This window comes from Scleropages formosus, chromosome 1 (assembly GCF_900964775.1).
Source record: "Scleropages formosus chromosome 1, fSclFor1.1, whole genome shotgun sequence".
NCBI classification, from domain to species: Eukaryota; Metazoa; Chordata; class Actinopteri; order Osteoglossiformes; family Osteoglossidae; genus Scleropages; species Scleropages formosus.
Window position 1 is genome coordinate 32,032,995 of NC_041806.1, and position 71,276 is coordinate 32,104,270.

A 71,276-nucleotide genomic window follows, 5' to 3' on the forward strand; every position below is an offset into this window, starting at 1 on the left:
TACCTGGTCTGTCACCTTATAGAAGCCTGTAGGCAGAGGTAATTAAAGCTGAAAAGTGATGGAAGAAGCATGTGATTTTAAAAGGAGTGTTTTTAAAAATAAATACTCTTCTCATTCCGTTCTGGATACATCCACCGTTTTAATCCAAGGTCTAGCTGTCCATTGGCATTAAGATCAGATTTAATTTGGAACATTATAAGAATATATGGGAATATAAAAACTGCCAGGTACTTTTCGTATTATTTCTATATACTTTTGGCAGCTAATTTGATTTTTAAATGAAGCCTAAACTATCATGGTCCATCTTTACATTGTTATAAGTGATTATAGATCTACAGTGCTACATGGAAGCAGATCTAAGAATTCATATAAGCTTATGATGCCATTTTAGTTAAATCACACTTTTTCAATTGCCTAAAAGGCAACTTTGAACCTGACCACCCATTACTGCCTGAGGTGCAAGTACGTTGTATGCTTTCCACACTTACCAGGACACACGGGGCAACAGCGCCCCGACTGGGTGGGCTCCCGACACAGCGGGGTGGGGCAGCTCACAGTGGAGCACAGTGTCTGGCCCTGCAGGCAGTAGCAGTGCGTGCAGCCGTCAACATTCCAGCGTTCCTCGTCCGCATATATCTTCCCATTGAAGTGGCACACGGCTGGTGAAACAGTGTCCCCTGCAAGAGATTGGAAAAGGTACTCAAAAAATGGTCAATAAATGTAAAGAAGTTAAATATTGGAGGCAGAGGTAATTAACTGTCCCACCCAGTATTGTATCCAATAATACTGAGAGGGATAGTGGTGCAGTGAGTAGCACTGCTGTCTCACAGCGCCTCGGGACGTGGGTTTGATCCCCGCTCAGTCTGTGTGGAATTTGTATGTTTTCCCCCTGTTTGTGTGGCTTTCCTCCCACAGTCCAAAAACATACTGTTCAGGTTCACCTGTAGTGTGTGAGTGACACAGAGAGTGTGTTCCACTGATGTATGGATGAGTGACACATTGTAAGTAGTGTATCTAGCAGTGTAAGTCACCTTGGAGAATAAGGTGTGTGGGCTGAAAACACTACATAGAGTTCACTGGCAACTGCTTTGGAGAAAAGTGTCTGCTAAATACACACACACACACACACATTTTCAGAACCGCTCGTCCCATACGGGGTCGCGGGGAACCGGAGCCTACCCGGCAACACAGGGCGTAAGGCCGGAGGGGGAGGGGACACACCCAGGACGGGACGCCAGTCCGTCGCAAGGCACCCCAAGCGGGACTCGAACCCCAGACCCACCGGAGAGCAGGACCGTGGTCCAACCCACTGCGCCACCGCACCCCTCCGTCTGCTAAATAAATAAATGTAAATATTACTGTATAAGAGTCAATGTAAACTTTGTTTCTTTTAACCATTATATTGATTGATGTTTCACGAATATTACTCTTCTTATTATTCTAAAGATTAGCTGTTAGTCTTAAATGACTTTTTCCATCTAAGGTGGCATGGTGGTGCAGCTGGCAGTACTGGTGCCTCACAGCGCCTGGGCTGTACATTTTCTCCCTGTGTTTGCATGAGTTTCCTCTAGCTGCTGTCATTTCTTTTCTCATTCACATCCTAAAGACATGCGTCTTTCACATTCTTTGTTTCTGGGATAGGCTCTGGACCATCACGTCCCTGCACTGGACAAGTGGTGAGTAAATGAATGCCATCTGGCATGATGTAGACTTTTCTCAGCCTTATTCTGCACAAGAAGCAAAGATAGTAAGTATAATTTCAATAGACAGCTGGTAACCATCTGAATGTGAGAAAAACCTTACATATTTCCGCTGGTAATATTACAAAACAGGCTTAAAGTACAGAGTACATTTTACTAAGATTCAAGTTTCTCCTCTCTTACCATCCTAAATAATTTCCATATCTTTTTTAAAATTTCTTCAGTTAATTTTCTTTAAAGGCTCTTAATTATGTAGACTTTAATTACAAGACAGGCAGTTTTTTTTTTCCACACATCACTTTAAACTACAGTGCTGCTTCAAAGTATGTGAACCCTATGGTCATGATTCTTGTATAAAATATTAAAAGCTTAAGATAAACTTATGAAATGAATAAATGATTATGATTTACATACCTGATTCTACTTACCTATTTGGTTTAATGAATGCAACTTGGGGTTCACTTGTTTTTACACCTGCACTACTTCTGTGTTTCTACTACACACGATTTCCTCTAAAGCAACATATGGAATTGGTCATTTTACATCTGCTTCTCATTAAATAATTTCATGGTGAAACTAAGGGACATAAGGGCTTCACATTTCAAGCAGCACTTTATATGCTGAGAACTGTTAAGAAGTACTTTCAAGAAGTATCTTTTGCATCTTTCATCCCTCTCTTGACAGTGGGAGCTACACAAAACGTGGTGAATGGCAGTAAAGATATACTGGTGAAATCAAAGGTTTCATTGTGCACATATATCTACCTGTCCTCTGACCGCCTCGCCTTTGCTTCTTCTTGTTTCTAAAGACACCTAAAGCTCCACAGCTCACCTAGACAGTAGGGACAGCACTGGCCCTTGTGCAGCACGGCTTTGGTGCAGCCGACTAGGGGGCAGGACTCCGGGAAGCATTTGATGGCTCCATCCAGGCAGACACAGCTGGAGCATGGGTCCAGTCTCCAGGACTGTGCTTCGAGGAATACACTCCCCCACTGGTCTCTGCAATAACCAGGTGAGCTTCTGTTGATGGGGATTGGCGGACCAGGCTCAGCTGGAACAGAGTCCAGAGAGAGAGATACCAGTACATGCAAGGCATTCTCAATCAACACAAACATATGTAAAACTTCACCAAAACTGGTCCTCACAGATAGATTGACCATTTATTAAGTTAGTTGACACGTTTCTTGAAAACAACTCACAATGTCAAGGTACCTGCGATTATTTACACATTTATATAGCTGGGTAAGTTTTTTCTGGAGCAATTCAGGGTAAGAACTGATCAAGGGTGCTACAGCAGTAGGTGAAATTTAAGCCTTTGAATCTAAAGCCAACAACTCTATGCAGTGCTAATACTGCATACAAATTAAATTTGTACTAGATATTGCCATCCTATGATGGACTGGTGTTCCGTCCAGGGTGTACGCTGCTCAGAACAAAGTGGTTATTGAAATTGGATGGATGTACTACACATTGCTTTGCCAGGTTATATGGTATTAATATAACAGGTTGAACAAGAACAGAATGTGTACCTGGGCACTGCGGGCAACAGGAATCCTGTGTCCTGATTGGATTTTGACAAAGTAGGGCGGGGCATGTCTTGGTCTCACACAACACCTTCCCGACTAGACAGATACACTGGGTACAAGAATCCAAGCTCCAGGTCTTGCCCTCTGCAAAGTGGTCCCCTTCTGACATCAGGCAAACAGCTAGGTTCTTTGCATCTCCTCTGTGAGATGTCTGAGAGGTCTGAAGATCATCTTAAATGTCACACAGCACACAAAGTTCATGGTGAAAACACTGCCAGCTCACATTTTGACACAGCTTTGTCCTTCGGTATAAGACTGAGTTATAGACTAGCTCCTGCAGTCCACATCATCAACAAGACATCACAGTGACCAAGACAGATATTAAAGAAGATTTCACTTAAAATTCACAAAATGAGCCTTTACACAAACTGTAATAAAATTGCTATGGTTCAAAATGGACTGAAGGAGCAATACAATTGTCAGGTACTGTCAATAGACCGGAGTCCTGTTGCAGTAGGGTGACTCACGAGGACAGGAAGGGCAGCAGTGGCCAGGTTGGATGATGGGGGTGGCACAGGCTGTGGCGGGACAGGAGATCAAGGAGCACATCTCCTGCCCATTGTGACAGTAACACTGGCGGCAGCCGTCATTCCACATCTCTCCTTCAGCATGCCGATGGCCATCAACTGACAGACAGGAGCTTACTTCAGTTGGAGATACGAATGAAGCAGAACTGGAGTCTAGGTAAAAACATGAAACAAAGGTATAAATGAGGCAGAACCAAGAGGAGCACAGAGGACACAGGAGCAGGATGAGAGGAGGAGCAGGCAGGGGAGAGGACCATGAAGGACTGTAAAGAAAACCTATTCTTCTTCTTTGACCATAAAGAAAAATATATTAGTAGAGAAGAAGGACCAGGAAGAGAAATATAAAAAGAATAGTGATAGAAGAAAACTAGGAAGACAGATAGGGGAAGAGGTCTAAAGGTCTCTGCTGTGTTTAGCTGTACATCCGTTTGGAGAAAAGCATCTGTAAAATGAAGAAATGTAAATGTAAGAGCATTAGAGAGGATGGAGGACATGAAAAGAACAACAGGGGCACATTCACATCTGTGTTCCTGAACTGCTGGTTATCTGCGTGATCATATCCGATCAGTCATCCTCAGTAATTAACTGCTGTCTGAAATCAACCTGCTCTTCTTCTGTGACAAACTCCAAATTGGAAAGCAAAACCAAAATCAATACATCCTTGGAAAGAAGGACAAAAAAAAAAAAAAAAAATCACTGATTATATCTTGTCTTACATAAGGCTACTGAACTTTTTCTATGCATGGGCTCCTTGAAAAAACCAACAGTATTTGGATGTAAGAGACGAGGCAGGAGACAAGAGATGCAGTTGCTGTGGGCTTTTATTTGCCCTTTGACAGGGGAGAAGGAAGGAGACGGGAAAGGGGGACCACGGAATAGGTAGGGAGAGGTTTCGTGCTGGTCGGGGGGCTGGGAGAGTCGGGTCGGTCGGGACGCGGGCGTCATCTCAGGGATCAGGTTCGGGTTCGCCTCATTCTCCTCCTCGGTCTCTTCTCCCTACTGCTGGGCACCGGGGAAGAAATAGGGAGTGAAATCAGCCCCAGCTGTGGCTGCTTTGCCCCCCGTCTCCGCTCCCTCCCCGGGCGGCCTCGGTGTGCTACACTGGAGTTCAATGATCTGCGAAGAAATGTGAAATATAAGAGAATAATTTCATAGGTAAATCTACTCACACACACACACACACACACACACACACACACACACACACACACACACACACACACAGTCTACCACCGCTTGTCCTGGGCGGGGTCACGGCAAGCCGGAGCCTAACCCAGCAGCACAGGGCGCAGGGCTGGAGGGGGAGGGGACACACCCAGGACAGGATGCCAGTTCGCCGCAAGAGACCCCAAGCAGAACCCCAGACCAACTACAGAGCAGGCCCCGGCCAAACCTGCTGCACCACCATGCCCCCCTAGGTAGATCTAGTTTGGACCAAAATTCTTTTATTTCTTGTGAACAAAGTCAGCGCAGACAGTGCTCCATTATTTGTGTTTGTCATTCATTCTGTACCACACAGTGCTGTGTTAACCTCAGCTTTGCACTGGTCTCTTATTTGCTATAATCCCCCCTAATGACCTAGGGCAAGATCATGGAAAATGGAATTTCTGTGACAAAAAAATAAAAAGTCATATTCAAAACTTACCATACTGTATCATAACAGTCATATTAAAGTAAAGTCAGTCAGTGTCATGACCACACCTCAACCAGGAGCACCTGGTTTCAATCAGAGCACTCAGCTATAAAAACACTTCTCATCCTCTTCCCAGTTGCAGACTCTAACTTGAGGCAAGTGTCCCTCTGCATTCTCAAATCCACCTCATTTTGCAGTCTCCAAGTCCTGTTTGTTATCATTCCCCAGTCCTGCTCCATGTCTCTTTGGTAAACAACCTCCCGCCTTGTTCCCCAACCACAACTTTAAATCCTTGCCTCTGTTGAGTTTGCCGATCGACCGACCATTCGCCCGTCCCCAACCACGAGAACATGTCTACTCCTTTGGCTCTGAATAAACAATCCTGCACTTGGGTCCAGCCTCCTCCACTTCCTCTGTTTGCCATGGCAGTCAGGAGGTACACACACACACACACTTTCAGAACCGCTTGTCCCATACGGGGTCACGGGGAACCGGAGCCCAACCCGGCAACTCAGGGCGTAAGGCCAGAGGGGGAGGGGACACACCCAGGACGGGACACCAGTCCGTCGCAAGGCACCCCAAGCGGGACTTGAACCCCAGACCCACCGAAGAGCAGGACTGTGGTCCAACCCACCGCGCCACCGCGCCACCGCACCCCCTCAGGAGGTACATATAACAAATAACACTGGACTATGTTGTCTTGCATATTGCTGTAGGTAAGGGGATCTGCCAAAATAAGTAATTATCAATCATCAATCAATAAAATAAGCAATAACATAATAAGTCAGAATAATTTTGTTCTGATCAATAAGAAATAAAATAAGTAACTATATAATAATAAAGTAATGCACAAAAGGAGCCAGGCTCCTTTTCTGGGATGTCATATCTAAGAAATGCAAGGTGGTAGTGTTGCCCAATTAGGAAGTTGAAAGGGGGCAAGAAAATAGCTTTCAAAAGCACAGGAAGTAGCTGTTGTAATAAAACGAGAACAGGACCTGATCTAAAGAATGGGTAAATTTCCACACTACAACAAAGACAAGAGGAATAGAATAAATTTAATAGCTGAGTTGGAGGAAAATAGCTGAGACCTCTTTGGGGGAAGTAATTAAATAGATAGGTTAAGGGAATGAAGGAAAAGAAATCAAAGGTCAAGATGAAGAAGGGGTAGAGTGGTAAAACAGACAGCTGGCATAAATCACATAATGATAGCCAGTGACCTCTCCACTGACAAAGAAAACACACAAATATGAGAGACAACCATTCCCCATCAAAGAGACAGCAAACGAACCACACTTACACCGCAGCAGCACTCACCTCACCAATGAAACCAATGCACTTGTGTCTGTACTGACAGTTGACAGACAACCAAAAACAGACAGATGAGTGCAAACAAACGACAATGGAGCACAGACAACAGGCCACCCCAAACAGCTCAAGAGCACTCTGTCACGGTGTTTCCCCGGGGCGGGTGCGTCGAACCCAAGCACGGAGCAGAGGAAGCTGGTTCAAGGGGCGATCCGTAAGACATGGTCGAGGAGGCAGGCATTGGTAACCAATGTGCGCACGTAGTCCGAAGGGAGAATCCGAGAGGCATAATTCAAAGACAGGCAAGGAGTTGAGGCAGACCAGGGAGTCAATCACGAGGAGCAGGACAAGGAGCGATTACTAGGAGCGTGAGTGAGTAACGAGGCTGAAACAAGGTTCCACAGCTTCCTAAGGTCCGGGCTGCCCTTTTATGTGCCTGGAGCCTGATCAGCCGCAGGTGTTGCTTGTCGCCGAGTTCATGGGCGTTACAGTGGGGATGGTAACTCGATGTGAGACTTACAGAGACGCCTAGTTTCTTCCAGAATGCCTTCCACAAACCGGGACGTGAACTGGGGACCCCTGTTGGACACAATGTCTTCAGGCAGACCAAAGAGACGAAACACGTGGAGGAAGAGAAGTTCGGCAGTCTCCATGACCGTTGGAAGCTTGGGAAGGGACACCAGATGGAAAGCCTTAGAAAAACGATCGACAACAGTCAGGATTGTGGTCTTACCATCTGAGGCGAGTAAATCCACGAGGAAGTCCAAGGCTATGTGGGACCAGGGACGGTTTGGTACAGGCAGGAGCTCAGGAATCCCACAGGCTTCTGGTTTGACGACTTGGCTTGCGCGCATACCTGGCATGCCCGAATGTAATCCTGGGTGTCCTCTTGCAAGGACGGCCACCAGAAATGCCTCTGGAGGAGAGCTTAGGTCTTGCTGTACCCAGGGTGGCCGGAGGGCGGATGGTCATGCGCCCATTGTAGGATGGTGGCTCTCATCATGGGGGGTACGTATTGTTTGCCTGCGGGTTTACCTGGAGGCTCGGGATCCATGGCTTGGGCTCTGGCTAGGTCTTGGTTAAAATCCCATTGTACCGGTGCCACAATACAAGACCGAGTCAAGATGTATTCAGGTCCCCGTTCTTGTGGCTCCCGGACGTACATGCGGGAGAGGACGTCTGCCTTGGTGTTTTTGCTACCTGGCCGATAGGAAACAGTAAAGTTAAACTGGTGAAGAAGAGAGCCCACCTGGCTTGTCGGGGGTTGAGGCGCTTTGCCTTTTGCAGATATTCCAGGTTCTTGTGGTCTGTAAGGACAACAAATGGGTGGTGAGCCTCTTCCAGCCAGTGCCTCCACTCTTCGAGAGCCATCTTGACTGCCAGGAGCTCTCGGTTTCCGATGTCGTAATTCCTCTTGGCCCGGGACATCTTCCTTGAGAAGAAGGCGCAGGAGTACAGTTTAGGGGGATCTCCCTGGCATTGAGAAAGCACGGCTCCTATCCCAGTTTCCAAAGCATCCACCTCCACCACAAACGGGACCTCAGGATCGGGATGGCGGAGAATGGGTGCTGTCGTGAACCTTCCCTTCAGGGTATCGAAGGCGTGTTGCGTGTCATTTGTCCAGGTGAGTCTGGTCATTTTCAAAGAGGTGAGGCTTGTCAGAGGAGCGGCCAGAGTACTAAAGCCCCAGATGAAACGGCGATAGAAATTAGCAAAACCTAGGAACCGTTGTAAGGCTTTTACCATAGTGGGTCTTGGCCACTGGAGTACTGCCCTGAACTTTTCGGGGTCTATGGCCACCCCTTCTCGGCTGAGAATGAAACCTAAGAAGGCGATCTGTTTTCGGTGGAAACTGCATTTCTCACCTTTGACGAAAAGTCTATTTTGCAGCAGTTGCTGGAGGACTTGACGAACTAAGGCCACATGTTCTTCCATGGAAGGGGAATAAATCAGAATATCATCTAGATACACCAGGATTCCTTGGTTAATGAGCTCCCAGAGAATGTGATTTACAAAAGCCTAGAAAACACTGGGAGCATTGGCTAAACTGAAAGGCATTCCCAAATATTCATATTGTCCAAGGGCGGTGCTGAAAGCTGTCTTCCATTCATCCCCCTCACGTATCCTGACCAGGTTGTAAGCACTGCGCAGGTCCAATTTTGTGAACCACTGGGCACGGTGGACCTGCTCCAGTGCTGCGGTAATCAGTGGCAGGGGATGGGGGTACTTGACGGTGATACTGTTGAGTCCACGATAATCGATACATGGGCGGAGGCCCCCGTCCTTCTTCTCGATGAAGAAGAACCCCGCCGCAGCAGGGGAAGTGGAAGGCTGGATGATCCCCGCTGCGAGGGCCTCGTAGATGTATTGTTGCATAGCCTGTTGCTTCGGAATGGAGAGCAGGTAGACCCGGCCCCGAGGTGGTGTTGTTCCCGGGAGGAGATCTATGGCGCAGTCCCAGGGATGATGTGGAGGGAGGACAACAGCCTGTTCTTTTCTGAATACCTCCGCCAGGTCTCGATACACGGGAGGAATGTGTACCTGTTGGAGAGGGTCAGCACATTCGACAGACGTAGCTCTACACGGGACACATAAACAGGCCTTCCCACATTGTGGGTCCCAGGACACCAGGTCCCCTGTGCTCCACTTGAAAACTGGGTCATGCAGGGCGAGCCAAGGGAAACCTAGAATAACTGGGGTTTTAGGAGCAGGAATCAGATAGAAGCGTAGTTGTTCTTTGTGAGCAACCCCCACAGCCAAATGGAGCGGTTGTGTCTGGGAGTCGACGTAACCTTTCCCCAAAGGCTGTCCATCAAGAGCAACTACTTTCATCCGGACTTTACATGGGGGACAGGGAGAACCGTGAGATTTAGCAAAGCCGACATCCATAAAGCAGCCGGCTGCCCCCGAGTCAACCAAAGCTGAGGTCTCAGCTGAATGTTGTCCCCAGGAAATGACTACAGGTACGGACAGGCAGTTGCAACGAAGAGTACCACTCAACCGGCGGGTCAGGTCGGATCAGGCATTTGGCCCAGAGATGTCCTGGTTCTGCACAGTAGAGGCAGAGCCGACCCTGTAAGCGGCGCTGTCTTTTGCTGGTGGTGAGGCGGCCTTTGCAGAGGTGAAGGGAGTTAATCCCCTTGCTCGGAGGGCAGTGGTTATCTGGAACCTGCATGCGGACCTCTCTCTCCCTGCCTTGATTGTCAAGTGCTACAGCTGCCGCGATGTACTGGTCAAGGGTCCATGTCTCGCCTCTGAATACAAGTTCTTTGCGCAGCCTGGGGTTCAGCCCCCGTCCAAAACAGGCGCGCAAGGCGTTTCGATCCCACTCACTCTTCTCCGCGAGGATCCGGAAGTCCACCACATAGTCTGACACGGGACGATCACCCTGGGTTAGGTCTATGAGGCGTTCGCTGGCCATCAGGTCTGGGCAGGGAAGCCTGAACACTGCCTGAAAAAGGTCTTTGAACTCCTCATATTTAAGTAGGGAACACGCCCCCATGCGGCACTGGCAGTGGCCCAGTCAAGTGCTCGGCCAGACAGGAGGGAAATTATGTAAACAATGCGACTTCGATCAGAATAGTAGACGTGGAGCATACTAGAAAACATGAGTTCACACTGCAACAAAAAGCCTGTACAACGAGCGGGTGTACCGGGGGGTCATGGGACTGTAGTGCGGTATTGACGGAGATGTGTTTGGGAGGTTAGGCGCTGCAGGAGAGGTTGCGAACAGTGCGCAGACGTCAACCGCGGTTTTCAGGGCGCTTACCACTCCATTGTAGGCGGTTATTAGTTTGGTGAGCGTTCATTCCATCCCCTCCAGACGTGCCTCACAAGCGTCTAATACCGCCAGTGCTTGGTCCAGCTCCGCTGGGTCCGCAGTTTGGGCGGAACCTTCTGTCACGGTGTTTCCCCGGGGTGGGTGCGTCGAACCCAAGCACGGAGCAGAGGAAGCTGGCTCAAGGGGCGATCCATAAGACATGGTCGAGAAGGCAGGCAAGGGTAACCGATGTGCGCACGTAGTCCGAAGGGAGAATCTGAGAGGCATAATTCAAAGACAGGCAAGGAGTCGAGGCAGACCAGGGAGTCAATCACGAGGAGCAGGACGAGGTTCCGCAGCTTCCTAAGGTCCGGGCTGCCCTTTTATGCGCCCGGAGCCTGATTAGCCACCGGTGTTGCTTGTCGCCGAGTTTGTGGGCGTGACACACTCAAACGAATGATGCAAACAGATGACAAACAAGTACAAATACAGTCATTCATCTCTACACCAACATGGAACAGATGAGTAAAGGTAACAGATGTGTACAGATACCAGTTACTCACCTCTATACAGACAAACGTGACAGAAAAGCATTCTAATCTACAGTAACAAATATATGTTGAACAAGCAAACAACAGAGGACAGATGACATATGATGGACCTGCGCAACCCGACAACCACTCACCTGTACAGTGACAAGTGAAGCAGCATCGGTTGCTGAGACGGAGACCTCCAGGACAGGCCTTGTCGCACTTTTCTTCCATGCATGTCTTACAATGACAGACCTCGCACCAACGTCTGCTTGTTCTGTGCACAATCCATATTAGCCAATGGCAGACAACGTACCAGAAAGAAGATCAGAACAATGTTTAACATGACCATTTTATCAGCAATTCAAATAATAACCAGCTAGCTCTTCAGCTGTTGGTTAATAAAGATGCTTAATGTAAATCAGTACATTTCTAGTTGTTTAAAGTAGGAAGTAAAATTGTAAGAGATTGAATTATTTCAATAAGCATCTGCAAAATAGCTAAATAAATTGTAAAAGTAAATATAATACATTCATAAAATAACACTAGCACAGGAAAACACATGGCAGATGTCTGGGCTTAAACGGGACAGGACCCATGTGCCCAGTGTGAATGCCCAGAGCATTAAAAGCTAACTAAAGTCTGACTCCTCATAAAATCATGGCTAATCAAGGATTTCAGCAATTTCGGTTAGCACCAAAGACACAGAAGAAGGAGAGGTCAAGCCTGGAAGTCTCTGTTTGATGTCTAAGGAGTTTGGCTCCTTAATGTGACTGAAGCGACCTATTAACGTGCTTGAGAAATCCAACAGCTTAAGGTCTCCTGTGTGGCCCATTGTTTCCATTGTTTGCAATGAACATGAGCTCAGCTGAATCTAATGATGCAAAAGTTTGTGAATGAAGATGGAATAAGCAATAGGTTGGTGGCTATACCCACCAGCTCCACCCTCTTTGGTTCTTATCTCATAAATAATGACACCTTTAAAGCAACCAGGTGATCTTTGCTCCTACAAGTCTATTAATGAGGTATCGGGAGGTATTTCTGTTGTGTTGAATATCAATGGACTAGGCAGATAGGAGATGATGCTGAGCTAATGAATGATTCAGGTGGATGCTACTGCACCTGACCCTAAACTGAAAGTATTAACAGAAAATAATCAATTTGTTCAGGGGGATTAAAGAGAGAATCATAACAACTGCCTAGGTATTTTCTTTCATATTGGCTGAGGAAAGTAATGGGTGGCAGTGGTACAATGAATTTCAAGTGTTACTTGCACTTGTATGCCCCAACCAGACTGCTGTACTTCTCCATCTCTGGCTGCTTGGTGATCCCAAGCACAAGAGGTCCAAAATCAAAAGAGATTCAGTTCTGGATTCAATGTAACAGAATTACACCCCTCTCTGCTCTCTCTACACTCAAGAAGGATTTCAAAAAACACCTCTTTTGGACTCACTGTCTACTATAAAAATGTATACTGTTTCACATGATGGTATGGTGTCTCCTTCTGCTGAAGTTATGTACTTTTTTGTGTTGTTCTCTAAGATGTACGCAACTTTGGTGAAAAATGTCTGCTAAATTAATAAATGTAAATGTATATAACATCGGGGAACCGGAGCCTAATGTGTGTGTGTGTGTGTATATAACATTGTCATAAATAATCATGACAACTGTTGATAAAGAGTGACATATGCGGTACCAGTCAAAAGTTTTATCCTATACAAGAATTACCCAGGCAGCGCAGGTGTCCTCGCACTTTTGACTGGTCCTGTAAGTTGAAATTTATAGCTGAGATGACCCAGTAAAGTGGGTTTCTATAGTCATTGTACTAAGTGTAAGCGATAGAGATAAAAAGATTCTCACTGAAAGCCACAAGAGCAGTCCTTTCTGCAGGCTGGCAAACTGCAGCGGCCTGGGTGTGTCCTGCAGCGGCACACCACACAGCTTTTGGATTCATCCTGTGTATCCAGGTGGCAGCCAGTGGTGCACCTTTGGATCAATACCTCGCACAGGGTTTCATCTGGGCAAACACAGGACAGCATTATACTGCAAAGGAGGAAACAGGTAGCACATGCATTGTATTTATGGGTCATGGTATTTTAGTGGCCTCAGGTATACCATTTTATATGCATAAATGTTTAAATACATAGTGTTCTAAAAGCATCTTTTTTATGCAATACACACTAACAAAGAATAACCCTCCTCTGAAGTAAGGCTTTATAACTGGCCCAAGCTAAGAGAAGGACGGTAGCTGAGAAGAAAGTGGTCTTGAGTTGGTGGAAATACAGTAAGGAAGGGTCACTTCAAACACGGTCAAGTATTGTAGGGGTCAGAGCTGATGTCTTGTATTCAGATTCAGTTACCGGCTGTCCCGTTCCACTTCAGTTGGGGGACAGCCGGTAGCGTAATGCTACTGCCTTTGCATCCAAAGACTGCAGGTTTGATTCCCCACCTCTGGCTGTAGCACCCTTGAGCAATGTACTTACCCTAAATTGCTCCAGTAAAATTACCCAGCTGTATAAATGGGAAAGTAATTAACTGTAACATTAGCACTGTAAATCATACACATTGTCTGAACTGCTTGTCCCATATGGGATTGCAGGGAGCCAGAGCCTAACCTGGCAATACAGGGTGTAAAGGTGGAGGGGGAGGGGACACACCCAGTATGGGACACCAGCCTGTTACCAGGCACCCCAAGCGGGACTCAAACCTCAGACCCACCGGAGAGCAAGACCCGGTCCAACCCATTGTGCCACCACGCCCCTGCACTGTAAGCCACTTTGGCGAAATGTTTCAGTTAAATAAATAAATGGAAATGTTACCACTTCTCGGTGTAGACCCCAACAGTAAGGTACTTACCCTAAGTTGCTCTAGTAAGTATTACCCAGGTAAACTAATAAAACACTAAGGTGCTTTGAAGAAGTGTGTGAGTTCCATATACAGTATAAATGCAATGTAGATAACAGGCATCTCTCTATTTATGAACGTTCTTTTTCTTGTATTTCAGTGTAAAAGCTCTTGGCTTTTGATAGCTAATTTTTGATTTATGGAACAAATATATGTATTTGGTGAGTCCGGAAACATTTGAAGTTCACTCTAATCACTCTGTCAGTTAGTGAGGTAGGAATGTGAGTGTGTTGCTTTGAGAAAGGGGCATTATGAAAAGTGTATGAAATTCCACAAGAGTATCCGTTGGGCATATTGGGTGTTTTGTTTAACTGAATGACTGCAGAGACAGCAGAGCAATTAGCAGAAGAAGTTGATGGCTTTTTGGGTTATGCTCATTTTAGCAGCATGTGCAGTTTTATTATTGTTCTATAAAAAATAAACACAAGAAACAGGATATGCTCAGTGGATCCCTACTTGGTTTATTGCTTATCCTGCAGAGAACTGATCAATAAAAACGAAAACTGCGAAATACCCTGGAGCTGTGAACCTAAGTGTTTTTTATTGTGCTGAAATCATAGATTCATAGTTATGATGGTGTTTTACAATGTTTTAGTGTTTTTGGATGGCCTGGGAGCGCATTATTACTTTCCCATTTAAAATAATAGGAAATAGGTTTTCGGTATCCAAAGTTTTAATATCTGCAGTGTTTTCGGGAATACATTCGTTTCGTATATTGAGAAATGTCTCTACTACATTTTTGAAAAGGATGAAGAATGGTAAGTATACAGCGTGTAAAAGCATTACTTTTTCAATGAGTTCTGTGTTTGACTTATTTCACAAAAATTTTATGTGATTTATCTTTGCTCTTGCCATTATTGCCAAACATTTAATATTATTCCGATATTTTAATTCTCCTTTTCTGCCTTTTACTTTAAGGTTGCATGCAAGTTGAGGTTCTATACAGAGCAGCAGTATTTGGTACAATATGAATTGCACAGTAGCTGAGACAACTCCACAAATTTCTCTGTCGAGCTATGATACATTTTGAAATTTAATATAACTCAGTTGTTAAATTTAGCAGTAAAAATAGTTCTACCTCCTGCTGGTATCCTGAGGCTCTCTGGCCTGAACTTAAAACACAGAGATGTGGTCCAGTGTGAACGTCCACCCCCATGGGTCAACAGAGGCAATCATTTGCATGTAAAACACAATAATTTAAAGGCTTAAAAAGCAGCCTGGCTTCTGATTACAGCCCAAGACAGCACACTCCCTGAAGGGTCCAGGGAATAGAAAATTCACAAGTGGCTAAATGTAGATGAGTTCTCACTGGTCTGGCAAAAGCAGGTGGGACATCCATTTTGGTCCAGGTGGAAGCCGCGGATGCAGTTGGCCTCGGACAGCGTACAGTTGTTCGTGGCATCACTGGCAGGGGGCGCCGGAGTGACACTGTTGGGCTCTAGAGAGTGGAGAAAAAGCACAAAACATACAGGCTACAGAGTTTCTGAAGGGGACTCACTTAATTTTGGTGCACTTTCCCATGAGCGTGATAATTCTTGTTGATCCCAGTGAAAGCGAGCACTGATTTATTTCCGTGGTGCGTGCCGCCAAACCGCCCGTACGCCTTCTCGCCAAAATGGCACAGTAGCTTGTTTTGACTAGCATGCTCCAGGAGAGCGCTGCCTGACAAACAATCGACGGGAAAATAGCATAATGTGCTTTACGAGATAGCACGTGCATTGAAAAAAAAAAGAAAAACAGCATCAAAGAGGTGCTTCAATGCATTTTCCATGTTATTTATGCATTATCAAGCAATTTGCAGGCCCCTATTGTACAACAGACACTTCCCATTATCTGTGAGTCCATAACAATGAAACACTGAGAGACGAGAATGGAATGTGGAATAAATGATGGATATGCAGTAACACTGATTAAAAGCTGTCAAATTTTAGTGTAAACAGAATTAGTTATAACCATACAGCACGCATTTTGATTTCACCCTTCCTATCCGGTTGTTGAAAGACCTCCTTTTGCGTTGCACATAAACAACCTCTGAGGTTCCCCTTTCCACGTCTGTTCACAAAGCTTCTTCAGCAGCAGGCCAGCAGGAAGCAGAATCCCTGAGCAGCGTGGAGGGATTGCAGCCATGTTTCACAGCCACATGTTTCATGATGGGGGACCCTGGAGAGTATTGCAGAGCTGAGCCAAAGGCATGAATAAAATTGCCAGAACGCACGTGTTCGGGTCACAGACTTGGGATCGCAGTGTCAAAGTGGGACAACAGGGGAACTTCCATGCCACCATCATCGTGACAAATTCCCGGCCAAATTCTCCTGCAATGGCTGTCACTGGCTGTCACCCTGCCTTGAGAGATTGTTAAATGTAAAACTAAAGACAGAGGATGCAATGACAGGAGGTGCAAGGAGGGCTGTAACCAGGTGTAAAAAATCCTGCCCTCTCTCAGAGTCAAAGGGGGCCACGACAGGACCTGGCTACCATCCAGGCTTGACCTCTGTGCCACTGCCAGAAGCTGAACCTGTACCTTTCCTGCCCTGTTTGCAGAGGTCACCACTGGATCAGCTCAAAGGAACCTGAACTGCTGCCAAGCCATGTACACAGTGACAGTGACTTTCTTCGATTAATCTCTAGTACAAAAACCATTGCGTTGGTGTCACGAAAGGCCCCATCTAGACAGTCAGGCCTGCTATTCCCAACAGATGCTCATGGGCAATGGACATGATTGCTTTCCCCTGCTTCTAAATCATGTGGTGTTGTTTAACTGTACAGTTACATGACTCACAAAGGGGAAAAGGATCATACATTCATCGCACACTGACAAAGAGCCAGTGTAATTCTCTTCTGAAGTATGGCTTTATAACCAGCCCACGCTAAGAGAAGGATGATAGCGGAGAAAAAAAAGATGCCGAAACACAATAAAGAAAGGTCAGTCCAAGTATGATCAGCAGTTCCAAGTAGAATAGTGGAGGCCATTTCCGAAACATCACAGGTAGTTGGTGGACAGTGTTGTGGATTCACAAGTGGTCTGTTGGGAAACATGACAACAGTATGAGTCATTAAAATGCATCAAACCAGCTAAGATACAATCCATTAAAGTAACAATACTAGATAAACAAATAGCTCATAGAATAGTAAATGCACAATTTAGTAATAAATTTGGCCATTAAATAAATGTAAAATTTTGTGTACTGTGTTTGTGTATAGTCTTTCTCCACCCTACAGATGTAATGTGTGTGTGTGTGTGTGTGTGTGTGTGTGACACAAATTCTCATAATTTGAAGACCTAATTGTCATTAGTTTCAATGGGAAAACTTTTTATGTGTTCCCAAACCCCAAAACTGACTCTCATTTACGCTAAAATAACAACAAATCAAATGTCATAAAAATGAACTCAAATACTTCAACAGTTAACATTAGTTAACATAAGAAGGCAGTTTCCATCCATTACTTACTCTATGATGCTGTATGGCTGTTTTACATGCTTTCGCTCAGCTCTTTCCTACCAAAGCATTGGTTTCCTTTAGCCAAAAACTGTGTCTAACCCTGTCACTGTATAAACAAGGCATATGCTGTAATAAACTTGCACTTACACAAAATTAAGTAAAAAAAGACTAAACACGTTTATAGAAATATTGTGGTGCGGCGCACTCTGGGTTCAGATGGGGTGAAGAAGGACGCACAGGCAGCGTTCATAATGAACGTTTTATTAAAACACCGGCACACAGGGAAATAATGCTCTCGATCCGAGGACCCCGTTTCCTCAAGGACGTACGCCTCAAACCAGCCTATTTGCCCCCCCGAGGGCTTTTCCTTCTTTCTCCTCCCTGGCAGACGCAATCGTTCCCTTATATTACCTTTACGTCACCCAAATTCAACCACACACACATTTTCGGAACCGCTTGTCCCATACGGGGTCGCGGGGAACCGGAGCTTACCCGGCAACACAGAGCGTAGGGCCGGAGGGGGAGGGGACACACCCAGGACGGGACGCTAGTCCGTTGCAAGGCACCCCAAGCAGGACTCGAACCCCAGACTCACCGGAGAGCAGGACCGTGGTCCAACCCACTGCGCCACCACACCCCCCCCAAATTCAACCAATTACAAAAAACACATTTTCCGTTCAAACTCTTGGTAACGTGGGTCGTTACACTGCCCCCCTCAAAAAAAAACAAAACTGCAGCATCCCCACCACTGCCTCACCCAGAAATGTCCCCACTGTCTGGCGCTGACTCAAATGTGCCTCCGGTCGGGAGTGCAGGTCCTGGACACTCAGCGCTGGTTGTTGGGGCGGGGACAGTTGAAATAGCCTGCCATGGTGGCATTCCTGCGGGCCGAGGCGGCCATCCTCATCCCTTGTCCACCTAGCCTCGGTCCCAGCACAGCTCTTTCACTCGCATGTGGCACGTACCAGGCTTGGCGGCGCTCATGTAGTTTTTGGCGACCGCCTTGCGCTCCTCACAGCTGACCGGCTTTCGCGGGACTGCTGGGTCGACTCTCCACAGACACTCTGCACTCCCCCAGCTCTGTTGTCAGGGGTGAACATCCCTCTTGCGCCTGTGGTCGTCCTGTTGCACCTCTCTTTGCCCGGCCACCTTCTTTCGACAGAGGACCCAGGCAGGCCAACCGGCTTGCCGCTTATACCTCTGCCGCCTCGCCGCATGCCGAGTCTGCCACGATGCTCATAAAACTGGCTGCTTCTGATGGCGCAGCTCTCCTATTTTTGCAGCATTATTATTCGCTCAGCTGCATTGCCCTTTTTTTAGAAAGCTTGCCGGGGCTTCAAGCAGGCTGGGCGCTTGCATCAAGAGAGGGGCGATATCCCCATATGTGGGCGATTTCGCGTTTGAGGGTTCACTCACCTCGGCTACGATTCCCTGCCTCTCCGCCGGGGTACGCTGTTCCACGCCATCCAGCATGTCGCCCAACCTCTTCGGAAAAGCATCGCTCTCCCGGGGCAACTTTCCTCAGCACCCGCACTCGATAGCACTTCGCTGTCTCCTTCTGCCACTTCTATCGTAGGTGCAGGGAGACTCCACTTGACCTGCTCGCCCCCTCTCCAGCGACACCTTGCAGCTCTTTTCTGCCATCTTTGCCATAGCGTGCACTTCCCCGGGGACCCCTGGACATCTGCTCACCGCCACAGCTCTTTGGCCTTTACCCCCAGGGTCATAGGCTCTCCCACCAGACGCCATCCTTTCGCTCTGCCGGCTTTTTTCTCTGTGCCGTCTTCCCCTTCCTTGTCTTCAGTGTTCCACAGCTCCCAAATCCAGCCTCTCATCGTCCTGCCCCATCCCACTTCTGACAGCAATGGGGCACACTGAGCTCTGGGTTTGGATGGGGCAAAGAAGGACGCACAGGCAGCGTTCATGACGAATGTTTTATTAGTACACTGGCCCACAGGGAAACAATGCTTTCTTGGGTTGCGGGTTGTTACAATATTTTGTAAGTACTTATAAAAAAAATTACAAAACACCAATATACACAAAATAAATATACATATAAATGCCTCCTTCTACAAATAAATCCCTCCTTCTTTCCCCATGTTTACGTGGGTTTCCTCTAAGTGCTTCAGTTGCTTCCCGTAGTCCAAAGACTTGATATAGGGGAACTGGTGACTCTAAATAGCTCATAGTATGTATATGTCTGTCACGGTGTTCCCCCAGAGCGGATGCATCGGACCCAAGTGCAGAGCACAGGAAGCTTTGTCATGGGGCAATCCAAAAGACATGGTCGTGAAACAGGCAAAAGGTCACCGATGTATGAGCGAAATCCGATGAGAGAATCCAAGAGTTGTAATCCAGCAGACAGGCGAGGAGTTGTGGTAAACCAGGAAGTTGTGGACGCGGAGCGGGGTGAGGAGCAGGAACTAGGAATAAGGGAGGTCAGGAGATCGATAACAAGAAGCGCGAGTGAGTAGCAAGGCTGAACAAGGTTCCACAAATGTGCATGTTCCGCGCTTTCCTTTTATATGTTCGTCACCGGACGTGCTGCAGGTGCGCCTCATTGCACTGAGGTGGAGGGCGTGACAGTACCCCCTCCATGAGCGGCTCTCGGGGGACGGTCAGGATGGTCTCTGTGGAAAGCCGCGAGCAGGTCCGGGTCCAGGATGTCCTTAGCAGCCACCCAGCAGCACTCTTCCAGCCCATAGCCCTCCCAGTTGACCAAGTATTGCAGGACCCCCCTGCGTTGAGGGGAGTCCAACAAGGCCCGCACGGTGTAAGCAGAGGCGCCTCCATCCTGTAGGGGAATCGGAGGAGGTGGATCCAGCTGCGGCTGATGTAAGGACATAGCACAGGGTTTGAGGAACGAGGCACGGAAAGTCGGGTAGACCCTTAGGTGAGCAGGCAGCTGGAGACGGTTGGAGACCGGGGCGACGCGTCAGAGGACCTTGAATGGTCCAATGTACCGTGGGCTGAGCTTCTTGGAGAGGTAAGCCCCCGGAGTCCCCTGATGGACAGCCAGACTCTCTGCCCAGGCGAGAAGGTAAGCGGACGCCTTTGGCGGTCCGCTTGACGTTTCACCTGGTTCTGGCTGCGAAGGAGATGCCGTCGAACATCCCGCCAGACTTCTGCACTGGCCGAGTACCATTTGTCCACCGCCGGCACGTCACTGGAAGCAGGGTGCCATGGGAACAACGGGGGTTGGTAACCCAAAACACACTGAAATGGAGAGCGACCAGTGGACCCATGAGGTTGGGAGTTGTGTGTGTATTCTGCCCAAGGTAAGTATCTTACCCACTGCCGAGGCTTCTCCATGCAGTAAGTGCGCAGGAACTGGTTTACATCCTGCTGGAGTCTCTCCACTTGCCCATTCATCTGCGGGTGGTACCCCGACGTTAGACTGACAGACACGTCCAATTTCTTCCAGAACGCCTTCTATAACCGAGAAGTGAACTGGGGCCCTCAATCTGACACAATCTTCTGGCAAACCAAAGAGGCGAAACACATGGAGGATGAGAAGCTCTGCAGTCTCCATGGACATCGGAAGCTTGGGAAGAGGTACCAGACGGCAAGCTTTAGAAAAACGATCAACAACAGTCAGAATGGTGGTCTTACCATCAGAGGCAGGCAGATCCGCAAGGAAATCCAAGGCTATGTGGGACCAGGGACGATTTGGTACTGGCAGGGACTCCAGGAGACCCACAGGTTTCTGGTTCGAGGGCTTGACTTGAGCACATACCTGACACACCCGAATGTAGTCTTGGGTGTCTTCAGGCAATGATGGCCACCATAAATGTTTCTGGAGGAGAGCTTGGGTCTTGCTATACCCAGGGTGGCCGGTGGCAGGATGGTCGTGCGCCTATTGTAGGATTGTAGCTCTCATCCCGGGGGTTACATACTGTTTGCCTGCGGGCTTACCTGGAGGTTCCTCTGGCTAGGTCTTGGCTGAAATCCCATTGTACAGGTGCTAAGAAACATGACTGAGGCAGGATGTACTTGGGATCTCTCTCTAGGGATTCCCGGTCGTGCATGTAGGAGAGGGCGTCTGCCTTGGTGTTCTTACACCGGGCCGATAAGAAACAGTAAAGTTAAAACGGGTAAAAAAGAGAGCCCACCTGGCTTGTCGGGGGTTGAGGCGTTTTGCTTTTTGCAGATACTCCAGGTTCTTATGGTCCGTGAGGACGACGAAGGGATGACGAACCCCCTCCAGCCAGTGCCTCCATTCTTCGAGAGCCATTTTCACTGCCAGGAGCTCTCGGTTCCCAATGTCATAGTTCCTTTCAGCCGGGGACATCTTTCTTGAGAAGAAGGCGCATGGGTAAAGTTTAGGAGGGTCTCCCTGGAGTTGGAATAGTATGGCTCCCCCTCTGTTTCTGAAGCATCCACATCCACCACAAAAGGAGCATCAGGATCTGGATGGCAGAGGATGGGTGCTGATGTAAACCTTTCCTTAAGGGTGTTGAAGACGCATTGCGCGTCATCCGTCCAGGTGAGTCTGGCATTCTTAGAGGAGGTTAGGGCCGTCATAGGGGCGGCCAGAGTATTAAAACCCTGAATGAAGCGGCAGTAGAAATTGGCAAAACCCATTATATGGCCTCATTGTACAGAATCAGGGGTGCGGTGGTGCAGTGGGTTGGACCACAGTCCTCCTCTCCGGTGGGTCTAGGGTTCGAGTCCCGCTTAGGGTGCCCTGCGACGGACTGGCGTCCCGTCCTGGGTGTGTCCCCTTCCCCTTACGCCCTGTGTTACCGGGTTGGCTCTGGTTCCCTGCGACCCCGTATGGGACAAGCGGTTCTGAAAGTGTGTGTGTATATATATATATATAATATATATATAGAGAGAATCATTATAAGGCCTTTACTGTGGTTGGTCCTGGCAACTGGAGTACCACCTTTACCTTTTCGGGGTCCATGGCCACTCCCTCTCTGCTCAGAATGAATCCCAAAAATGAAATCTGCTTCTGGTGGAAAAGGCATTTCTCCCCTTTGACAAAGAGCCGATTCTGCAGTAGTCGCTGAAGAACCCGCTGAACCAGGGCCACATGTTCTTCCATGGACGGGGAATAGACCAAAATGTCATCCAGGTACACCAGAATCCCTTGGTTGATAAGGTCCCCAAGGATGTGGTTCACAAAAGCCTGGAAGACACACGGAGCATTAGCGAGACCGAAGGGCATGACCAAATATTCAGTGTCCAAGGGTGGTGCTGAATGCGGTCTTCCATTCATCCCCCTCACGTATCCTTACCAGGTTGTAAGCACTGCGCAGGTCCAACTTGGTGAACCACTGGGCATGGTGGACCTGTTCCAGGGCGGCTGTGATTAGTGGCAGGGGATGAGGGTACTTAACTGTGATGTTGTTTAGGCCTCAATAGTCAATGCAAGGACGGAGGCCTCCTTCTTCTTGACGAAGAAGAACCCAGCCACAGCGGGGGAGGTGGATGGTCGAATGATCCCCGCTGCAAGGGCCTCCGTGATGTATTGTTGCATGGCCTGTTGCTCTGGTATGGACAGTGGGTAGACTTGGCCCCGGGGAGATGTCGTTCCTGGGAGGAGGTCTATAGCACAGTCCCACGGCCTATGTGGAGGAAGCACTGCAGCCTGTTCTTTACTGAACACTTCAGCCAGGTCTCGATACTCAGGGGGTACATGCACCTGTAGGAGAGAGTCTGCACATTCGACCGATGTGGCTAGACAAGGGACACATAGACAGGTCTTCCCGCATTGCGGTCACCAAGACAGCAAGTCCCCTGTGCTCCACTTAAAGATAGGGTCATGTAGGGCAAGCCAGGAGAAACCAAGGATCACTGGGGTCTCAGGGGCAGAAATCAGACAGAACTGCAGCTGCTCTTTGTGAGTGACCTCCCCAAAGGCTGACCATCCAGTGCAATCACTCTCATCCAACCATGACACTGAAGATAGAGAAAGTGGTGAGTTTTAGCAAACCCTACATCCATGAAGCAGCCAGCAGCCCCCAAGTCCACCAAAGCTTGTGTCTCGACCAAGTGTGGTCCCCAGGAAACGACCATGGGCACGGAAAGGTGGTTGCACCGGAGGGTTCCACTCACCTGGGGCTCAGGGCGACTAGGGTGTTGGACCCAGCGGTGTCCTGGTTCCCCACAGTACAGACATAGACGATGCTGTATGTGGTGCCGTTGTTTACTGCTGGTGAGATGGCCATGGTCGAGGTGTAGGGATTCGATCCTCTTGCATGGAGGGAGTTGTTTGTCTGGAACTGAGTGGGGAGCTCTCTATCCCAGGCAAGGTTGTCCATTGTGATGGCAGCTGCAATGAACTGATCTAGGGTCCCGGAACACCAGTTCTTTGCGCAACCTGGGAGTCAGCCTGCGCCAAAAACAGGCAAGCAGGGCATTCTGATCCTAGCCACTCCTCTCTGCAAGAGTCCAGAACTCCACTGCATAGTAAGCGGCGGGGCGATCACCTTGGGTCAGGTCCATGAGGCGTTCACTGGCTATCAGGTCTGTGTAGGGAAGCCCAAACATCGCCTAGAAGTGGACTTTGAATTCCTCAAACGTGAGCTGGGAACAGCGCCTCCAGGCGGCGGTAGCCCAATCCAGCGCTCGGCCAGTCAGGAGGAAAAACATGTAAGTAATGCGGCTTAGATTGGCGTGGTATACTTGGGACAGACTAGAAAAGATGAGCATACAATGTTAGATAAAGCCAGCACAGTGGGCAGGGGTGCCATCAAAACGGATCGGAGGAGACAAGTGGAGATTGTGCGGTTGAGACGGCGTTGTCTTCGGAGGGCCAAGTGTTGCAGGAACAGTTGCATGTGACGTGGTGGGTGGCATGAGAGCTCCCGACATGCTCAGCGCGCTTTCCACTTTCTTGAAAGAGGAGATGAGGCTGGAGAGTGCCTGTTCCACCCCTCCTAGGCGCGCCTCACGGGCGTCTAACACCGCCAGTAGATGAGTCAGCTCCGCTGGGTCCGTGGTGTAGGTGGAACCTTCTGTCACGGTGTTCCCCGGAGCGGATGCGTCAGACCCAAGTGCGGAGCACAGGAAGCGTTCTCATGGGGCAATCCAAAAGACATTGCCGTGAAACAGGCAAAAGGTCACTGATGTACAAGCGAAATCCGACATGAGAATCCAAGAGCCATAATCCAGTAAACAAGCATGGAGTTGTGGTAAACCAGGAAGTCGTGGATGAGGAGCAGGACGAGGGGCAGGACGAGGAGGATGAGGAGCAGGACGAGCAGGAACTAGGAATAAGGCAGGTCAGGAGATCGATAACAAGAAGCGCGAGTGAGTAGCAAGGCTGAACAAGGTTCCACAAATGTGCGTGTTCCGCGCTTTCCTTTTATATGTTCGTCACCGGATGTGCTGCAGGTGCGCCTCATTGCGTTGAGGTGGAGGGTGTGACAATGTCCATACTGTATGTATATGCATGTGTGTTACATTACTGTACTGTATAAGTTTGTGAACAAGTAGGGAGTTTAGTGCAGTGTATCTTGTGTTATAAGGGATAAGGAATATTATTACATCACTGTAACTTGCTTTGGAGAACATTTTTTAGAGAAAATGAATAAATGTAAATAAAAATGTCTGACACTGCTCAGCTGTGAGGAGGTGCAGAAAAATCCAAATTCAGTCTTCGAAACATGAAGAATGCCTTGTAAAACAAAATAGGGGTATAAAATGAAACTCCTCGTAAAGATGATTTCTCGTAGCTTGAATAGGCGTATCTGAGGGCATGACTGTACAGTCAGAATATCTTAATTTATTGCATTTTCAGGTTGCATTTTACTTTTATTGCGCAGTTTGATTTAAGATGTAATATGTGCTCAGCTGTACCAGATTTAAAATGTTTAAAATGGTTGCTAGGTCCTCAGGTGTAAAATGAAATAGAGTCGAAACAATTACTAACTCTGTGTGCTGTTCAGTAGTTGAGCTCAAAACAATCTACCAGCACCCCCAACTTTCGTATAACAGAGTCTCATACAACCAAACGACATATGAAAATATATACCCCTATTTTCATGTAGTCGGCTTGTAATTCAGTACAATACCTCTTTTTTACCCATTGCATAGCCGTTCTACTTCCATACATGTCCTGTGTAGCGTCTTGACCAAGACACAACACATACTGTAGGTGATTCCTAAATCACCTCGAGAGCATCTCCACTTTTCAGTTCAGAGCAGTCATTGACCACAACATCAACAACGTAAACATGGAATAAACACTCAGAGGTTTATCTAAGAAGATTGAAGAGCACAATAAATTCATTTAACCATGTACAGAAATGTAATTACACCTAGCACAAGGCAACATGGGAGAACTAATCCAATCACACCGACAGTCTCAAATCACAACCACTCACTGATGTCAGTCCACAAGGGTAAGTCAAAAAAGTATCCACAATAATGGTTGAATTTTTTTGCAGATACATTACAGATACTGTTTGAGTTACCCTCTTTATACCACAGTTACATTACTTCATTTAGCTGATGCTTTTCTCCAAAGCAAATTACTTTGCTACTTACAATTATAAGCTACTTACAATTATTTGCCCATTTATACAGCTGGGTAATTTTTACTGAAGCAATTTTAGGGTAAGTACCTTGCTCAAGGGTATTACAGCTGGAGGTGACACTCAAACCTGCTACCTTTGGATCAAAAGGGAGCAGTGCAAAACACTGCACTACCAGCTGCCTCTAGTTGAAAGAGCATATTCAATATTAATGATGAATTAAGCTGATGCTTTCTTCAAAGCAACTTACAATATAGAGATACTTATTATTTACCTTCTGTACAACAGGTTAATTTTTTAACCAGAGTAATTCAGGGTAAGTACCTTGCTAAAAGGATCTACAGCAAGAGTGGGATTTCAGTTCTTGTAGAAATAGAATATAAAAATTAACTATTAACTCAGTTACTTAAATAACTGTAATACGCTGGTTCACTTAGGGAGCAGAACTGGGGTTAGATTCAAGTTATGTACAAAATTTTTATTCATGCTATTTATAGAAATGGTGACTGGTGATGGAACTATGCATGACTTGACATGGTGATTCTCTCTGGCAGGGACATGCTGTATCTTGTCTTCTGTTCAAGGTCTCATGCCCTCTTACTGCCAGGGAAGGAATAAATGAAGAGTTAATGATGCCACTGTATGCCCATGTATATCTGTTGTCCCTTTTCCTTCCTACCTTTGTACTGCCATGGCCACAAGCACACACAGAAAATCATATCAACAGCATTAATAACATGAATGTCCTTCCACTAGCGTAAATTAGCTTTAGTCTTGTGAACAAACACAGATAATGTAACATCATACATTTATTTGTAATGATGCTCAGTGCCTAATTGTACAGCATTTGTACACTGTGTAGTGTGAAAGATATTTAAAGTGACTTTTGGCATCTTATTTCTTTAAGTCAAAAACATTTGTAAATCAAATTTTCACATACTGTGCTTGTTCGGTAGACTTCGGACCACTGTGACCCTGCATTGCACAAGTAGTTATTCATAATGCATGAATTAATTTAAAAAAAAGCTAGAATTAACAATTTTATGACAAATATTATAACACATGTTGGTGTTTTTACTGTCACGCATAAAAACACCTATAATTTTGGTATTTGGAATAATTTTAGGTGGGACTTTTTCATCTGGGAACCAGTCGCCTCTTTCTGTAAGAAATAATGGTAATTTGACCCTCTCAAAGTGAGAATTTACCCAACGGGATGATTTCATGGAACGAATTAACCCTGTTATGTGATGGATGGGTGTACTTTACTCCTTAGACAGTTTGTGGCAGACTATTAACGCAGCCAGCTATACTTGGAGGCCAGATACCTGTCTATTTCTTTTATTAGGATATGCCATTGGAAAACTACAACTTTTTGAAATGATGCAATTTTCAGTTAAAACAGCTGGCAAATCATCCTTCATATTCTTAGTAGATCCCTGTAACATCATCAAAGGGTAAAATGTGCCGAAAGGGTTTACATTCCCTAGGCTAGAAAAGTTTCTCATGAACATTGCTACATGCACCACAGAAAAAAGAGGTTGTAACCTCTGTATATTTCTAATTTCTTTATTTATTAAATGTTACCACATTATTTAAAAATGGTTCTGCTGCTCAACCACGAAACAAATGATACATTGAGACAGTGTGTGTGTGTGTGTGTGTGTGTGTGTGTGTGTGTGTGTGTGTATATGTGCATATAATATGCATGTCTCATGAACTGTGGTGCAGTTACACCCCTGATCATGACTTAAATGCCTTAACCGTGTTTGCTTTATGAAACTGCTTGCACTACACTGTATTTGTTTTCCTCCTGAAACTGATTGCTGGTTTTGCGGAGGATTGCTTCACTTTGTATTCAACCTGCTCCACTTTCTCGACTCCTCAAACATTGCATAATTGCTTTGCTGATAAGACATGGGGCGGGAGAGATTAATTGAACAGGAGAAATTCGGCATACGGGGCTTATCCATATGAATGCATAGCCTACAGGCATGACAGCCTGTCAGACTCCATTCAAGAGCCTTGGCCACCTGTTGCTCCTATGTATGTGTGTGTGTGTGTGTGTGTGTGTGTGTGTGTGTGTGTGTGTGTGTATACACATACATATGTATGCCTTTTTAATTTTACATCTTGCTTTCGGATTAAAACGAAAGACAAGGAGCCTTCACGTTGTAATATAAATTTCTTCTTCTCCAAGTACCACTGTTCTCACTTACAAGGTGAAATAATGACTTGATATGGTGCAGATACAAGGTGTTCCATTACAGATTCTGATAAAATCATCTACCGCTCCAAGTTGGCCTGCAACACTATCTGTAAACGCATGCTCAGCGAGACCTTACTGAGATACATGTGAGTTAAAGATCCACAGAATGCGGAATAAATGCATCAGCAAACACTGAGATCCCTGGTTTCTCTCACCCACTCCACAGGCATGTAGGGAAACAACGACAGGGATTTATGTGCCCTTTCCGAGCATCACAGACTGCAGGCCACATGCCGGCCACCTCCTGCAGTTCTGTTTGTCTCCCATCAGGATATCACTGACTCGGTTCTCCGCATTACCCAGCAGTTTCAGGGATACAATCAGATTCACATTTAGCATTCAGATTTATTAGCTGTCATGTTCACAAGAAATGCAAAGCTTGCCTCCCAGGGGGCATCTAAACAAATTAATCTACTAAGCAACGACTAGCATACAGAATTTATAAATTGCAGCAATTCAAAAACCAGGGAAATATTTCTCTTTTTCCGTAACTTTCTATTTATTATTAATAGTACAGTTATTGGTGCCAATAAACATAACTGTAGCAGAACCGTTTATTACTGAAACATGTTAATACTATATCATTACAATAAACATGACTTTGAAGTCTTATTCCAAGGAGAGAATAACCTCCAACGTAGCAGAAGACAAGTGAAAGGTAAAGAGGGTACATGTTACCTTGACTGCCTGTGATTTGTTATGAACAAGGGCAAAGACGCCTTGCACATTTCGGACATTTCGGAAGCGTGATGGCTTTTGCAGCAGTCTTGCCGACTCGGTCGATCTCTTGGTAGCTTTTGATTGACAACACACTGCAACATGCAGTTTAGCTGTATCGTCCTGACGCCACTCACAGCGAAACACAAACCTTCCGCCAGTGCAGCCAAAGTTTTCCCAGCTACTCCGTGTTTCTGCGGGTGGACTGCTGCAGCTTGTTTTCTGTGACCTGAATATTTGTACTGTATTAACACCTACCTCAAAGTGATGTCAGCAAATGGCAGGCAAAAGAGATGTCATTTCACTGAAAGCTGGTGCTGCATGAGGGGGCTACATGGTTTTCTATGAGCGCAGCACCTGTGTGTTCTTACCGCTATCAACGGTCAGAGACTATTAATGAAGACCACCAAGTCTGACGAGACACACAGCAAGTCACATAATAGCTTGCACAGTCTAGCTGGAGTCATGTTAGCTGCAAATAACACACATTTAAAGCATGCCAGAGATTTCCCAAAACTACACCCTAGTCCAAACATCATCCTAAGCTTGAACACTCACCTTAATGCCTCCCTAAACCAGGCGGTCAGAGGGGTTTTGCAATGCAAAGGCACCAAGGGGTCTCCATGTGGGAAAACAGCCATCATGGTCTTACCATTAGGGTTTAATTCACTAAAGGACATTATGATAGAGCAATAACAAGCCATTACAACATACTCGCAATACTCATAATAGCCACAGCAATTTCTAAGTCTAACTTAGCTGTTTCTTTCACAAGCTCTAAATTATTATTCAGGTTGATATGCATACATTGTCCCTTAAAAAGAGAGGAGCCATTCATCCATTAAACCCAACCTATGCAAAGATGTGTGTAAAAGCACATGGGCTGCCCTTTTATATTGTTAAATAGAGAATGGTTTTCATTTTTTTATTTTTGTCCTTATATTTAGCTGCTTCAAAATGCCCTTTTTCTGTCACATATACAGGGCATACATAATACTAAAAAAAATAAAATTCTTCCAGAATCATCTCCTTAACAAATGCGATTTTGTCTTTAATTACCAATGCCATGGACATTTTACATTCAAAATAACTGGGTTTAGAGAACTGGCTGTTTCTCTTGTTCTGACCAACAAGAAAAACATAGAGCAGAAGGGATTCATTTACTGAAATATAACAGTCAACAGTCTGAGAAGGATTATGAAATCATTTAGCCATTTCTACTAAAGACATTATAATATTCTTGATGACAATGAAATTATGTCAGTAGAGATGCTGTCTCATACACACACATTACTTCCCCACATATATAAATATGTGTGTGTGTGTGTGTGTGTGTATATACATATATCTGTTTGCATGTAGTGTATGTGCATATTTATTACGAGGGGAGACCTGGGGTCTGCCCCAGTAACATTTCCATAGTGAGAAACAATTTTCAGTGTAATATAACAGCAAATAAAAATGACAGATAATGAGCAAAAACACATCAGATGTCAATTTTTTCATAAATTAAACATCAGGAGGCTTTTTTATGTGTAGCATTTGCAATTCTATACAATGTTGAGATATTTTCTTTCCTCTGTGATATTTTTTACATTAAAAAAAAATTGATTCACACAGGGTAGTTTTCATTATGCTTCAAAAAGTTGCTTAATTCCTTTTGCAGATATGTTGTCACTACCAGACATCAGATGGAGTTTGCAAAGGCAGAAGAAAACTTAACAAGACTTTTCTAGATAAGCAAATGTAGGCTACTTGTGATGTTTCCAAATTAAAACATTAAAAAAACTCAAAATGAAAAATTCCCAGAAGCAGAAGTTAAACATGACAGGTAACAATTCAGACAAGGTCTATATTATAATTAAAACAATAACATACCATGTGTTTGTTAATGTCATTTAACTCTTACAGGCAACTCAGTGTTCTATCAGTAGGGTGTTTATACATTACTCACATTTGCAAAAGGTTCTTTCCCTTATAAACAAAAATATTAAAACATCGCCCAGCTAGGTCCTGCGACAACAACTTTACTAAAAGAATCCTGGGCAAAATGTATACTCGGTATATCCTACAATATATACTCAGTAAACAGCACCCTCTAATTTCATGAATTTCTCACAAGTTTGTGTCTGGCATCTATTTATAATTAAAAATTGGAAATCGGGGAGAAGCTGGATGTAAGATAAGCACAAAAAGAGAACTTCTACACTGTTATACCAAGAGTATTCCCTGTGAGGTAACCCTCCAGCAGGGCAAAAAACTCCAACCACTGTAGCTGCTGTTCTTTAGAGTTTTGACAGGAAATAAGGTACCTGCAGTAAACAGTCCTTTCTGAAAAATTAATAAATGTGTTTCAAAATGCTCAAGGTATCTATGTTAGAGAGGGTACTGTTTACTGAGTATATACTGTGGAATATTGAGTATACATTTTACCCAGGATTCTTTTAGTTTATGACTTTGAGATCATGTCTGTTACAGAGTGGAAAACCTTTATGCAGCTGCTCCTGAAATTTAACATAAATGTTTATATATATTAAAAAAATACTAGGAAGGTGATCAGGAATAATTGATATTTAAATGAAGTTTTATGCAGCTGCTCGAGTGATGTACATTGGTTCACATGGTGGAAATAAACTAACCGTACTTAAGAGTCACACGTCTGCGTCTATATCGCTCTTCCTGCTAAGGTAATGCACACTTTGTATTTTTTATGAGATGTACGTCGCTTTGGAGAACAGCGCCTGCTAAATGAATGAATGTAAATGTAAATGTTGTTCCAATGCTTAGGTAGCTCTTTGATTTCCCTGTGAAACACAGGAATCCAATGGCTCCAGCTCCATCTAACAACTTTTATTAAAAAAAAAAAAAAACTGCACGGTTAAAAAAAGCATAGAATTGACACTTAGTCTAATAACGGTTATATATTTTGGGGTCCTGGATAGATCAATACCTTAATTCCATTATTCCACTGTGCTGCTACAAGTCAAATCCAGTGAGTGGGGTATTTTCATGTCATTAACTTACAATACGTGAATATCAGCTCAGGAAAATAACTACATCAATGTTCTGTCAATATAACCCATTACATAGCATTATATAGATTAATGAGGTGTGAATGCACACGAATGCACAGACACGGTGAGGAAAATTCCCCTGAACACAAAAATAATTCTGCCGTTGCCATGAATCCAAACATCACGAGTTATAAATAATAAGAATAATTTAAAAAAGCAGGAGAGCACTTGATGGGGCAACTCCAGGCATAGAGGGAATAAAGGGAACATTGCAGACACACTCAGATACATCATAGCAATTTCTTGGGGTGACGTCTCCACAGGAGACGACACAAGCAACTGTTTCCGCTGCTGGTAGGGTGCATTGGACAGGTAAACACTAGCATCTGGAGAGCTGGGAAAGGGCTGTCAACCAGCTCCACTCTTTGGTGAAGGCGTCTAGATACATGCAGCTCATGCGAAAGAACAAGCGAGGAGAACATTTGGTTTGTTAGTTTTTCTTAGAAGTTTCCTTTAACTGATTTCCAGCTGACTGCAACTGTCTGGTGTACGACATTGTGCTCGGCTGTTTTGACCAAATCGTGTCGTTTCCTCTCCAAATCCTACCCTTTTCCTTAACCCGCCTTAAAGCTCAAAGATTTACACTGAGGAAGAGCAGAGCTCTATGACAGGACTGTGAAAGGGCTCTTGGGATATTCCGATTCGCAGACTGTTTCCATCTCGGCACTCTTTTTACAGTGTCTCTACATCTCAGAGATACGTCTTAGAGCTCTCCTTCCACATCCTTTTGAATGTGTTCTTTAAACAGCCGAGCTACGAATCCCAATGAAACAACTCTGCGCTTGTAGCGGTGCGAGCCAGACATCATTAAAATGAGTTTGACTCCCTTAGACACATTAATGTGATGCGAATGTATAATGGCATGATGTTCAGAAGTGTTATTAAACAACAGTTCTCAGGAACATCTAATAACAGGAGAGGCTTTTGGGTGAACATACCTGCTTTGCATTTATTCGTGTAGCTGATGCTTCTCTCTAAAACAACTTATAATTATTTACTCATTCATACAGCCGGGTAATTTTACAGGAGTGATTTAGGGTAAGTACCTTGCTCAAGGGTACTACAGCTGAGATTTAAACCTCTTACCCTTAGTGCCAAGGGTAGCAGCTCTAACCACTAGGCTACCAGCTGCTCCCTGAGTAGCCGGGGAGGTAGCAGCCTTTTGCAGGGAGACACTTTCAGATCTCGAACCTGTGACACAGGTGGACACTCATCTGCATCGCAGTCCACACTGAGGACAGGGTGAGGCAGACATCTTGTGACATTGAGAAAGGGAAAAGAAATCCTAGGGCTGCGTGCGTAGAAGGTGTTCGTGACGGATGAGACGGATTCCGCTCAGATCCAGGAGCATTTCTCAGCTTCTGTTTGTTTGTTCAGTTCCCCCTATTGCCAATTAGCCTGGAGGAAACACTGAGATATGCGTTATGCATTTTTTTCTGTTGTGGTTTATAATTATCACAGATTTCTAATTCATTTTTTCATTTTTAATTTTTCAGGAAGCTTTAAAAATGTGACAGGGAATAAAAAAAAAACAACCACAGAATCTGAGCATAGTTACGTGTCCTTGCAGACTTAGAAATAGTCATCTGGACCTGAGGGGTGTGTCAGGTTTGTAAACATGAAATAATTAATTTACTCTGTGCTTTAATTAGAAGTCAATGAGCTCACAGAAGACACTTTGTGGATTGAGCTACATGTACCATCTTTACAATACAGTATGTGTTCTACTGCTGCAGTACTGCCTTCACCTGAGCACAATAAAAAAAGTACAGTCTCCACATGATCTCCACAGCCTGTCCTTGACTTCACTGCATATACTATCTATATCTGAATATACCGCACTAAATAAAAAAAGAGTATATCTGGGACAGCACTTTCATTTGTAACTACGTAGTTGTTATTGTAATGTGAAACAGAGAAATATATATCAACTTGGTCAGTATGGTGGCACAGCAAGTAGCGTTGCTGTCTCATAGCGCCTGGGTAGTATGAGAGCATGTGGGTTTGATCCCAGTCTCAGATCTCAGTCTATGTGGAGTTTGAATGTTCTCCTTGTGTCTGTGTGGGGTTCCTCCCACAGTCTAAAGACATGCTGTTCAGGTTCACCCACAGTGTGTGAGTGACACAGAGAAAGTGTGTTCCACTGATGTATGGATGAATGACCCATTGTAAGTAGTGTATCTAGCAGTGTAAGTCACCTTGGTGAATAAGGTGTGTGGCCTGATAACACTACATAGAGTTCATTAGAAGTTGCTTTGGGGAAAAGCGTCTGCTAAACACGTCAATGAAATTGTAACACGGATGACTTTTGGCCTCAGGCCTTCGTCAACGTGTGCAAACATCAATAAGACATGCAATAAAGGAACAGCCACACAAAGTCACGCGATACACTATTGTTACGTGAAACATTGAAGTAACTGGAGAAAGAGTTGTGCACTTTAAAAGAACTGAAAAGGGTCACAAGTGGCCTAGTGTTGGGGGGCAGCAGGTGGCATATTGGTTAGAGCTGTGGTTTCACACTCAAGCAACCAAGGTCTGAATCCCTGCTCCTGCTGTAGTACCCTTGAGCATGGTACTAACCTTGAATTAATTCAGTAAAAATTACCTATCTGTATAAACAGACAGAAATGTTATGTTTCTTCACAATGTAAGTTGCTTTGGGAAAAACCTAAATAAATAAACGTAAAAATGTTTGCAATAGCCCCCATCACCCATACATGGCCTACTATAGTAGAGGTCACTGCAGTGTCCAAACTGTCCAAAGCCTTGGGACATCAGGATAGCAGTTTATGTGGTTGGTCACACCCCGCCCTGTGTGGGTCCAAGAAAACTGTAAACCACAAAATATGAGAAAGAGACTCCAGGAGCTGTAAGTGAGAGTGGGAGCAGAAACATGTGTAACAGACGAAGAGGGGAGGGAGGAAAGTGAGTATGAGCTGCAGCTTCTTCAAGGCTCACCAACTGTTCCTGCGATCCTCTGTCCTAAAGGCATAATTAACGCAGCAGTGCAGTTTTCTTCTGACCGCTGGGGAATGTTCCAGAAACAAATGAGGATCCTGCATTACTGGTGCTCCAGTCTCACATGCGTTCAAACAGGCACGTCACAAAACGGTTGCATTACGTGCCCCCTAAGCTCTTCTTCCCTCCTGCACAGGGTGCGAAAACCAAAATTTCTGACTATTTTTTGTGAGTTAAACAGAAAGTGCGTTTTTCTGATTTTTGATACGCTGGAGTCAATAGGCCTTGAAGTACAAGGTATTCCTGAAACTGGAACTGTCTGACAGCTGTTTAGAAGTTCCTTTCCTTTCACCTTCGGCCCCGCCAGGGGCATAGGCTGTCAGTGAGGGCTGTCCTGGCATCCCGGTCCTGAGCTAGTCTCTCAAGTTGTCTCCAAGTGTATCCCATCTCCTTCATGTCTACCTCTATGTTGTGGCATAAGCTGATTTTTGGTCAGCCTCGATTTTTCTTCCCTTGTGGGTTCCAGGTGAGGGCTTGCTGTATGATGCTGAAAGCAGGTTTCCAAATGGTGTGGCTGATCCATCTCCAGCATCTTTGGAGTATTTTGTCCTCCACTGGTTGCTGTTTTGTTCACTACCAAAGTTCTCTTTTGCTAATAATCTTGGACCAGTGAATCCGGAGAGTCCTTCTAAGGCAAATGTTGATAAATGTCTGAAGTACTTCTATAATAATATACTATGGGAAATAGGGAGCACGTAAACAAAAATTCAGTTTAATTTTTATTAATGAAATTGGGGTGATTTGAAAGTCGTATTTAATGTTTTACCAATAATCCCCACCTGACCCGAGAAGGAAAGCTTAATTCTGGTTTCTACAGAATGCACAAGATTTGTTGTGGATGTATGTAGGTTTACATAATGATAAAAGGCTGAGGGGCAAGATAATGGCAGATCTGTTTAACCTCATGGATTTTAATAAGTGGTTCTGCTAATCATACTGGATTCAGACAGCTAATCATGTCTGAAACTCTTGCTAATTACATATTTATCACTCCTAATCTTGACAGATTTTAACCATGCCAGCAGATTTCAACTACAGTGCTGATTGTTACACCTATCAATAATATTCTGTCATGAAAACAGAATATACCACAGTGTACCGCAGAGTTTCCATGCTGTTAGTTATGCTGTCATACACCCAACAATGTATGTAGAGCACACATAGAAAATTCCAGCCTACACGTGAAAATGCGTGTTTACATCGACTGTGATGGTCGGTCCTTAATAATCCAATCAATCAGATTTGATAGTGTGAAGCCCCTCTGAATAGTGTGCTCAGTCCTAGATCATCACCTTTCATCACCTTCCATCACCTTCCATTAGCTACCATTTCTTCAATAGTGATGGTGGTTGAACCCCCAGTTAAAAGTTTTAAATCCTGTCATTCCTTCAGAAAAAGATTCAAAACAAACCTCTTCAGTTGGCACAATCTTTAGTTCCGCTTGTCTGAACAGCTCTAACACTATGGGCTATGTGATTGTTCCTGTCATGTTGATCACAGGGATTCTGCCAATGGACCCAAATGCCGGTGTGTGTTCGTGTAGTGGGGCAAGCAATAGAATTGTCAGGGACAGGTAGGGGTCAATCGATTGTCATACGTTGTTCCGAGGAGCAGACAAAACCAAAGCTGAGGTTATGGAGCTGAGAGTTGAGGAACTGGAAAACCAAACTGAGGGAACACAGGACAGGTAAGGAGTGGGGAACAACAGGGGAAACAGAGAAAGAGGCTTTCTTGTGAGTGTCTTCTTTAGATGAGGTTCCGCAGTGAACAGGCGCAGCTCTGGAAGTCTGCACGGCGGACGTTCTTGCCGTCTGCACAATCCCACTGTCCTGGAGTGCCTGCACAAGCCCCTGGAGCATCTCTTCAATCCAAGTCAGGGACTGCTCATACGAGCCCAGTAGCACGTGCTGCACAGACACAGCGTGTTACAGCCAGTTAAGCACCGGTAGTACAGGTGGAACCCTCCGTCAGGTTGATCCCAGGGATTTTGCTGATAGACCCAAATTCCAGTGCATGTTTGTGTAGTGCGGCAGGAAATAGAATTTCCAGGGACAGGCAGGGGTCGATTGATTGTCGTACGTTCTTCCGAGGAGCAAACAAAACCAGAGCCGAGGTTACAGAGCTAAGAGTCGAGAAACTGGGAAACCAAACCGAGGGAACACAGGATGGGTAAGGAGCGGGGAACAAGAGGGGAAACAGGGAAAGAGGCTTTCTTGCAAGTGTCGTTAGTTGCGTCTTCTCTAGATGAGGTTCCGCAGTGTGAAGCCTCTGGATGACCTCTTTATGCCCTGCCTCCCTGATTAGTCACAGGGACGATTGTTGGGCATGTGGTTGGGGGCGTGACAGTACTCCCCCGCCCCATGTGCAGCCCAAGCCGCCCTATGCTGAGCAGGAAGATGTTCCCAAGGAAGAGGCGCCGGCCGGTCTGGATGGTCCCTGTGAAAGTCCGCGATAAGAACAGGGTCCAAAATGTCTCGTGCAGCCACCTAACATTGCATGCTCTGCCTGTAGCCCTCCCAGACTAAGAAATACTGCAGCACCCCCCGCCGCCACTATGAATCGAGTAGCGCTTGTACAATGTAGGCTGGCTCCCTGTCCACTTGCATCAGCGGGGGCGGTGCAGTGTCGCTGGAGTCTTTGAGAGCAGATGTGGCACAGGGCTTGAGCAGGGAAATGTGAAAAGTATGGTGGATGAGTAGGCTCAGCGGCAGCAGGAGCTTGTAGGGGATGGCATTACTCTGCAGAGGACCTTGAAGGACCAGATGTAGAGGGGACTGAGCTTTTTGGAGGGGAGGCGCAACGTCGGGTGAACAGCCACACCCGCTGTCCGGGAAGGAAGGAGAGCGTACGCCGTTGTCGATCGGCCTGCTGTTTACAGTGCTGGGTGCACTGCCGAAGGAGGTCTCTCACAGTTCGCCTGATCTTCCCGCTCCCCTGATAACAGGCATCGACTGCAGGTACATGGCTCATCCCAGGTTGCCAAGAGAAAAAAGTGGGTTGGTAATCCAGCACACATTGGAAGGGTGACATACCTGTGGATTTATGAGTCAGGGCGTTGTGGGCGTATTCAGCCCAGGGCAAAAACCGGGCCCACTGATGCTGTTTTTGGGAACAATAATTGCAGAGGTACCTGCTGTATCCTGCAGCAGCCGTTCCACCTAGCTGTTTGCCTGGGGGTGGTACCCAGAGGTAAGACTCCCTGAGACTCCCAGCTTGTTCCAGAATGTCTTCCAACCCCGCAAGGTGAACTGGGGGGCCCCGGTCTGACACAATGTCTTTGGGCACACTGTACAAGCGGAACACCTGCTGGAACAGGGCTTCAGCTGTTTCCAGGGCTGTGGGCAGCTTCAGCAGGAGGATCAATCGACATAACTTGGAGAACCGGTAAACCAGGGTAGGTATAGTGGTCTTACCTTCAGACGGTGGGGAGGTCGACCAGGAAGTCCACCGCCACATATGACCATGGACAAGAAGGCACAGGTAGGGATTCTAACAGGCCTGTGGGCTTCTGAGTTGGGGTTTTCGCTTGGGAGCAAGTTGTGCAGGCCTCCACATACTCCCGGACATCTTCTTGCATAGTGGGCCACCAGAATCGCCCCTGTAAAAGAGAAAGTGTCCGGCGGGTGCCTGGGTACCCAGCTGTGGGAGAGTCGTGCACCCACTGTAGGAGAGAAGCTCACTTTCTACAGGCACACATTTCTTTCTCTCGAGTTTGTCGACTAGGCTTGGATCGGCTGCCTGAGAGTCCTGGAGGTCCTGAAAGAATTGCCAGCGCATCGGGGCCATGATGCAGTTTTTGGGCAGGATGGGCTCGGGGCTCTTGGCTGGCGGGTCGCTGTCATGAAGGCGTGAAAGGGCATCGGCCTTCACTTACTTGGAGCCAGGTCTCTATGACACAGTGAACTGGAACCAGGTGAAGAACAGGGCCCATCGGGCCTAACGAGGGTTTAGCCAGTGTGCTGACTAGAGATATTCAAGATTATGATGGAAATCTTAGTCAGATCCAGGAAGGGGTGTGCAGCCCCCTCCAACCAGATCTGCCACTCCTTCAGGGCCAATCTGATGGCCAGCAGTTCTCAGTTTCTGATGTTGTAGTTACGTTCGGCCAGCGACAGCTTACAGGAAAAGTAGGCACAGGGGTGGCGTTTAAGAGGGTCCCCATGCCTCTGAGACAGCACCGCCCTGACCCCCACGACGGATGCATCTACCTCCACTACGAAGGGCAACTCAGGGTCCGGGTGCCTGAGGACGGGCGTCATTGTGAACCGGTCCATCAGCTCCTGGAAGGCGTGTTGGGCCTTGTAGGTTAATGCTAGGCAGGTCTCTTTACTGGCCCTGAGGATTGTGAGGGGTGAGGCAATGGAGCTCTACCCCAGGATGAACTTCAGATAGAAATTAGCGAAGCCCAGGAACCGCTGCAGAGCCTTCACATTCCTGGGCCTTGGCCACTCCAACATGCCTTAGACCTTCTCAGGATCCACGGCTACCACCTCCCTGCTTAAGACATACCCGAGGAAGGAGACCTGGGGCTGGTGGAATAAATACTTCTCCTTATTGACGTAGAAGTGGTTTTGCAGGAGTCGCTTCAAGACCACAAATACATGTCTTTGCTGTTCTCTGGTCCGGGAGAAGACCAGGATGTCATCAAGGTATACCAAAATGCTTTCATTGATGAGGTCCCCGAGGATATGATTCACAAATGCTTGAAACATGGAGGGCAGATTCGCCAGTCCGAAAGGCATAACGAGATACTCGTAATGGCCTATGAAGATACTAAAAGCAGTCTTCCATTCATCCCCCTCCCGGATACGGATCAGGTTGTATGCACTCTGGAGGTTAAGCTTCGTAAAAATCATTGCACCGTGCACCTGTTCAAGAGCAGCAGTGATCAAGGGCAAGGGATGAGCTACTGCACTGTGACAGCATCCAACCCCCGATAATCTATACAGGGATGCAAGCCCTCGTCCTTCTTTCCACTGAAGAAGAACCTCATGGAGGCCGGGGATATAGAGAGCCTGATGATGTTTGCTTTTAGCACCTCAGCGATGTACTCACGCATGGCCTTTTGTTCCGGGAGGAACACAGGGTATACCTGTCCACGGGGTGGACTGAAACCGGGTAGGAGATCAGTCGTGCAATTCCACAGCTGGTGAGGGGGAAGCGCTGCTGTCCAGGTCTTGCTGAACATCTCTCCTAGGTCCCAGTACTCCAAAGGGATAACCACTGGTTGGGCTCCTTCTGAGCTCTCAACAAATGTAGCCCGACAGGGAAGGAGCAGACATGACTGTGAACACTGCGGTCCCCAAGAAACCAGTTCACCAGTGCTCCACTGAAAAACTGGGTCATGCCAGACCAACCACGTAGAACCCAGTATCACAGGAGTGTCGGGGGAGCAGATGATGAAAAATGCAATATCTTCTTGATGACACATGCTCACTGTCATTTACACGACCTCCGTTCAGGACTCCACTACCCCAGTTCCCAGTGGCTGCCCATCCAGCATGCTGACCCATAACACTATGTCACAGCCCCACCTGGGGATGTTTCTGGTGTTAGCAAAAACAGCATCCATAAAATAGCCTGCCGCCCCGGCGTCCACCAAGGTGTATGTATATATCCAATTCCCCTCCCAGGTTATGATTAATGGAATGGTGAGCTGCAATTCGGGTTGACAGGGTACACTGACCTGGAAGTCAGGGCATGCTATGTGTGGAGGGTGAACTGGACAGCCAGCGCAGAAGTGTCCGGGTGTGCCACAATAGAGGTAGAGCCGCTCCTGGAACCGGAGCCGTCTCTCCTTGAGAGCCAGGTGGTTGTGTCCAACCTGCATTGGCATCGGGGCCTTTTCCACGGGTTCAGGAACTGGTGTGGCATGGCCCGCCATGCTGAGAAGTTTGTTCCCGAGCCAGGTTATTGAAAGTGATGATGCTCTCCATGAAGCAGTCTGGAGTCCAGTCCTCCCCAAGATATGCAAGCTCCACCTGTATCCGCGGTTGGAGCCCGTGAAAAAAGCTGGCCAAGAGGGAGGTGGAGTCTTGCTGCTCTGCTCAGCAAACATGCAGAATTCTGATGAATACTCTGCCACGAGCAACTACCCTGCTGGATCTTTATCAGCCGATCGCTGGCCGCACGTGCCGAAAGCGGATGATCAAAGACCATCTCAAACTGTTTCCTGAATTTGTCATAGGCAGTACGGGTGTGGGTCTTCCACACTGTGATAGCCCAACAGCATGCGGGTCCAGTCAGGGGGGAAACCAGGAATGCTATTTTGTTTCTGTCCGTGTATTATGTTTGCAGGGAGCTGGAGAACACTAGCTCACATTACATAAGGAAGCCCTGGAAATTGTCTGACGAACCATCGTACATCTCGGGTGTGGCAATGCGAGGATCACAGGCAGGGGCTCTGGGCGTGGCGGGTATAGGCACTTCACTGGAAGTCTGCACAGCGGGAGTTCCTGCCGTCTGCACAATCCCACTGTCCTGGAGTGCCTGCACAAGCCCCTGGAGCATCTCTTCAATCCAAGTCAGGGACTGCTCATATGAGCCCAGTAGCGTGCGCTGCGTGGACACAGTGTGTTGCAGCCGGTTAAGCACAGCTGAGTCTCTAGTACAGGCAGAACGTTCCGTCAGGTTGATCACAGGGATTTTGCTGATGGACCCAAATTCCAGTGCGTGTTTGTGTAGTGGGACAGGAAATAGAATTTCCAGGGACAGGCAGGTGTCGATCGATTGTCGTACATTGCTCCGAGGAGCAGACAAAACCAGAGCCGAGGTTGCGAAGCTAAGAGTTGAGGAACCAGGAAACCAAACCGAGGAAGCACAGGATAAGTAAGGAGCGGGGAACAAGAGGGGAAACAGGGAAAGAGGCTTTCTTGCAAGTGTCATTAGTTGCGTCTCCTCTAGATGAGGTTCCACAGTGTGGAGCCTCTGGACGACCTCTTTATACCCTGCCTCCCTGAGTAGTCACAGGTGCGACTGTTAGGCACATAGTTGGGGGCATGACAGTTACAAACCCACCTGACAACTTTAAATAAACTTGGAATTATGAAGGTGCACTAGCCTACAGGTTTAAATTTACTTCGTTTTGCTGACATTTTTCTCCAAAGCACTTAGAATCTTAAGCTAGTTACAATTATTAACTAATTTAAACTGCTGGGCAATTTTACTAGAACAATTTAGGATAAGCATCTTGCTCAAGTTTACTACAGCTGGGATTCAGATGTGTGACCTTTGGGTCCAGAGGCAGTATCTCCAACTATTACACTGCCAGCTGTCCCCGAACAGTACATTTTTAAACTGTAAGCCACTTTCCAGCATGTACCACATAAATAAATGTAAATATACTTATCAACAGCTGCCTCCACAAGTCTCTGCAGCAGGAAGAGGTTCAGCCAGATGACAGTCTCGTGTAGGTCATAAAGGCAGAATGTATGTATGACGTTTCTGCAAGACTGCATTTCTTAAACTGGTTAGTTAACCAGTAGACATAAGTTGCAAAAAGACATTTAGCAAACACAGCCAGCTGGGTAATATACTTACATGTATGGATCATCCAAATTACACACAAATCCACAGTCTGAAACCACTTGTCCCAAGTAGGGTCGCAGCAAACCAGAGCCTAACCCGGCAACACAGGGCACAAGGGTGGAGGGGGGAGGAGACACAACCAGGACGGGACACCAGTCCATCGCAAGGCACCCCAAGCAGAACTCGAACCCCAGACTTGCCAGAGAGCAGGAACCATGCAAGCCTGCTGCACCACTGCACCCCCCATCCAAATTACTAGTCTCATATGCTGTTAAAATACTACTTATACAGTCCAGTTTTTCCTAAAGATCCAGTGAGATGGCTCAGTCAGTGGATTACTTAACATGCTTTGATAATGATTTTGGGAAAGATGGGGGATAACTACACTTATTAGCATATTTCTTTTGGGTTAAATCATACCTTTGAAAAGCACTCTACATATGCATAAGTTTTACTTTTCACTTTCCTAACGGATTTAAAACCTAGCAAGCTAGAATGATGACAGTGCTTTTTTATTATAGGGTCTATGAGATAATGCTGATGCTCACTGATACACTGTACTTATTCTTAAGAGTATGGTAAAACAGGAGGAGAATTATTGTTTGTAACCTGTCCTGTGTCCTTTAAGATTTGTTGTACTGTTACAAAGACTGATTCTTTGATTACAGTAGCGTGTCTTGGTAAAAAACACAACGGGTTCAGTGGGCTTCCCCCTTTAGTGGTGGACAGATGTGCGTGTGTGCGGAACAGAAAGTACGAAGTCAACCAACAGCCTAAATTGCATTGTTCAGTCTGCTGCTTTTGGTTCCGACCCAATTCTTGATGAATCGATTCAATCAATACAAAAACTACACTGGAAACAAAGAAGGCGCGTTTGACGTGACGTCAAGTAAAAAAGTAATCCCACAAGACAGAGACAAATAAGACTTCGTCAGATTGAACATGACGTGTCTCTACTGGGGGCTGTCAAAGGATTGGTTTTCTAGAGGAACGCACTCGCTGCCTCATACACAGGCTCCAAAAAGCCAGAAATACACAGTAGACACATGACTGACAGCACCAAATTGAGGTGTGTTTCTAATCAGAAAGCTTTTAACCGTGTTCCTCTTAAAAGGAGGGCATGTGAGAGGACTATAGCAGCGGCACGGTGCGTTGTGAACAGAAATCCACGCCCATTGTCAAACCAGTAGTAATGCTGCTATTACAATGAAAAAAAACTCCCGCATGGAGAGGCCAATGTGGTATATTACCTCCACATTAATTATCCAGCATTAATTGAATATTGTTCCATTAGCAGAAATTTGAAGCAAACTTGCATTAAAATGCAGACGCAACTTCAACTTTTGATGGGCAAGCTTTTCGACCAGGTAAAGGTGCCATGAACAAAGCAATGCAAAAACACAGTGGGATCTTTTACCGGACAGATCAGGAGATGGGAGTATTTCAGTCCATTTAGCGTGAACTGTGCTCTGGACTGTATGCAATCTTTGAGCTGGAGTCCGCGGGGGAATCACACCTGGCCATCTGTAAGAGGCATATTGATTCCCCCATTAGAACATCGTAAAAGGATAGAGAGCGCGGCCATGGGGAGGAGGTGGGATGCTGCGAACAGCTGCCATGACATCGTGGAGGCATTCTTTATGTTCCCTCTCCATGTAGTCAGATTATTTGGGGATGAACAAAAAACTCCCCTGCTGAATACACACCGTAAACTTCTGTTATGGCATTATTTCAAGTCCCTGTGTATTTTTCCCAGACGTTCCAAAAGCTGAACTTGTGGGCAGAAAATTTTGTAAATGATTTCAGTGAAGAGCCCATTAGCAGCCTTCACGCAAACATAGGACTGTTTCTCAGCTGTGCAAATGAGCAATCTGTTACATGAAACAAACCTCCGTGAAGTTGTTCATACCATGAACGGGAAAAGCAGCGGCCTGGAAAACGCATTGGGACATGCAGTATGCAAGCGGAGATGGGATGGAAGTTTTCCATAATTTCCCAGCTATATTACCATTACTGACACCTAATGCGGACAAAAAAACACCTTAAAACACTATCAACAGTTGATCGATGCACATGAAGATAATAATAATTCTGGAAACACACACACATTTTCAGAACCGCTTGTCCCATATGGGGTTGCAGGGAACCAGAGCCTACCCGGTAACACAGGGCGTAAGGCCAGAGTGGGGAGGGGACACACCCAGGACAGGACGCCAGTCCGTCGCAAGGCACCCCAAGCGGGACTTGAACCCCCGACCCACTGGAGAGCAGGACCTGGTCCAACCCACTGCGCCACTGCGCCACCGCGCCCCCCTTAATTCTGGAAACATTAAACAGTATAAAAATTTTACGAACAAGAATTAGTTTTTCCCTCCAAATCTGACCAAGACGAGAGACAAATGAAAATGGATGGAAATGGAACGTGTTTTATCGGTGTTTTCTCAGTTTTATTTTCTACAGGGAACACATACATATATATACAGCGATACTAAGTGAAATATTTCATGGAACCTTTATTTAAAAAAAAAAAAAAATTAAAAATAAACAACTGTGTACTCTAGGTACTGGCAAGCTGTGCCAGATTCATGTGTTTCAGGATAATGTGTTCTAAATAAAAGAATGCTGCATTACAATATAATGGTGTTTTACACAAATTCACGTAATTGCTATAATTGTAATATAACATCCCAGAGTTAATTATGGGTAATTAACAATTGCAAGGTTTGAGTTTGTAGTTTTAACTAGGTAAAATGATAATGATATCTCTTTGAGGGTCTAAGAATGGTATCACTCTGGAAAATATGGCTACCTATTAAGTAAAATCTCATCTCTTTTGTTCTCTCCAGCAATCATCAAGTGTTTCTATTTTTTGTTCCTTGCCCCCGAATCAAGTGTCCTGCGAACCGCTCACGGGCCACGCTGATTTCCCATCATGCACTATGAGAATGTCAAATCTGCAGACAGAGTCATGCAGAGGGATATTTTCCAGAGCTCTGGAGCTGCAGTAGCACAGGGAGATGGGCATGCAAGAGTGGATGTCAGTTGGATGGCAGGTGCTGTAGGTACTGTTTACACCGCTGCACTTGAAGTGAAAAAGGCAAGAGACCAGAACCACAGAATGCGAGAAAGAGACCTCAAGAAAGACATGTCTTGTAGCAAAGTGTGCACAGCTGTGAAAGTGGGTAAAGCGGCAAAAAAGCAAGCTCTGTATTTTTCACCACGTAAAACCATCATCTAACAAAACGTACAATCTAACTTGGCCATCGGCAATACTCACAGTGATAAACTTTATATTATTTGCTGCCTGAACAAGTACTCCTTCTAGCAACACCATTAACTGCAATGCTGACAGAAGTTCTTTTGAATCAGAGCACCAATGTAAATAACATATGAAAATAATATATTAGAAGAAGAATCTTATTGACAATGTGATATCAAATGGTGAAGTTATTGTGTTATATAGTGAGAATACAATTTTGTTATTCTCACTATATACAATTTTATTATATAGTGAGAATAAAATTACCACATAAAAATGATGCAGTTTTACATAATACTTCAGGAGATCGAAATCTATGAGTTAACATATGAGAGATGGAAATAAAATTGAGTGAAAAAACACCTCTGCTGTGGACAGTAGGACACCATGTTTGTACTTTGCTCTACCGGGCCTAGCAGATTAGGCAAGGAATCTCCCACGGACCACTGAGTTAGTCCATTCACACGCACTGTATCAGTTTCCCTGGTCACAGGATCTTCTTGAGAAAGGGAGATGGTTACCCTTGGTCACAGAGCCTGAACAGCAAGACACCGAGTGGTCCCGTGAACCTGTAGCCGTCGTTTTCGGCCCGAAGGGCACCTCCTTATCCTTTAACGCTGTGAGTCACTTTGAGAGCAGAGGGCAAAAGAAAATCGAGAAGCCGGGTTCTGGCTGAAAATAATTTGGAAAATTTGACACTAATTACTGTGACACGCCTTGCCAGCTTGTGCTGGCTCTGCTCACTATTTTCTCCACAATTAAAGCAGTCATTAAATCAACAAGCCTCTCAGAGTAATTAAACTGATATTTATATACATTATGGATTCGCCTCATAACAGCCCAGAGAACAGGGTTTTGCCATCTACCACACTGAATTGCCATCATAAAACCCAGATTTTTGCTAATATTCATATTAATATGTTTGAAATTCTTAAATAATTTGACTTATTCAAACGAAGTAATAGAGTTAAACAAATATTAGCATGTTGGGCAGTATATCTGGGGATAGACAGCTACTACAAACTATCTTAGGTCACAAGAACTCCCACAGAGGCACAAAGCTGCCCAGTCATTCTTAATGGGGGCAAAGAACTTTAATTCAAAAAGAAACACTTGAAAGGGCAGCAGGCAGTGCAGTGGTTCGACCCACTGCCTTGTACTCTATGAGCCCAGGTTCAGATGCCACCTTCTGTTGTAATACCTCTTTGCGTGGTACTTAACTTAGATTGCAGTCCCATTCCTGTATAGATCAATGTAAAGGGCTCTAGAGAAACTAAATAAATAAAATAGATCCCTTAAAGCAGTCCAATAAATCAGTATGGAAAAATATTGCAGTGTATGTCAGAATGAATGCCAAGCATATTGCATATTTGTGTATTTGAGTATTATACTTTGAAAAAAGAATGACCTGCTTTTACTCATTTAACGAACGCTTTTCTCCAAGATGACTTTCAACAAATAGTGCGTGATATTTAGTGGACACCTTTTTATCCCATGTGACTTACAATGCCAGATACACTATACAGGACATACAGTAAGTCACTCATTTATACATCACCACATCTGCATGCAACACACACAATAAGATAAGATAAGATGAGATGAGATGAGATAAAATAAGATAAGATAAGATAAGATAAGATAAGATACTTTATTGTCATTGTATGCAATACAATGAAATTTTGTGTGGCAACCTTCAGAAGAACAGCAGCAGAAAGAACAGCTGAAATTAAATAAAAAAAGAAAGAAATAAATAAAGAATTTCATTGAAACTTTGGAGTCCTCAGTCCTATAAGCACGTGAAGTTGCCAGTCCATTTGAAACACATCTTTGGACTGTGGGAGGAAACCCAAGGAATCTCTACACAGACTGAGTGGGGATCAAATCCACTCTATTTGCGCCAGCCAGGTGCTGTAAGACAACAGTGCTACCCACTGCACCACTGTGCTGCTGTTCAGCGTAGATGTGGAAAACGTGTTGCATTTTTGAAATGACACGACTGCAAAAGTCTCACAGGCTCCAGCTTTGCCGCGTCATTTGCTATGTCTCCGGGACCCGTTCATGAGACATGGCATGGGCACAGACAATTTACACACATATTGTGTTACAGAACACTGGGTGAAAGGACAGATTTAAAGCTATGGCTATGAATAACAGCCTAACTCACATACTGATATTAAAAAGAGTCACTTCCCTTAAAGGAAGCCTGAATGAGTAGAGACCCTCCTCTTATAAAAAAGGGTCGATCTCATGAAACCATGATAAATGACATCTGTTACAATTTCAGTTACTCAGCCTTAAACTACCAGTTTTCAGCACCATTTTCAAAAATAAAATACTTATTTTACAAAGCTTCATGTTTTCAGAGATTAAAAACAATTTTAATATATATATATATTTAAATATATATATATTAGAACTTTTTTTGCTATAAATATATATTACCATAATGTGTCCAGATTTAATCAATTGCATAGTTTTTCAAGCCAAATTAAAATCTTGATAAAGCTTTGAAATAATGAATAAATATTATTTAAAATCTCACTCAACCATAAAAATTTTCAGTAAAATTATGGTGTCCAGACACATTTGTCATTATTGTTATTTTTGTTAATGTCTGTGATAGTTGCAGACAAAGTTTCAACAGAGTTTGATTCTTCCAAAATACCTCATCAAGAAGTTAAGATTAAAGATGAAGACAAGTTCAGCTGACTTTTTGTTTTTTCTTAACTTAAAAATGTCATTGTTTTTTCTTCGTAACCCTAATGACACAATGGGTTATCATTACTGTAACAGGATTTTGTTGAAAAGTTTGAGGAATTTAAAATAAAATGAAAAGTCATTCAGAAAGACATTAAAGTGTCTAAGATGATGTTAAGAAAATGTTTGCTAAATCATCATGACTGCCACCATTGTGAATGAAAATGCTAAGGATTCTCATTACTGTAACGGAATGTTCTCGTCTAGTTTCATGAGACTGACCCTTATACCGACAAGTCCACTCCAGTATCATTTAAACAAAGTCAAAATTTCTAAAACTCTAAGGTCCCTCTAAGTGTGTGTGAACTGTGCGTCAAAAAGGCATAACTTAATAAATATACAAATTGTATACTTTAGTTTTTATGGTACGCAGCATTTCTATGCTCACTACAGTCTTGCGGAGTATACATCATTTTTTAAAGTATATTAAAACCACAAAAGTACATTTAAAGTGTCCTGTCAATGAATGAAACAAATTTGAGGCACACAGTGTGTTTAAAATGAGCTGTGGCACCAGACAGAGAAGCCCAGCATTACAAGTTCTGTCTTATATCTATCTTGTATATATCTATATACAAAAGCCATAAACATCCAGAGACAGGTAAATCAATATTTTGCTTTGACAAAAGTGATCTGTCACTAGATCTGTCCATGAGGACAGAATACACATAAAAAATAAAACCCAAAATGTTTATCCAGCACACGGGGTATAACCGTGCATCTGATAACTCCCCTGCTCTAGTGTTATAATTAAATTTGGACATTGTCCTGCACCAGTCGACCGAGAATGCAGTGAAGGACAAAAGGACTCCGGAAAGGAAATGGAAAGACATCTTCTTGGAGTGTTGGAGTGGAGGGGGATTGCTTTCACCATACCCAAAGTGGAAAACAAGATAAGAGAGGAGCACAGCAAGAGAAAGAGCACTCACAACGACTGTGTGGTTGAGACCCCATCGAGGCATTCATTAAGTCAACCTCAGTGCCGAAGGACTGACTCCATTGGCAACGGCTGCTTCGCGCATCACATAGCGAAAAGCATAAAGGAGACAACAGCAAATGGGCAACATCTTATCGACACGCGATACATTTCCTGAATTATGCGTCATTAAAAACAAACATCAAAGGAGTATTAACGTGCCATTTCAAGCCAGGTGAAGACGGCAGCTTCTATTTCATATATCTGTCTTTATACTAAGCATCAATATCGACAGCATTATCAACTTCTTTAACCACACCAGCTGTGACTGCCTGTATAGTACCGTTTAGAGCCCATGATATTCCTCTCTGTAGTTTGGGGCAATGCGCTTTGATGTCCTAATGTACACAAATATTGCAGATATATTACATCTTTCCTTTGAAATATGTTTTATATCATCAACCAGGCATTGTTAGCAAAAGTTTACAACAAGAAGGATAGGTGTAGAAAGCAGCTGAAAGTGTAGAGGTTACAGCTGTTGTCCAGGTATCTGAAGGTGAGTGGTTCAAATCCCCATGCTGCCGTAGTACCCTTGAGAAAGGAACAAGAGCTAAATTTCTACAGTGAAATTACCTGGCTTTACAAATGGGTGGGGGACGCAGGGGTGCGGTGGCTCAATGGGTTGGACTGGGTCCTGCTCTCCGGTGGGTCTGGGGTTTGAGTCCTGCTTGGGGTGCCTTGCGATGGACTGGTGTCCCCTCCTGGGTGTGTCCCCTCCCTCTCCAGCCTTATGCCCTGTGTTGCCGGGTTAGGCTCCGGCTCCCCACACCCCCATATGGGACAAGCGGTTTCAGACAATGTATATGTATACGTGTGTGTTTGTACAAATGGGTGAGTAATTGTAGGTGGCTAATATTATAAGTTGCTTTGGAGAAAAGTGTCAAATAAATGAATGTACACATAAAGCTCTGGTTGTTGACCAGTGACACAATTAAAATGTTTCTATAAACTTACACTCAATCTATCTGCAGTCTTGTTCTAATTACAAACTAATTTCATTGCACTTTTCACATAGCTTGAGTGGTAATCTTCACTGCATGAACCTGCATTTTCAGGCTTTTCCGTCTTCACACAAACTCATTTTATGGTTATACATGTGTGAAGGTAAAGATGTTCTGCTATTTTTTTCAGGTAATAAATTAAAATGGTCGATAAAGACGTGCAATGCTGTACATTCAAACGTATCCAATCATGGAACGTGGCAACGTGTCCTGATGCAGGCTTTCATCCTGGTCCTCACCCGTCCAGACTAACATGGACACATGCCACATGGACTCTGGACTTTATTCAGAATCAAACCTCCAACCACCATGGTGGGGGTACTTATCTTCAGCCTTTGAGGCCACTTCTGTCTCTCACCCCACTCCTGATGTTCTGCTTCTGCTTCAGGATCTAGTTGTCACTGCAGGCCAACTGGATGTGTGACGTGAACCTGCTGTGAAGCCTCCAGGCTGGAAGGTCAGACAAGAGGAAGAAAGCGTGCAGCAGCAGGGTGCCTCAGAGGCCCGAGGGAAACGCATGAGCACGCCTGAGGAACCTGCGAGCATGACACGCAACACGTCACATGCCTGTTTCTGCACATAGATCAGTGAGGCCTGACAAATTGGGACGAGCGGCGAAGAGCTGATAAACTGGGAAGGCTTATCTCATGCAGGCTTGTATTTCTGACACAAATAAATTCTCCTCCTCAAATCCTATTTCGTTTCTTGATTAAAACAAGTCTGAGGAACACTGAAAATTTACTCTTGAACAAACTGAAACAAGTACAACTTTTTGCCACGCGCAACATTAAGTCAACAATGAAAAAAATTTATGTGTGTCTGTGTGTATGTATGTATGTAATGACATATAAATATATACACACACATATGTAATAATAATATTTGGGTGTTTTTGTGTATGTGTGTATATATATATATATATATATATATATATATAAATATATACATAGAGACATATAATGACCCTGTGTTAATGTTTTAGAAGGGAAACTCCTAAATGTAAACAGTTGCATTATGGGGAATAATGTGAAATGTGAGTGTGCAACCACTGGGGGCACTTAGGGGGAAAATGATGGTGTGACCATATCTAAGAGTGTGTAGGGGGAGAGCTTGGGGGGCTGGCTGGTTGTAGGTCCTGGAGGAGACAGGGTCCTCAGACTGAGAGCATTATTTCTCTGGTGTTCAAATAAGTTGTTCGTAATGAATGCTGTCTGCGTGTCCTTTTTTGCCCTATCCAAACCCACCGTGCTGTGCACCACAATATATTAGAATTTTGGTAAACAGGTATGAGTTTAGAAAGTTTATATAGCTTATAAAGTGAAAAGTATTGTATGATACCTTTTGATGGCCTGGTTTCTCATCCAGGGTGTACCCTGACTAGCCTTACGTCCTGTGCATCCAGACCGCTGCAGCCCTCACTGGGAAAAGCGTTTAACAATATGTAATATGTGAATGACTACAGCATGACTTTTGAATATTATGGTACATATCATAGTTATGCTTTCATTACAACCATGAACCAGCTCATTAGAATAATAATGAATATGTAGTCCCCGAATCTGTAAATGTTTAATACATTTAAACATTTTTACGTTGTTCCTACAAAGCCAATATATAATTACCTTATTTATTACCAAGTTTACAGCATGGCTTAAAAAAAAAAAAAAAAAAAAAACACATGAAATGGCATTCATACTGCAGTTATTTGCACTCACAAAGGTCAGATTGAACCGGGTTTCCAAGCAGCAAGCCATCATCTGCCACATTTTAACTGAGATTAAATTCAACCTGGAATAAGCCTGTCCTTAAATGAGTACCCTTGATTGAGGAATGTGTGCTCAGCAGTGCCAGGTAACAGCCCCGTGCCACAGTCCATCAAAGCACAGAAAACACAGCTTATCTACACTGCCTTGCGAAAATGTGCCCAAATCCCAGCTTTCCGCCAAACTGATTGGACAGCTTTTTTTAACAGGAGGGCCGTTAACTGAGCAACATGAAACTGACTTCTCCAAGTATGGTGATTCACATGAGCAACAATGGAAAGTAAATGAGGAAGTAATTTAAAGGCGCCCTAAGTAGAATTCCGACGTGATGCATTAATGTGCTGCGCCTGGTACTCATCATGGCCTTGTTCGGCTTCAAACAAGAATGGAAACATTGCGCGGTAAGTCGTAGACAAGTCAGAAGCTACCCCGTTCCAGTAAAATCATAGATTTTATTCACTTTAACACAACAAAAGGAATAAAAATAGATAACAAACCGCTTTGAATATGGAATTCCTCTGCACCCTAACAGTAATGAAACGTTCCTTGATCTTAGCACTGCAGCAGCTTCTAATAAGAAGAAGAAGTAGGAAAAACAAGAGGCAGAGGAACAACTAGACGGAACCAAATTAACCCGAAAAAAAGGCATTCTGAAGCTCTGCCGAACAAAGACAGCAGTAATTACCGCTCATACTGTCCCATATATTGACTGTTAGCATCATTCTTGGTACGCTGGTGTCTGCATTGACCTTGGGAGAAATCAATAAAGTCGACCTCAGCAATGGGCACAGCATTTACCAAAACTTCAATCACTGCCGCTGGAAAGCAGAAAGCTGCAAGGTGCTGAGTCGACAGAAACTCACCCTTATTTTAAACTCAGCCTAAGGGACACGAGTCATTCTTTGGATTCCCGCACTCCAGGATGGTGGCTATGGTTGCTTTGAACACAACATAGGTGGTTCAAGAAGGCCCGAACATGGGAGAAGATCCGTGTTCAAAAATAGTTATTCCTCAGATGCTGATCCCTTGTCATAAGTGAGTGCAAGAAGTGGTTCTGTTACACAGCACCTGTGAGTGACTTGCTGATGAAGACATTCCACTGGATATAATAATAATAATAATAATAATAAAATTCACAAAAATTTAACCAGCACTCAACAGACTCAGCAGAGACCCTATGAGATCATATTCTGCTGTAAGATACAGTTTCCCCCATTGTATGAATAACAAGAGCAGACATCTCTACCTGCTTAGCATTCGCACTCAGAACACTTCTGCCTTCCCTGTTTAGGTGGTTTTGTGAATTCTGACTTACCACTAATTGGATATCATTAATTACATCCTTCAGTCTCTTTGGTGCAGTTTGAATGCATCATTATGCATCATTACATGTGAGCAGATGTTAATGAACCTCTATTCTCACTTTCTGTATTGCTCGCCCTATATGAAACCTCTTATTACAGTCTGAATACCAAATGGTATTCTAACTCTCCTGTAATGCATATCTTTGAATACAGAGGGGTTAGATGCAGAAAAAAAATGACGCGCTAGAACCGGGCCTTGTGAAACAGAAAAAAAAGAGTCCTGACAATAACATCTGAATGTCTCGGATGGTGTTTTAATGAAACATACAGTAATTTGCACTTCTAAGGATTGCTGGGGACTGGAATGACATTACACGAATGAAAAATGAAAATGGAACATACAACATATACCAAATCCTGACTTTCTGGCCCTTACAAATTCTGAGCATATTGACAATTTTATCATACAATCCCAGATATCTATAATGATTCATCCTAATGGATTTTGTTTTAAAAACATTTAAATGGGGATTTTTTTTTTTTAAGTGAAACGGCATATTGCGTTCGCATCTGTCAAGCCAGTACCAGGCAGGTTAGAGAAAGTCAGTCAGTGTAGTATAAAAATTGTTCAAAAAGGAAAGGATCTGCAGGCAAAAATCATATGACCATTAAATGGAATCTGTGAAGTTTCCCCCCAAAAAAAACAAAATTCAGTTGCCCCATAAACAGTGTCAACTGTTGTAACTGATCTTACAAAAGGTACAAACACAGGACACACCTGCAGATTTCCAGACACACCATTCTTTCACAAGGTACAAAGAAAGAGTTTGTAACTCGCACAAAAGACACAAAAGATTATTAACACTGAATTATTGCTGGGGGGCATGGTGGTGCAGTGGCTTGGACCGGGTCCTGCTTTCTGCTGTGTCTGGGGTTCAAGTCCTGCTTGGGTGCACTGTGATGGACTGGCGTCCCGTCCTGGGTGTGTCCCCTCCCCCTCCAGCCTTTCGCCCTGTGTTGCCTGGTTAGGCTTTGGCTCCCCGCGACCCCGCATGGGACAAGCGGTTTCAGATGGTGTGTGTGTGTGTGTGTGTGTGTGTGTGTGTGTGTGTGAATTATTGCTGGGCGGTGACGATTCCAGAAGGTGTTATGACATAAGTGTAAGTACAGTAAGTGGGGTAAGATTGGAATCAACACATTTTATCATTTCATCAGCCAAGTCATTAACATTAGAAATAAAAAATTATGCTTGGACTCCATTGGTGTTAAACTTGATTGTTTGCTGACACAATCACGAGAGAGCAGCTGCATTTCCTGATAAGAAGATTAAAATCTGAATTACTAGTAACAACATGACAGAGTTTCCACAGAGTTATTTCTGAGGCAGTATTACAAGTGAAGTTTCACTTTAAGCAAAGCTTTAATAAGATTACTTTTTACTATTAGAGTACTACAACAGAATGTCATATAAAATAATTATGCTTTACTCCTGTAATCAACAACCTTATGTAAGAAAAGATCATAGTTTTTTTTTTATTATGTAATTTAAATACTGTAAACAGAACAGCCTTTCTATCTGTACTTTCTGTAAAATTGCACAATTTTAGAAAAAAATAAATAAATATGCTGTCCATCCATTTTCGGTAACTGCTTATCCATTTAGTTTTTTTGTGAGGCTTACGCACCATATCCAAGGAAAGAGAGGGCTTGGAACGCCAGAGATGGGACACCAGTCCATCATGGGTTGCCTGCACACATTAAGGACAATTTAGAGGCAGTGCTTCACCTGAAAAAAACCCTTATGAAGAAAAAATCAAGGCTTTCGTTTACCCCGCCAGGTATGGGGTCACCGGGGCCCCACCCTGGAGCCAGGCCTGGGGGGGGGCTCGCATGCGAGCGCCTGGTGGCCAGGTCTATGCCCACGGGGCCTGGCCGGGCTCAGCCCGAAGCCATGACGTGGAGCCGCTCTTCAGTGGGCTCACCACCTGCCGGAGAAACCGTAAGGGGCCGGTGCATTGTGATTTGGGCGGTGGTCGGGGCCAAGTGCCCAGCCGACCCAAACCTCGGGCGCCAACTCTGGTTTTTGGGACTTGGAATGTCACCTCACTGGCGGGGAAGGAGCCTGAGCTGGTGCGGGAAGTTGAGAGATACTGTCTAGATATAGTCGGGCTCACTTCCACTCACAGCTTGGGTTCTGGAACCACTCTTCTCGACCAAGGGTGGACTCTCCACTATTCTGGCGTTGCCCAAGGTGAGGGGCGGCGGGCGGGTGTGGGCTTATTAATAGCCCCCCAGTTCAGCCGCCATGTGTTGGAGTCTACCCCGGTGAATGAGAGGGTCGTCTCCCTACGCCTTCGGGTCAGGGAACGGTCTCTCACTGTCGTTTGTGCTGATGCGCCTAGCGGCAGTGTAGAGTACCCGGCCTTTTTAGAGTCCCTGGGGAGCGTGCTGGAAAGTGCTCCCACTGGGGACTCTGTCGTTCTACTGGGGGACTTCAACGCCCACGTGGGCAGCGACAGTGACACCTGGAGAGGCGTGATTGGGAGGAACGGCCTCCTTGATCTGAACCTGAGCGGTGAGTTGTTATTGGATTTCTGTGCTAGTCGCGGTTTATCCATAACGAACACCATGTTCATGCATAAGGGTGTCTATCAGTGCACTTGGCACCAGGACAGCCTAGGTCGGAGGTCGACGATCGACTTTGTAGTCGTTTCTTCTGACCTTTGGCCATATGTCTTGGACACTCGGGTGAAGAGAGGGGCTGAGCTGTCAACTGATCACCACCTGGTGGTGAGTTGGATTCGATGGCGGGGGAAAAAGCTGGACAGACCTGGCAGGCCCAAACGCATAGTGAGGGTCTGTTGGGAACGTTTGGCAGAGGCCCCTGTCAGAGAGGTCTTCAACTCCCACGTCCGACAGAGCTTCAACCAGGTCCCGAGGGAGGTGGGGGACATCGAGTCTGAATGGACTATGTTCCGCGCCTCCATTGTTGGGGCGGCGGTTCGGAGCTGCGGCCATAAGGTCTCCGGCGCCTGTCGCGGCAGCAATCCCCGAACACGGTGGTGGACACCGGAAATAAGAGATGCCGTCAAGCTGAAGAAGGAGTTCTATCGGGCCTGGCTGGCTCATGGGACTCCTGAAGCAGCTGACAGGTACCGACGGGCCAAACGGAGCGCGGCTCTGGCAGTCGCCGCGGCAAAAACTCGGGCCTGGGAGGAGTTCGGTGAGGCCATGGAGGAAGACTTTCGGTCGGCCTCAAAGAGATTCTGGCAAACCGTCCGGCGACTCAGAAGGGGGAAGCGGTGTTCCACGAACACTGTTTACAGTGGAAGTGGTGCGCTGCTGACCTCAACTGAGGATGTCCTCGGGCGGTGGAAGGAGTACTTTGAGGATCTCCTCAATCCCTCTGACACGCCTTCCGTAGAGGAAGCTGAGGCTGGGGACTTGGAGGGGGACTCGTCCATTACCCTGGCTGAAGTTGCTGAGGTAGTCAAAAAACTCCTCGGTGGCAAGGCTACGGGGGTGGATGAGATCCGCCCCGAGTTTCTCAAGTCTCTGGATGTTGTGGGGCTGTCTTGGCTGACACGCCTCTGCAGCATCGCGTGGAGTTCGGGAACGGTGCCTCTGGACTGGCAGACCGGGGTGGTGGTCCCTCTTTTTAAGAAGGGGGACCGGAGATTGTGTTCCAATTACAGGGGGATCACACTCCTTAGCCTCCCTGGGAAAGTCTATGCCAGGGTACTGGAAAGGAGAATCCGACCGATAGTCGAACCTCGGATTCAGGAGGAGCAATGCGGTTTTCGCCCTGGCAGTGGAACACTGGACCAGCTCTATACCCTCACTAGGGTGCTGGAGGGTTCGTGGGAGTTTGCCCAACCGGTCCATATGTGTTTTGTGGACCTGGAGAAGGCATTCGACCGTGTCCCTCGTGGCATCCTATGGGGGGTACTTCGGGATTATGGGGTTTGGGGCTCGTTGCTACGGGCTGTTCGTTCCCTGTATGACCGGAGCAGGAGCTTGGTTCGCATTGCCGGCAGTAAGTCAGACCTGTTCCCGGTGCATGTTGGACTCCGCCAGGGCTGCCCTTTGTCACCGATTCTGTTCATTATCTTCATGGACAGAATTTCTAGGCGCAGCCAAGGAACGGAGGGTGTCTGTTTTGGTGGCCGCGAGATCTCGTCTCTGCTTTTTGCGGACGATGTGGTCCTGTTGGCTTCATCAAGTCAAGACTTGCAGCGTGCACTGGGGAGGTTTGCAGCCGAGTGCGAAGCGGCAGGGAAGAGAATCGGCACCTCCAAATCCAAGGCCATGGTTCTCAGTCGGAAAAAGGTGGATTGCCCCCTCCGGGTTAGGGGGGAGTTGCTCCCTCAAGTGGAGGAGTTTAAGTATCTCGGGGTCTTGTTCACGAGTGAGGGAAAAATGGAGCGGCAGGTTGACGGACGGATCGGTGCGGCGTCCGCAGTAATGCGGTCGTTGTACTGGTCTGTTGTGGTGAAGAGGGAGCTGAGTCGTAAGGCGAAGCTTTCAATTTACCGGTCGATCTACGTTCCTACCCTCACCTATGGTCATGAGCTCTGGATCATGACCGAAAGAATGAGATCGCGGATACAAGCGGCAGAAATGAGTTTCCTCCGCAGAGTGGCTGGGCGCACCCTTAGGGATAGGGTGAGGAGCTCAGTCACCCGGGAGGAGCTCGGAGTAGAGCCGCTGCTCCTCCGCATCGAGAGGAGCCAGTTGAGGTGGCTCGGGCATCTGTTCCGGATGCCTCCTGGACGCCTCCCTGGGGAGGTGTTCCGGGCTTGTCCCACTGGGAGGAGGCCTCGGGGCAGACCCAGGACACGTTGGAGAGACTATGTCTCCCGGCTGGCCTGGGAACGCCTTGGGGTTCCCCCAGAGGAACTGGAGGAGGTGTGCGGGGAGAGGGAAGTCTGGAGGACTCTGCTCGGACTGCTGCCCCCGCGACCTGGCCCCGGATAAGTGGAGGAAGATGGATGGATGGATGGATGCTTTACCTGAACTTTGCATTGTTAGACCATGGGAGGAAACCAGAGCACTCATAGAAAATCTACAGGGAACAGCACATCTCAGAAAGAGGTGGTTCTGCATTCCATCCCGTGACCGCAGGACTGCCTTGCACCATCAGTGACCAACCTACCAAGTTTCAATGTATTTAAACACCTTGGTCAAATTGATTTAAACTCTCAATTCAGACTTAAATGCAAACCTAAGGCCTTCAGTTTTAATTATACATAGGCTAAACAGAAATACCCACGTTGCTTTTTTTAATCCAAAGGCATACAATTAAAAAGGTAAATGGGTGAATTCTTTTGAATCTGGTTTCCAGGTGGTCTTCAGATCAAAGAGTGGTGTGAAAGACCACCTAGGGAAGCCCCTGCAAGCCTCTGCCGAAAGGAATTATTGATGCCAGCCTAGGTAATTACAAGCGCGGAGTGTTTGCTTAATGTGATGGAACCGTGAAACAAAGCCGCAGGATTATTTCGGCACCCACAAACTGGTATGAAAAAAAATGAAAAAGAAAAAATATTCTCAGTCATCTCTTTTAATACCAGAGGTGTTATCGATCTAATTTTGTACCCTTGTGAGAAGGCATCTGGCGAAAGACAAAGGGATTCTGAAAATAGCACACAAAATGCCGAAGTGCCATCAGAAGCCAGCGTGTTACATATCCATTAGTGTCCCATTTTGTCACAGCAAATCACTCTCTTTTCCTTTCTGGGGTCCGTAGGGTTTGAAAAAGTCAACCCCCCAAAGAGAGGGAGCACACAAAAACCTTCAGTGCCTGGCAGGGGAGGCTTCAGCTCTTCTGCTTTTATTACCTCTGCCTGTTCGGTCGCAAAACTCACACACCTGTTCATATGTTTCTTTTACTACTCGCTCAAACCCACAGGCTATCCTCTTTTCATGACAGAGGAGCAGCTGAGTAGCAGTTATGGATTTATATGAAATTTGGGAGTCGTCGGTGAGTTCCTTGATAAAGAATGACAAATGTCCAACTGTACAGTTATTGGATACACTGAATCACGTCTACGTAACGGCAGAAAAGCAGATATACGACACAACTAAATAATGGATTCAATGCTGTTAAAGGGTTAAACATCTATAATTTACAGGTAGAATATGAATATAAAGCACACTTGGGCTGTCTAGTGTTCAGTCCACCTTAGAGACCACACAAAAGGACCATAAACCATAACTATCGACCCACGTTTTGTTGAGAAAAAAAAAAGGGACCCTCTGTTTGAATGCCAATATGGTTTGTTTTTATTATGCTGCAGCAGCAAGGAGACACATAACAAAGCAATATTCTAGAAAGTTCCTGAGCAGATACTGCCCAATATACAGTATTGCAGTGCAGTTATGCACAAGATATCTTTTCTCACTTCCTTAATTCATGTCGTATCTAAATCATGCACAGCCCCCAACATACTGCGCTTCTGCTCATTCAGCCATCCATCGAGCAGAAGAAAGCAACAGGTCATGGAGACACATATGTTTTCCAGTCTGCAGCCAGAACGAGTTAGGTCACAGTGCACCGCAAGCAGGGTCCCTGTGTCATACTTGCCAGTAATAAGTGGTTTCTTTATACAATGTTTTTAGGATCTCACACCTCTTTGTCCTGCGAGCTCAAATGTATTATATCTCTATTATGACTGAAGGTCGAATGCTACTTAGATAGAAACAGGGAGACAGGATACAGCAACATTACATGACACCTTAGTGATGTAATGTTGCTGCTATACTTATAAATTCAGCCAGCATCAGGTAAAAACGAAGTTCGGTGATGTAAGGTGTTTCATGCTACCTTGTGCTCCAAAAGGCCAGAGAGAAGCGGGTAGTGTTAGAGCTGCTGCCTTTGGACCTTAAGGTTTGAATGTCATCTGCTGCTGTAGTACCCTTGAACAAGGTACTTACCCTAAAATGCTCCAGTAAAATCTAAAAAAAAAGCTGTATAAAAGGGTAAATAATTGTAAGTATCTTAACATTGTAAGTTTGCATTGGAGAAAAGTGTAAATAAATGTAAATATCCAGCTATCCATCCATGGGTCCATTGTTAACTGCTGCTTGTCCTGGGCAGGGTTACAGGGGTCTTAAGCATATCCCAGAGGCAGAGTGTGTGAGGTAGGGTACGTCCTGAACATCACACCACTCTGTCACAGCGCAATCACCCACACATATTCCCAAAACATATGTCTTTGGACTGTGGGACGAAACCAGAGCACCTGGAAGAAGCCCATGCAAATCTGGGGAGAACATGCAAATGCTGTACAAAGCCAAATTCAAGCTCCTGTCCAAACCCAGAGCTCAGAAGTTAGGAGACACCAGTGTTACCCGCTGCACCACCATGCCATCCCAACTGCAGAAGCTCCTTGGTATATTCAAACTTGAGAAAGACATACACACACACACACACACACATTTTCAGAACCGCTTGTCCCTTACGGGGTCACGGTGAACCGGAGCCTACCCGGCAACACAGGGCGTAAGGCCGGAGGGGGAAGGGAACACACCCAGGACGGGACGCCAGTCCGCCGCAAGGCACCCCAAGCGGGACTTGAACCCCAGACCCACCGGAGAGCAGGACTGCGGTCCAACCCACTGCGCCACCGCACCCCCTTGAAAGACATACAGTACTTTTCTTTTCTCTTGTCTCAGGTAGACGTATTGTCAGAAAAAGTTTATGCTGTTAGTCCTGAACTAATATTCCCGTCCTTTCACAAGGACGCTGATGACCGTCGCACGCTGGGCATTAATCTAGCAAAACAGGCTGCGAGAGGGACTCAGTTATCAGACACACACGCCACATTACTGCAGTGCGAACCCCATCTCCGTGAACTGACGCTTTAGACCAGACCTGTGCGTGAGCAAAGAATAAGCTTATATGGAGGAACTGCACACCACCGATCCATAGTGGCCAATAATCCAGGCCTGTAATCCCCCAGTGTCCCCAGTGGCACTGCCAAAAAAAGAAAAAAAAGAAAATGCTTATCACAAAGGAGGCAGGACGTAGCTTCGAGTGTACCAGCTCAGCGCAGGAGATAACACCTGTATCTGAAAGCAAAGGGCAGTCTTAGCCCTGCATGTGTTGGCTCTAGGAATACCGTATTAGAAAAGCAGCAGTGTTTAACACCTCAAAGCACCTTCATTCGAGAAGGTATGTTTTCTAAGGGTTGCTTTACTGCGCTGGTTTGAACCTCATTCTCCTGTGACCATTCATCTACAGTACATGCTATTTGGGGAATTTCTGCATTGCACTGTGGTCTGCGCCAAGAAAATTCAGGTACAAAACTGTACGCATTGTCACTGTGTGCATGAAGTCGCTCTGTAGAGGTTTTTCTCCTGGTTACCTGAGAAAACCATCGGACTCGTTCATTAATCCGTATCCGCAAACCGGGTATCCAGTAAACTCCGGAATCAATGGCAGGGAGCAGAGGGTGTGAGGTGGGGTCCATCCTGCGTAGGATTCCAATCCGTAGCAGGGCACTCACACACCTTGATACCCACAGTGATACGCTAAGGGCGATTTGGAGTCAACAAATAAAAGAGAACTGCTCGTCTTTGGACTGTGAGAGGATGCTAAAGCATCCAGAGGACATCCATACGAACACACGGAGAACACACAAGCTCACCGCAGACTGAGCGGAGCGGAGGTCCCTGGAGCCTGGGGGCAGCAGCATTGCCTTGCCTCCCACACTTCACACAGTTTCTGTAAAAAATAATGTAGGAAAATTTAAAAACAATGAAGTTTTCAGGTGTCGGTTCTCCTGGTTAGGGCCTCCTTGGCGTTCCGCACTCCAAATATTGCTTTCAAGAAATTGTTGCGAGCGGGGAAACAGAGCACATGAGGCTCTACTGCTGGCAGTGCTGTGACTATTAGACCGCCCGGACAGAATCGGAGCATCATGGTGCCGCAGCTCTAATGTGAATGGAACTGTAGAGCTCTTCGCCGGATCCCGCCGGGGGACAGAGGCCGGCACTTCAAAGCCGCCCATTTGCATGCGGAGGATGCGCGTGCTGCTAGCCCAGAGTCATCAAACGCAACAGCTCCCGGGACCCCGTCAGTCCACGCGCAACACGCAGATGGGCTCCTGCTGGGAACTGGGGTACCTCGTTTTGCAGACGAAAGCTGGGTGGATGGATGAGTCCGTGCCCATTGAAGAATCCTATTCCCAGTGTTACTACACGGCATCATAGGATCTGGCACTGGGACAGAGCGTTCCAACTCACCCTAGATCCTTTACGAAAAAGGAAAAAGGAAACGTTCATTGAACTTCAGAGATATGATTTTATTTTTGCTTGATCTTAAATCACCCCACACTATACCTCTTTCAGTAACTGAATGTACACTCTCTATATTGTTTGTGTATCACTATACTATTATAATTTATAATCAAGCACATTCTGAGTACTGATTCATCTTGCAATGACCTAGCTGGACACTCTGATATGCTTGCATTAACAGATTTTTTACAAGGGTACCACGAAGATTACCGCATCTGTGGTGGGAGGATATCTACAGAGAATTTGCCCTGATAGGTCACTATTATCTTTGGTTAGAGTTCAAAGAGTTAGTGATTTAAAGGACAAGTACTGCATTTGCAGAGCTCCTCGGTCCCCCTGCCTTTCAGTCCTGACCTTTTGTTGTGTAGCCACCTATCACACCGTTGACATTTTCAATTTGGAAAAGGTTAAATAAAATAGTGGCCATGCCGCCACCAAGTATGACTATAATGGATTTACTAGCAAAAAATCCTCTACGGAAGAAGTATGCTCAAACATTACGGCAGTCTTCTACACTCGCAGAAATAACTTTTCACAAGTAACCTGTCTGTCAAAATAAGGAAAAGATTATATGCATGAGTGTTCAGAGCCTAGGTGGGATATTTCACTTGTCACCAAACAACAAAAACAAATTACATACATGCTGACTCATGCTAACCACTCTTCCTGGTCAGGGTTGCAACGGTCCGGAACCTATCCTGGAACCACTGGGCACAACGTAAGGGGGTAAACCTTGGACAGGATGGGCAGTATGACACAGGGTAGCCACACATGCATATAATCATTCACCGACTCATAGTACAGGTGACTTAGCGTCAGCACTTCACCTAAACTGCATATCTTTGGACTGTGGCAGGAAACCAGAGCACCCAGAAAAAACCCACACCGACACGAGGGGAACACGAAACCTCCACACAGTGTGAGCTAGATTCAAACCTATACTCAAACATCCCAGGCACAGGGAGGTAGGAATACTACCTGCTGTACTACCGTCCCACCCACATGTGAAAAGTTACATAAATATCCAGCTTTATGAAAAATGTGAAATGCAAAAATTATTCAGATTTAAGAGGTAAACATTTAGCAAATCTGTAAATATGGGACAGAGTAGATGGAAGCTGGGGGAGCTGATCCTCAGGCACAAGTACAGCCAAAGATATAGATTTATAGAAGCAGAAGAGAGTCAATACAGAAGTAACTAAAAGAGAAGCACAACTAAATTCCTTCCTACAGCCGCTGAATTTACACAACTTCAATTATCTTTAATACCACAATATTTTTATGAGGAACTTGCCTGTAGGAGGGGTAAACCGCACACACCGCTTCGCTGAGAGCAACAAACAGACGAGCAGATATGGGCCAGAGGCCTGGAGATTGGCAGCCGTTCGAAGAACACACATGGAGTCCAGGTCTGGATTATAGAAGCACTCTGGTGCTGATGGGTGGTGGGTGAATTCAGAGTCTAAGGTGTGACCCCAACTGAACAATTCTCCACCTTGAGATGAGAAAAACTGACATAGGAAAACACGCATTGCTGTGGTCAGCTGTGAGGACCTTTCACCTTCCTCCTTCGACCTTCCCCAGGGAATGAACGGTGTCGCCAGGGTTCGATAGGGACGCCGCAGATGTACCTAGCTCTAATTAGCCCCGCTGTCACTCCGGAGGCGAACCTCTGAAGGTCACATCAACAGCATTGCACTTAAAGACTGCACTTTCCAAGGAAGAAAAACCAAGGTGTACAATGAAGGTTTACTGGTTTACTATGGTGAATCAGCAACCTTTCATATTCAGATGACAAGAGGGGAGGGAATGCAAAATATTAAATTCACATAAGAATGAAGTTGCTGTATGTACGCTACTGAGTTCTCACAATTCTTTCAAGTTGTTGTTCTTTTAAGTTTCAAAAGATGTAGTCCTCAACTTACGTGAGTTTTCACAGCCTGGAATTACGACGGCCATCCCATTACTCTTATAATATTTTTGAGTCCCGACATTTTACCGTATTGTCTAACGACGACCGCTCCATCTGCCGTGCGGTAGCATCGATTCCTCAACACTGCAGCAAGGAACCATGTCATTATTTCATTGTTATTATTTAGGTCTCGGGGGGCGCGGCGGCGCAGCAGGTTTTGCCGGGGCCAGCTGCGTGGTGGTATGGTTTTCGAGTCCCGCTTGGGGTGCCTTGCGATGGACTGGCGTCCCGTCCGCGATGTGCCCCCTCCCCCTTGCACCCTGTGTTGCCGGGTTTGGCTCCGGTTCGCTGTGACCCTCCTCGGGGCAGGCGGTTGTTGACTATGTGTGTGAGTGTGTATCTCAGTCAGCGTTTGGGTGTCTAGCAGCAATTGCATTGTGTTGGCAAAAGCTCATGTTTGTGATGTCCTTCAAATAACTTTTTATTTAAAATGATTAGCAAGTGAAAAAGTGAGTGTTCTGGTGGTGCTGAAAAGAAAAAGCAAAAGACAATAGGTAAAGAAATGAAAGAAAAAGTAATAGTGCCGCATAAAAATACAACACTGTGCTGTATTTACATTATTAGCACTCTATATTAGTATTATTTTAAAATGAATGCTGCGTCAAATTAGTGAAAAAATATAACAAAGCCTTGCACATAATGCAGCAACTCTTATATGTTAATTGTTTATACATCCTTTTCAAACCATTACTCTTCTGGAATTTCAGCCTTGTTTGAAAGCTCAAAAGGTGAATATTATGCTCTCCCTATTTTGCATGATAAATCCTCCATCTGCAAAGAGGCTTGAGGCAAATTTTGATGGCTGTCCCCTTCTTAACTCCTAACTGTAATTCCTTACATAAATAAATTGTTTACGTACATTTACTTTATTCATTTAGCCGATGCTCTTCTCCAAAGCAACTTACAATGTTAATCTACTTACAGTTATTTACCCATTTATACAGTTGGGTAATTTTTTACTGGAGCAATTTAGGGTCAGTACCTTACTCAAGGGTACTACAGCCAAAGGTGAGATTCAAACCTGAGACCTTCGGGTGCAAAGGCAGCAGTGTTAACCACTACATTACCAGTTGTATTCTTATATACAAAGTCGAGGTACAACGGAATTCTTGGAATGGTACCCTGTGGTAAATCAAGGACTACCTGTAGACGGTTAATCTTTAAAAATGCCTTTTTTATGTCTCTGTCTTTATGCCCTCTGTGGTTATAAAAGAAAACAGGCACAACTGTATGCTGCACATCACAAGTGCTCAGGTGCAGGAAAGCGCAATGGCAGAACTCTCATGGGAACAGAGGAGGATTGTGGGAGGTCCCTGCGCCTCCGGAAGGCGGGGCTTTCACACCTGCCAAGAGATCATTCTAGAAGAGTGACACAGCCTTCTAGCCAAATAAAGACTTTCACGTGAAACTAATCGCACATCCTACATTAATGCCAAGAGAAAACTAGCAGCACTTAGACGTTCACGTATAAAAAATGACCATTATTAAACGGCGTGCAGATCTGCACATACCGCAAGCAAGCACCTCAATAAAGGTAAATAAGGGTTATTCTAAAACGGCCATTACTTCGCTCATTGAATGCTGCAAAATCCTTGTGTCTCTTGGCTGTCGGCCTTGTTTACCGCCTTTTATCTTCCTTTGTCCAGCTAAAATAAGATAAATAGCTAAATTGGGGAGAGTTAATCGTGTAAGAAGATGATTTGTTGAAAGTAATTTCTCCCCTTTGTTCTTGCACAATGGAAAGACAAGGGTTTTTTTTTTTCTTTTTTCAAGAAAGTAATTGAATATAAACAAACTCAGTGGCCACCATTCCGAACCTACAAGATAAACATTTACACCCACTATCTGATCCAATTCAGTATGCTGCTGCTATCAATGAATAATAGCATTGTCAAAATAATCACCCACAACTACAGCAGTCCACACAAAGCCCATTTGGCGGAGAAACGAGTGAACGGGCCGCGTGTTCTTTAACAGGGAATCCAGCAGACAAGGTTAAACATCATTCTCAAGGGTATGAATATAAACAGAACTGTCTTAATATGAGCTCTGAACAAACAGCATGCTGGTTAGTAGTGCTGTCGCTAGGGCCCCACCCCCTTTAAATAAAATAAATTATGTTGGAATTTGAGTGTGCCCCTACAATCATCACCACCATTCGCCCCAATAGCAACAGCCCTACTGGTTAGTTAAGGCCTTTGTCAATACTGTAAGATATTAAAAATGAAATATATATTAAATATTTTTACTGGTTAATGTTAATATTTATTCGTTTAGTTGACATTTGATTTGAATGACAATTCTAATGACTTCTGGAATATATTATGGAAGTTATTAGAAAGAGCTGCATGATACCTGTGAGAGATTGTAACCTTTTCACCCTGAGACCTCGCTCTATGTGCGTGGGCATGTTTGCATTTTCTTGGTTTATCGTCTCTATCCGCATGATGTTGTGACCCTGTGCTATTTGTAAAACCAAATAAAAAAGTACTAATATTTAACAAAAGGTTATTAAACAATACTATATAAACATTTGTAATACTACACTTGGAGACTCATATACATGAAGTATATTCAGAAAGAATTCACATCCCCTTTGAACTTTTCTACATTTTCTTCTGTTATACCTTATAATCAGAATCCATAGAAAAGTTGCTCCCCTTCACTAATAATTTTGTAGAACATTTCTGATGCAAAAATATTTATATAGAACTTTTTTTTTTTAATTTTCATTTAAAAACATCATTCCCTACTTCAGAGATAGGCCTTTGGCAGCAATTACAGCTCAGAGTCTTGGTGGGTATGAGTTTTACACATTTACACATTGGAATTTTTGCCCATTCCTCCATGCACATTTGCTCAAACTCTGTCAAGTTAGATGTAAACCACTGGAGGATGGCAATTTTCAGGCCATACCACAGATTTAAGAGGATTCAAGTCTGGGCTTTGGCTGGGCAATTCCAGATTATTGACATTCTTGTTGTTACTCCATAGCTTTGTCATCTTTTTAGGTTTAGGTCATTTTAATGCTGAAACAGGAATATTCCCCCAAAACACAGATCTCTTTCTGGCTTCAATTCTCCAGCAAGATTTGCCTGTATTGGGATCTGACCAGCGTGCCCTTGATGGATCAAGCTCCCTAATCCCTGTTACAGAAAAACAACCCCATACCATGCTGCTGTTCCCTCCATGATTAACTGCAGGGATGGCACCTGGAAGAGCAGTGTTTGGTTTGCACCATAAAGCTCAATTTTTAGCATTAAATCCTCATCCTTAATGTCTGTTACATGGCTTCTGGAAAAATCCAGGCATGTGTTAATGTTGGCCATTCTAGGAAGTGTCTTCCATCTAGCCTCGCTGCCCAAGAGCCCAAACCTTGGAGTACTGAAGAGATTGTTTGATCTGTGGACAGTGGGTCAGTAAGTCAATATTGAGCCCATGGGCTCTACAGCTCTGACAGTATTGCAGTTGGCCTCTTGGTCACTTCATTAAAAACTGGTCTTCTCATCCATCTGCTCACTTTAGTAGGACAGACTGATGTTGATAGTGTCTGGGTTATGCAATGCTCTTGCCACTTTGGGAAGGTTAAATGCACTGTCAGTCTCTTTATAAACTTCTATAACTTTTGAGTTCATTCCAAACTTCCATAGGCAGTTCCTTGATCCTCATGACAGCACATCTCATCTGCTGTTTCAGTTGTGAGAAAGCACAGTCAGTAATATTTAAAATCCGCTCACGCAACTGAACACAGGTGGCTTCCAAATCAAAACAGGTCAATCTCATTTATGTTTTAGTGTGATCTTTTATGACAATGGAATACATCTAGTCTAATTTAGAAAAGGGGTCATTTTCAGGTTTTTTATTAATATAATTCTGAAAAACATCTAAATTCAATTCACTTCAGTTTATTTCAGTTTTGTGCCCTTCCCGACAGGTTGCCTCGCAGCACTTTACAGAAAATAATATCCTCAGAAAGGAGCAACAATTACAGATACTTTCAAAAAGCCAGAAGGCATTTTTTTAAATTTCATTTTGAAAATATACAGACGTGTATGAGTAGGAAAGTAGCAATAATTTAAAATTTAATGAATTACACCTTAAATAAAGAACAATTTTAACAAATTTAATTTGACCTCGCAACACATCAATCCATAACTTATTTTACTGTAATTTACAAATTCTACTGCTACTTCGATAGTTCTGCACAATACACGGTAAAAAAAATAAGGGTAACAACCCCTCCTTTTGGTTTTACAAAGAATGGAAGGGAAGGACACAGAGAAATTTCTAGTCAATTAAAGTTGAACTGGTCACACAGTAACAATAATGCTTACATGTATCTGCACATGTATTGATGACGTTTGCGCACATTTAAGTATCAGAATTTGATTTCTGAGTTCCCTCTGTGCCCTTGAGCCATGTCAACTGATATTTATATATTCAGCCCAGAAACGAAGAGATTTGCCTGCGGGATATTTATGTGACCGTGCCGACAGATCTCTCAATCAATCACCGTACGCGGTGGATTGCCCCCACGTAGCTTGACTGATGCCTGGCTTTTTGAAGCCAAGCTTGAAAATTATTCAATTTGCAGTGGCTGAGACATCCAGCACAAAACAATAAATCAAGAGGAAAAATATAATTACTTCTCATTCACCAAAACCCCCTAGAAGAGAGAATCCCCACTTGGAGTGTGTTCAATGAAACTGACGCTCCCCTATCAACAACAAGAGCACGGTATTAACAAAACGGCACCGCGGTACCAGCAGCATGACAGCTCGTCGGCTGGAAGCTCACATCTCCTGCTTCATTGGCCAGCACATCACTTGGGCTCCTCCAACAGCCCAGTGGAACTGCGGTCACACACCGCAAACGGTGCACCCCCACATGCTGCCTCCTGGCTCACGGAGCCCATTGTTTGGTCCACGGCCCAGGAGGGATAGAGACAGAAAAAAATGTCCCATCTATTAAGTATGTAAGGAAATGCCCGGTTAACGAATTGATATAAGGAGAGCTGCTCGCTTTGATCAGGAGTGCAGCTCCCCAGTCCTCGTCGTGGCAGGCTGCTGTACATGCAGGTTTTTTACTTGTTCTTAACCTTTTCTAGGACACAAACCTCATTACGAACCTGATGAATGCCAACGTCCCCCTTCTAGAAAAAAGTCCATAAATTCCGAGAAAACGTCCAGTTTATTTCACTAAAACTTGATTACCTTCACATAGTACGATGCCTTAGATAGTAATAACACACACACACACATTTTCAGAACCGCTTGTCCCATATGGGGTCACGGGGAACCGGAGCCTACCCGGCAACACAGGGCGTAAGGCCGGAGGGGGAGGGGACACACCCAGGACGGGACGCCAGTCCGTCGCAAGGTACCCCAAGCGGGACTCGAACCCCAGACCCACCGGACAGCAGGACTGTGGTCCAACCCACTGCGCCACCGCACCCCCTAGTAATAACACCGTAATATATATTTTTTACTTTTATTTAGGTTAGTTTAATTTACTTATATTTTCAAAGCGCGCTTGTGCTTCGGGATCCCCCAGGTCCCATCTGCAGATCTTCAAGGGCTCCATGAACCCCAGGCTAAGAATCACTGCAGTACACATGTAGCACTGAAACACTTAGCTAGATGACTAATTGCTGCCCAGATTGAACTTCTTCCCCCGTTTCTCAGCACTGAGACTTTGTAGGGATTTTAAGAGAGTTGGAAGATCCGCGTTCACCTAGGCCCATAAGGGTAAGGAAACTGAGGAGCTCTGACATGAAAACACAAAGCGGGCAAGAGGGGCAAGCGCACCTACCTCGGGATCTCCCGAGCACGGCCTGGTATGCGTCGCGCGTGGCGAAAGCAAACACGTCTTCGCAGGACCTCACGTGCCTGTAGCTGCACTTGCCTTCCACAATGCTGCAACGTGCAACCAGGCTTCTCCTGCAGCGATTAGGTCCTGCTCTGCGATCCCAGGCTTTGTCTGACCAGAATAAACAACCAAGACTGCACGTTGTCATGGATGAATTATTGTGATACAACCGGCCATTTGCTGCGCAGATGATCACAGCGATCGTCTAATCTCAGGCAAAATTCCTTATAAACTATGCATTTACAAATAATACACTGATAGATATGGGATTTATTTTACTTTAAAATCAACAAGAGCAACCATATTTCTTCTTCTTATTATTATTATTATATCTTTTGCCTTTTTATCTTCTGTCATTATCCTGTATGAGTATTATACATTAGTGTTTAATATTTTTTGTGAAAACAGATTGATATCATCATGATAAATGAGGCACAAGAGTAACAGTGAGCCTAGCAATATAAATATATGAAATGTACTACTGAAAGTGATCTGACAACAGTATGCCAAATAAAAAAATAATATCTTTGCATTTATTTATTCTGTCATCGATATCCAAAGGGTTGTCTGAATAATAACTATTTGATCTAAGCAAACA

General features: G+C 45.2%; 1 protein-coding gene across 1 annotated transcript; it reads right to left on the minus strand.

Moving 5' to 3' along the window:
- Window positions 1–332: 332 nt before the first annotated feature.
- Window positions 333–18,857, minus strand: LOC114910684 (cysteine-rich motor neuron 1 protein-like). Its single transcript, XM_029252766.1, has 10 exons — window positions 18,801–18,857; window positions 18,350–18,464; window positions 15,254–15,382; window positions 15,023–15,056; window positions 11,196–11,317; window positions 3,724–3,965; window positions 3,229–3,436; window positions 2,532–2,750; window positions 489–677; window positions 333–340 (listed from the first exon to the last, which is right to left on the minus strand). Exons 1-10 carry the CDS (start codon window positions 18,855–18,857, stop codon window positions 333–335), a joined length of 1,323 nt encoding a protein of 440 aa, XP_029108599.1.
- Window positions 18,858–71,276: the final 52,419 nt, after the last annotated feature.

Excerpts from the sequence above, each read along its gene's own strand:
- LOC114910684 (XM_029252766.1), bottom strand. The coding sequence starts at position 18,857 with ATGCTGGATGGCGTGGAACAGCGTACCCCGGCGGAGAGGCAGGGAATC. Across the intron at positions 15,383-18,349 it reads CATGAGCGCCGCCAAGCCTG|AGCCCAACAGTGTCACTCCG; the intron begins GTACGTGCCACA and ends TCCACTCTCTAG. Across the intron at positions 11,318-15,022 it reads CCTCAGGATACCAGCAGGAG|AACAAGCAGACGTTGGTGCG; the intron begins GTAGAACTATTT and ends GATTGTGCACAG.